The sequence below is a fragment of the Amborella trichopoda genome, chromosome 1 (assembly GCF_054954075.1).
Source record: "Amborella trichopoda isolate Santa Cruz 75 chromosome 1, AtrichopodaSantaCruz75HAP2 v2.0, whole genome shotgun sequence".
NCBI lineage: Eukaryota > Viridiplantae > Streptophyta > Magnoliopsida > Amborellales > Amborellaceae > Amborella > Amborella trichopoda.
The window spans coordinates 7,209,935-7,282,023 of record NC_142336.1 but is presented as its reverse complement, the minus strand read 5'-3'; the positions used below and the strand labels follow the sequence as shown (position 1 = coordinate 7,282,023).

At 35.3% G+C, this 72,089-nt stretch overlaps 3 protein-coding genes and 2 non-coding genes across 14 annotated transcripts; 2 read left to right on the top strand and 3 right to left on the bottom strand.

Annotated features, from left to right (window-relative positions):
* Positions 1 to 2,579: 2,579 nt before the first annotated feature.
* LOC18426216 (histone-lysine N-methyltransferase, H3 lysine-9 specific SUVH1) lies at positions 2,580 to 9,575 on the top strand. 2 transcript variants are annotated; one of them, XM_006832874.4, is made up of 2 exons: positions 2,580 to 4,480; positions 9,328 to 9,575. In XM_006832874.4, the coding sequence occupies exon 1, from the start codon at positions 2,874 to 2,876 to the stop codon at positions 4,419 to 4,421; it is 1,548 nt and encodes a 515-aa protein (XP_006832937.2). In that variant the 5' UTR covers positions 2,580 to 2,873; the 3' UTR covers positions 4,422 to 4,480; positions 9,328 to 9,575. The 2 variants fall into 2 exon arrangements, with proteins under 2 accessions (XP_006832937.2, XP_011620424.2); XM_011622122.3 differs by having other exon boundaries at positions 2,580 to 4,485.
* An 11,954-nt stretch (positions 9,576 to 21,529) lies between these two features.
* LOC148783525 (U6 spliceosomal RNA) lies at positions 21,530 to 21,632 on the top strand. Its single transcript, XR_016047768.1, has one exon. It is a non-coding gene; the product is annotated as a U6 spliceosomal RNA (small nuclear RNA).
* Positions 21,633 to 27,009: 5,377 nt separating this feature from the next.
* Positions 27,010 to 27,112, bottom strand: LOC148783524 (U6 spliceosomal RNA). Its single transcript, XR_016047789.1, has one exon. It is a non-coding gene; the product is annotated as a U6 spliceosomal RNA (small nuclear RNA).
* An 11,645-nt stretch (positions 27,113 to 38,757) lies between these two features.
* On the bottom strand, positions 38,758 to 39,664 carry LOC18426214 (ubiquitin-ribosomal protein eS31 fusion protein). Its single transcript, XM_006832872.4, has one exon. It carries the CDS (start codon positions 39,471 to 39,473, stop codon positions 39,003 to 39,005), a length of 471 nt encoding a protein of 156 aa, XP_006832935.1. The 5' UTR covers positions 39,474 to 39,664; the 3' UTR covers positions 38,758 to 39,002.
* Positions 39,665 to 44,669: 5,005 nt separating this feature from the next.
* Positions 44,670 to 59,919, bottom strand: LOC18426213 (Exostosin family protein). 9 transcript variants are annotated; one of them, XM_020662387.2, is made up of 9 exons: positions 59,361 to 59,919; positions 52,508 to 52,700; positions 51,361 to 51,518; positions 50,868 to 51,015; positions 46,917 to 47,032; positions 46,291 to 46,429; positions 45,929 to 46,039; positions 45,371 to 45,439; positions 44,670 to 45,023 (listed from the first exon to the last, which is right to left on the bottom strand). In XM_020662387.2, the coding sequence occupies exons 2-9, from the start codon at positions 52,634 to 52,636 to the stop codon at positions 44,904 to 44,906; spliced, it is 990 nt and encodes a 329-aa protein (XP_020518046.1). In that variant the 5' UTR covers positions 52,637 to 52,700; positions 59,361 to 59,919; the 3' UTR covers positions 44,670 to 44,903. The 9 variants fall into 9 exon arrangements, 6 of the variants coding, with proteins under 6 accessions (XP_020518046.1, XP_006832934.3, XP_088715925.1 ...); XM_006832871.4 differs by having other exon boundaries at positions 52,527 to 52,700; XR_016050354.1 differs by lacking the exon at positions 50,868 to 51,015 and having other exon boundaries at positions 52,527 to 52,700.
* Between the last annotated feature and the right edge of the window lie 12,170 nt (positions 59,920 to 72,089).

Here is a 72,089-nt window from a genome sequence, read left to right as displayed (position 1 = left end):
GGAATTGTTTTTCTTCTCAGAAGTAAGATCTCCATTTATGGCCTATTCAGTTTCCTAAATGAGTTGTCGGCGACCTCTTTCTCCATCTTTGGTCTTGGTTCTTCGTCTGCCCCCCTCTGTTTCCTCTTCTCTTTCTCTTCCTTTGAGCTATATCTTTTATAACCATCTTTTGGCCGCTGGTTTAGCTGTGTATTTTTAGATGCCGTCATTTTGGCGTTGTCTGGGTGGCACTCCAACCCCGGCATGTGGGCTTCATGTAGAAGGGATGATGGTTTGATATGTTTTCGGGTTGGTGAGGCTTGGGCTCAGGGACTGGTGCAGAATAGGCTTCCTTGCTTCAAGTAGACATCGAGTTTTCTATGCTTCTGGATGGAGTAGGGCCTTCGATTTTTAATGATTGTTCATGTCTTAGGAGTTTCAGATGATTTTGATTTGAAGTTGGGTTTCTCACCCTATTTTTTCTCTTTGTAATTGTAATATTGGAGTTTATCTCCTTATGTTAATGAATACTTACTTAACTTGTTTTTTAAAAAAATTGTTTTAAAAAGAATTATAGAAGTATTGTCATGAATAGTTGAGAGCATGAACTAAAATTTTGGGCATCTATAGAAAGGGTATGGTTTCTATAAGGTCACAACCTTAAACAATCCAATTAAGGCGCACCTCCAAATTTTATCATAACATATAATTTTTATGTAATTTTTTTTTAAGGTTATCTCAAAATTAAATTCCAAAAATGGTTAAAATCAAGTTGATCTATAGACATATGAAAATCTTGAAAATGGACGGTCTAGATAATATGTTACAAGATACATTATTTCTAGGACTCAAAATCTTTTTTTTTCATACTCATACATCTCAATGTCCATATGATCAATTAGAGGGTTTCACAACTATAAACAAACTTTTCTCATCGATTTTTTAGGTGCATATATGATTCTTGCAACTTTATATAAACTTTTTCTATATAAAAATATAAAAAAAAATTAAAATTACATTGTAGTTCACCTAAAATCATATCAATCTCTACATTTTTTTAATCTTGATTTATACATCTTGAAATGTCCCATTAAAAAAAAGTCTTGGACCCCTCATGGATGATTAAATTTCTCAACTTACGATATCGTTTTAGTTGTACAGTATGATCCAACGCGAGGACACTATCGTCTCTCATCCTTTATTAGCACAGAAAGGAGAGATTCTCGAATTTAGCATTATAAAAAGGTCCATTAATGGACAAGATTAGAGAGACCTTACTTTTCATGGTAATGCACGAAAATTTGCCATTTGTTACTGGCCCGCTATTTGAGTCCCTCAGATGTGGCATCACACTGTAATCTACGCCTAAAGATATGCCACTTGTCCTTGCGTTTCAGACAATTTCTAGTGTCGAGGTCACGCGCACATTTATTTTTGAAATTTGATGAAAATAAAAAAGTGTTATTTTCACATTTCTCGGGAAAGATGGGTTCCTTTCTGTCATATCATAAAAAGACACAGGTATTTTACGTCAATCTTCTCTGCACACCAACGCAAATGTACTGCAAATGTCTAAGCCCCGTGTACAGGGTATAAAGCTCGTTTTTTCACTCGGGACCATGGCTTTTTAATCTCTTCCAGTTATTTTTTGAGGTAATTTTCTTTTTATATTTCCCCTTATTTTTCTGTGCCGTAGAACTTTTTATTTTCCCAGTTTTGAATAAAGGGAAATGGATTTGAAGCTCTGCAATAATCGCATTTCTCTGCTGAATTTTTAGGTATTTTTCTCCATTTTTCCCCATTTTTTTTGCGCCTTTGAACGTTTGATATGGAATCGGCTCGGATTGATTGAAATCTCTGTGAAATATGATTTCTCTGGTTCTTGCATGGCTTTTGACCTAATTTGTAGGCGTCTTGGTGCATTTGAATAAGAAATCTTTGATCTTTAATTTCAAAGAAGAAGCTTCTGGTTCAGTGTTAGTTTTGCCCTGAACTAAGGGTGTTGTGCTTTTTTTTTCCTGATACTTTCTTTTTTTGGTTTTTATGTTTTCATGTTTAAGAGGAAGCTTCTGGTTCACCGTTAGTTTTGCCCTTTTTTAATGAAAAAAAAAATCTCTTTTCAGTCTCATCCTTTTTCTTCATAGGAATCAACTCTCAGCGCTGTATTGTTGGTTTTTATAGGCTTTCATTTTGATCCTCTTTCCTGTACTCGAGTTCTTGAACCAGTTAGTCTTATATCAGGAATACACTGTTCAGAACTGAAAGTCTTTATTTTTAGCTATTATTCAGATGTTTTAAAGCGTCATTGAGGAGTACAGCTAGCTAGGTTATCTGTTATTTTTCTTTGCTCCAAGGGTTTCCATCCTTCTTCCATGGCATCCGATGATGAATCCCCTGCTTTAGATGTAAAGCCTCTGCGGACCTTGGTCCCGGTTTTTCTATCCCATGTAAGACCTTTATCTTCAGTTCCAGGCCCAAATAATCCTCCTTTATCTGAACCTCTTACCTCTTCCAACCCTCGTCCTGCAAAAATACCACAATTTCCGCGCTCTTTGGCCAAGAATTCATCAAAAGAGCCCACTGGTTCAGTAAAAGAGGCCTCCAAATCAAGAAAACCACCCACTGAACCCAAAAATGAACCCTCCTTCCTTTCTCCTGAACCCCTAAATCAATTCAAACCACCTGCTGATACCATCAATGAAGCGTCTTTTGCGTCTCCTGAACCTCAAATCGATTTCAAAACCCCCCCAAGTAATTTAAGAGAACCCATATTTGTTGCTCCCATATCCCAAAAAGCACCTGAAGATAACTCAGTTATAGAAAAGCAGGCCTCTGCTAGAGCAAAGAGGAGCAAGAACATATCTTTTCGTCCATTTGATGCTGAAGAGAGACCCATGAACGTTGATAGGGATGCAGTTGATAGGGTCCTTACAATTTACCATGCTTATAGGCGAAGGCTTATGCAACAAAATGAACCATCAAAGGAATCATCAAGTTCTGGTGGTAGGATACGTGCAGACCTGAAAGCTGGGACTGTCATGGCCAGCAAAGAATTCCGAACCAATGTTGGGAAGAGGGTCGGCTCTGTTCCAGGAGTCAATATAGGGGATATTTTCTATTTCAGACTCGAATTAGGTCTAGTGGGGTTGCATGCCCCTTCAATGGCTGGTATTGACTACATGACCATGAAGTTTGGGCAACAAGAGGATCCCATTGCTATTAGTATCGTCTCTTCTGGTAGTTACGATGATGATGATGCAGAAGACAATGGGGATACCCTGATTTACAGTGGCCATGGTGGTGTTGACTCAAGGGGAAAACAGGTCGGTGATCAGAAGCTTGAGAGGGGTAATCTTGCTTTGGAGAAGAGCCTTCAACATGGGAATGAAATCCGGGTAATTAAGGGTGTGAAAGATGTGTCTAGCCCTTCTGGCAAGGCCTATATCTATGATGGGTTATACAGAGTCCAACAAGGATGGACAGAGAGAGGCACTATGGGCTTCAAAGTTTTCAAGTATAAATTGTTAAGGTGTCCGGGCCAGCCTAATTTGGGGAGCTCACTGTGGAAGCAATTGGAGCAATGGAGAGAAAATCCATTAACAAGGCCTGGTGCTACAACATCAGATGTATCTTCAATGGCCGAGAAAGTACCAGTTTGTTTGGTGAATGATGTTGATGATGAGAAAAGGCCGCGTTTTTTGTATATCACAGGAGTGAGGAATTCAAAGCCCTCGACGAATCCTTCTCCGGGTTGTATGTGCGTAAATGCATGCAGTCCCAATGACATAAACTGTTGTTGCTTGGGGCTAAATGGAGGCCAGTTCCCTTATAATCCAAATGGAATTTTATTTAGCCCTAAACCAATGATATATGAATGTGCTCCTACTTGTTTGTGCTCAAACATTTGTAGGAACAGGGCATCACAGAATGGGCTAAAACTTCACTTTGAGGTTTTTAAGACTAGAAACAAAGGCTGGGGCCTTCGTTCTTGGAACCCTATTCCATCAGGGACATTCATTTGTGAATATGCCGGCCTAATTATGCACAATGGTGAGGAAGAAGAAGAAACAGATGATGAGTATTTATTTTTATCAAACCGAGAGCGTCAAAACCCATTTAATTGGGCTAATATATATACATTATTGGGAGAGCAGAGATTTGCTGAACCTGATCCGAATTTTGAACAGCTACCAATTGTGATTAGTGCAAAGCGTATGGGTAATGTGTCTCGATTCATGAATCACAGTTGCTCCCCCAATGTTTCATGGTATCCTGTCTTATTCGACCATCGTGATAGTCAGTGTCCTCATATCATGTTTTTTGCAATCAAGAATATTCCTCCTATGACGGAATTGACATATGATTATGGACTTTCTAAATCTCAGTCAAAGAGGAAACAGTGCTTATGTGGAGCTTTAAAATGCAGAGGGTTCTTTGGCTAGTGCTTTTAGTTTCATGCCTTTGAACAAGTAGCAAGAGTTTAAGGAATTTTGCTAGCAAGGTAAGGTATCTCTCTTTTTGAATCTCATGTATCTTATTTCTTATTGGTATCTCAATTGAATTTTATTTGACGAATTGTTTGTGCACTAAATATTCTTTTTCCTGAACCTTGTGATTTGACTTATGCTTCTCCTTCACAGATTGATCTTTTAGAACTAGGATATGAGAACTCCATTTCCATGAATTTTATCACAATGAATATCACATGATACACTCTCTTTCACCCTCAGATTTTAAGCTCAAATTACTAGCTATCCCTATGAAAAAAGTGTACACACACATACATGTACACTCACTGACCTCTTGGATGCTTCTACTATACCAGGAATATGATGGAAAAATGGCATGCTTCTAGATCTATAAAAAGATAAACCATGATCTATTGAAAGTTGCTTTACTCCTTAGCCTCCCCAGATTATCTAGTAGTGTTAGAAACTGTATTTCTGTATATTTGGGCCGTAGGCCCCCATGGAAGATTATTTGAGAATATTGCTAATAACTCTTTCTTTATTGGTTAATCAAGAATATACAAGACTCCGTATAAATATACGGCCTTTAACAGTCAAAGATAAATACCAATGGTTATGGATAGACACCTCCTAATCTTATCAAGAGATATGTATTCATACAGATGCATATCCATATTGATATGTATCAATATGATACATATCCTAATCTTATCAAGAGATATGTATCCATATATATGCATATCCATACTGATATGTATCCATAATGATGTATATCAATACTAACACGAGATATCCATAACCTAATACTCCCCCTCAAACTCAAGATGCTTTGACACAAAGCACCTGGAGTTTGAACAATACTAATTTGCCAAAAACGCGTGGTGACCTTCAGATTGCTTAGATTGCTTGAACAACAAGCACAAATAACTCAGATTGCTTGAACAACAAGCACAAATTGTAGTGGTGGATCAACAAGCCTCAGGAATATATAGCCTTAGGAACAACAAACGGCCTCAGGAACAGACTTGAGCCTTCAGAAAAAACTCTAGATTCAGCAGTTCGTAGAGAACTCAAGCAACAACAAACCAACAAGCCTTCAAAACATACAGGATCGAGTAACGAAAAAAATCGATCAACAGACAGGATCGAATAACGGAAAATACGATCATCAAACAGAATTGAGTAACAGAAAACATAATCATCAAACAGGATCGAGTAACGGAAAACTCGATCATCAGAAAAGATTAGAGTGGCTGATGAGAGTTCGGACATATCACCCTGAGATCAAGATTCAGAGGCAAAACAAAGAGAGGGGCGATTTTATAGATAGAGCAGATTGATCGTTTTCATAGGCCATTTTTCAAAGGTGAATTTTGCAAATTAGCGATCCTCAGAAACTGATGCCTCGAACAGAGAAGTCTCGCATAACACCAACTCAATAGGCCTCCGGAACATATATGATCGAGTAACGAAAAAAAACTCGATTATCACACTGGATGGAGTAGTAGGAAACTCCATCATCCAATAGGATTGAGTAACGAAAAACTCAATCATTAAACATGATCAAGTAACAGAAACTTGATCATCAACCAGGATCAAGAAATTCGATCATCAAACTTGAAGCACTTGGAAGAGCCAACAAAAATAAAAAAGAGAATCTGAAACCTTTGAAACCCCACCATCGTTAGCAAGCATAGATCCAAGCAACTTGCTCCCACGAGGATTGAGAGCTTCCCGCAATAGTGCTCCTCAGATTGCCCCAAATGGCTAATGCATGGCTTATCTTGAGCAGATCACAGCAACTCTATCTATACGGCAATCTCTAGGGCATTGTAACTCTCTCTCTCTACTCCGATCTCAGCAGGAGGAAATCACACAGCAGGCAGCAGTGTGAATTTTGGTCCTCGGTCTCGTTTCAAGCCTGAGTACCAAGCTTTGCAATGTGAAGAATGGAAATCCTACAAACTCGTACGCTCTCTAATTTATTAATAAAAAAACAACATAAAAAAAAAAAAAAAACTTTTACCCTCTCTCTACAATCCCAAAAAAACGTCCTTTTACTTTTACTCTCTCTCTACAACTCCAGGCCCTAAGCTATAACCCGTAGCAGCATGACGAGACTCACATCTCTCTCTAAAAGACCACCTGATGCCCTTCTATTTTTGGACAGATGTGTTTCAAGCGTGCAAACGGCATGGACTAGAGGAAACGGTATCGACTAGAGGAAGATGCTTTGGAATATGGGGGTAGATTTTCCAAAGACACATCCATGAAATGGTAAAGGGTACTGAAATTTTCGGAATGAATATAAGGTAGCAACTTGATAACATCAAAGAGGGTGCCGCAGCTGTTAGGCAGAGAGTCGCAATCAGATTGAGGGCTTCACCGATCAGAGAACTGGAAACAAAGGCTCGATGCTTGAGTCGTCAACCTCGTTCTGATACCATGTTAGAAACTGTATTTTTGTATATTTGGGCCTTAGGCCCCCATGGAAGATTATTTCAGAATACTGCAGAGAACTCTCTCTTTATTGATTAATCGAGACTCCATATAAATATACGACCTTTAACAGTTAAAGATCAATACCAATGGTTATGGATAAACACCAGTCAATCTTATCAAAAGATATGTATTCATACAAATGCATATCCATAATGATATGTATCCATAATGATGTATATCAATAGTAACACGAGATATCCATATCCTAACAAGTAGTACTTTCTGAACATTGTACTGTATAAAAAAGCACACTTGCGAACACAAGCACAGGAACCAGAAAAGGGGATTGTCCTTTATTCCAATAATTTTGCTATTTGCAATTTTTGCTTCCATTTTCTTCTATTCCCATCCGAAACATAGGTGCGAATAAGAGAAGCAAGAAGTCAGTTGTACATTTTGTCACATGTTTTTGGGTAGGACTACCAACAATATAGATGCAATAGCAATTTCCATTAGAAGATTTTGGGTAGTGGTTGGTCAATTAGAACCAGTGTACCGGGACTCAGCCGAGTTACCTTGTCTCGCCCTATGGGCGACACGAGTTTCGCCTGAGTGTGCTGGATACCCATGTGTGCGTAGTTTATAGAAATGAATAAAAATATTCAAATGGCTTCTTGGGTAGCACGCACGCTTATTTGCCATCGTGGTCGGGGATCGGAAACAGGCCCCCTCCTTTTCCAAAACAACACTGCCCTCATTTTTTAAGCCTAGGAGACTGAGCCCTTTTTTTAGGGAGTCAAAAAACAAGAGTTCAAAAAAGAGCTGTGAGGTATCTCATTTTATGTTTGATGTAAGAAATGAGAAGGTTAGATAATATATTATTCTTTTTTTTGTTTTTAGCTTCATTTTTCTAATTCAAGCGATATAGTCTTCACCGGGGTAACTTGCCTTTGCCTCGGCCAAGGACCAAGTAGCTTGGCTGAGTTGTTTTTCTGTATACTGATTAGAACCGGTAAGCGCTATTGCCATTCTATTACACGTTCAACTTGCCAATATGTCGCACCTGAAAAAGGTGTCAAAGAAAATTTAGCAAATGTGGTGAAGTAGAAGAATATGTAAATCTAGTTTATTTGATATGATCCACTCATTAGAAACTTTTCATCAATTACTTTCATGACTATGTTGCACGACACATATAGGGTGCCTGATAAATTTTCTGTATGATAATTTCATTTGAGCAAGCGACCAGCAGAAACATTGAGAAATTGCAGGGAAGGTTCAGATCTTTACATGAAGCAGCACCATAAATCGGGTCTGATGTTTTGTGTGAATGATAGTTTGATTGTGCAATTCATTGTACAAATCAGCAAGTATTGTGGAAAAGCTTTTGGTAGCTTTCCATAATCAAATAATCTGCTTAGAAGTATGAAAAAGGGGTAGAAAGGAATTTGCCCTCAGAAAACTGATTTGCGCGTGAGGTGATATGCCAATACCTCCAGCACTTTGTTGGACACCTCTGGAAATTGTTATCTAGACATATGAATACTTCCAATTAAGTCTCAGACATTAATATGACTGTTACTGATTGAACTCCTTTTTGGGATGATTGACTTGCGTTTTTCTGTGACCCACACTCTTCATTTTGACTTTCTTACTTTTTACATGTTCAGGTCATAGAGTTTATTCCTACATGTGTATATATGCATTGAGATTGGGAAAAAGTTTATATAGAGCGAGGCTCTAAACAATCAAATTAGAGCCCACCTCAAAAATTTCACTAGACGAGGTTATTTTGATGCCCAAATATCTTCAAACTGATAATCTCGACATCAAGATGCATGGACATGAGAAAACTGATAATCTCGACATCAAGATGCATGGACATGAGGAAAAGAATGGATTTCAAGTTTTGGAAATAGTGCATCTTGTAACGCATTTTTGGGCTGTCAATTTTTAAGATTTTCAAGCTTTCATAAATATGCTCGATTTACACTATTTTTTAAGCTTTAAATTTTGTAATTAACGATGAAAATATATTTTAAGGCTATCACATAGATTTCCAGTATTGAAACCACATTTCTCGATACTATTTGAAGGTGCGCTTTACTTTGATTGTTTAGAGCTTCGGCTCTATGTAAACCGCACCCGTTAGATCTATATGCATATGTCGATGTTTGCTTAACTTCTGAGTTTGTCGCGAGTGACCTCCTGAATATTAATAAAAGCACTTTCAGCTGTGTGGCATTTTGCATATTCTGAATGTTCCCACTCAAGCCCAAGCACATTTATGCACATATATGTATACATAAGCTTATTAATTTTCAATTGAAAATTAATACCACCACCTCCAAATAATTAAATGCATTTTAATTTGGTTTTGCTGATTCTGATAATCCTTCGGTGCTTCTTAGTAACACAGTTTACTCTCACTTTTCAGGTTTTATCCAAATACACTCTTAAAAGTTCCTGAAGCCATATACGTTGATGCGGCATTGCAAAATCAATTCCCATCAGAGCATGCAATTCTGCATCCCATTGTACATGTATGAAGTAGGAATGCATGATGTATATGGATGTATGTGTGGAATACATAATGTATGTATGTGTGCTTACATCATTGATTTCATGTAATGAGTTATTTTGACTATCCGTTTAAGCATAGTGTTTTTACTGATTTCTCTATCAGTTGCTTCTGTTTATGGGCATAACATCTCTTGGACCATGTATATGATGGGCGCCAAAAAATTCAAAAACTCAAATTCAATCCGATTCTTCTGCTTAATGTTAAAAAAAGGTAGATGCGGCTTAGGTGGGAGCCCAGATACCAGGGTGGCTTTAAGGGAAAAGGGTTGCGGTGGGGGTTATATGTTGTTTTAGTGGCTTTAAGGGAAAAGGGTTGCGGTGGGGGTTATATGTTGTTTTATGTGAGTGTATTTTGGGAATGTGTGTGTGCATGCATACATGTGAATTCGTATGTGCATGTGTTAGGTCTCGCATGAAATTCTTTAAAATCGTTTTTTTTTTTTTTTCTTTTGGATCTGTATTTGTGAGATAGAGGTCTCGAACATTTGGAGGATATCTCAAGAGAGAGAGACCTGGTATCGAACATTTGGTGGCCTTCTTCTTCTTTTTCTTTTTATGTGTAAAGAGGGAGCATGTGACCACGTGTATCTTTATGTCTCTGAGAGAGAGAGACAGGCCAAGCATTGAACACTTGTAGTCCTTCTCATATGTAGATGGAGTACATGGACCCGAGAGAAAGATGGACCTAAGAGAGATAGAGAGAGCAGGGCAAGATCAAGCTTTATTTTTGTTTGGGTTGATTTGAATTTTTATTTTTTTTTGTTATTGATGGAGTGGGATTAGGTCGCGTGCCGTTACTGCCTAGGCGCCCACCTGCCTAAACCGCACCGCCTAGGCGGTTTGTCTGCCCACCTTAGGTATGCCTGCTTAAACCCCACCGCCTAGGTGGTTTGTCCGCCATACTGCATAGGCGGCTGGGCGGCTGACTTTATTTTCATTGACCAAGCAAAAAATGGTGTTGGGGCAGGTGGCCTGATATGGCTGTGTCCATATGAGCCGTGGCCAAGCTACGAGTGACTCTTGTTGGGGTCTTGGTTGAGCCACAATTACCTGGTCAACCACAACTGGTTCCCATTTTAGACGTGGTAAAGTAAAATACTGGCGCTATCTGAGTCCTAAATGAGCCTGAGCCACACACCTAGGTTTGATCCAAGTTGGGATCAAGTGGGTCTAAGTGTGGTCTAATCCGTATGAGCCCTATCTGAACCTTTATTGAGCCAGAACTGTCTTTTCTAAGACCTGCCCAAACCACGACTGGATCCATCGGAGTCCTTTACAAGCCACGACTAAGCCTAACCAAGTTGGGATGAGGTGGTCCGATGTGGCTTCCATATGAGCCCTGGCTGAGCCAAAAGCGAATGTGTCTGGGTCCTTATCAGGCCCCAACTGGCTCTTATCTAAGACATGGCCAAGCCATAACCGGTTCTATTTGTGTCCTAAATCGTAATGAAACCATATTGGTATTGAACAAGTGGAGACCAGGTAGATCTGATCCTAGCCAAGTCCATATGAGACATGGAGTTTTGTACGTCTTTTTGGATCTGGTTGAGACTAACCGCATCTTGTCCAGTGTTCGAAAAACCAACCGGTCGGAACCGGAACCGGAACCGGCCGATTAGCTCGCTACCGGTGCGATGCTGATTTCGGTAGGTCTAGGTTTGAGTGTACTAGTAAAAAAACATATTGTAAAAACATATTGATATAAAGAGGTCAGAATCATCTAAATGTAAAATTCAACGGCTTTGGATATATAACAAAATTAGTGCTATCCAGACACTCCATATTGCATGTTGTTGTTACTTGGGCACGTGTCAACATCTTGGATACATGACCGACACATTATATGTACGGTCGCCTAAGTAACCTTCTAGACATGGTAGTCGATACTTTCACATTATTTTTAGATGTGTTAGACACGTAGTGTCCTTTTTGTTCTATATTGAAAGTGCATTTGTGGGATTTGAACTCATGATCATTGAGATGACATTAAAAATAATAACCACCATGCCATCCATTTAAAGTATGAAAAATGTTTATAGAAGGTTGATACTTTAAAATGTAGAATTAAGATGCGCTCTAAAATCCTTTGAAAAAAAGTTGTTTTGAGATGGGAAAGATATTGAATTGATCATCTCAACATGGAGATCTTAGGTATGGAGAAAAGAGATTTCAAGTTCTAAAATAACACATCTTACAACATATTATCTGGACAGTCCATTTTTAAGACTTTTATGTGTTTATAGATTTGCTTGATTGGAACTATCTTTGAAAGTTATAAAATTTTATAATTAAAAATAAAAATAGATTCTCGCGTTAAGAATTTTCGATGCTAAGATTGCATCTCGTGACAAAGTCAGGAGATGCACCTCACTTTGATTGTTTATGATTGCAACATTATGCAAACCGCACACTCAAAGTATAATTATCCGCACCCTCAAAGAACATGTAATTATGTAATACATGTTATTTAGGGTTATTCGATAATACATTATATTAATGGTGGACCTATAACTTTGTACTTCAAAAAAATTTATATTAAATGCCTTTAGAAATATAATAAAATATATTAGTAATGACTCACTTATAAATTTTGAGAAGGGAATTTTTATAAATTTAATTTTCATTTAATGTCTAACAATTATTTAAAAAGTCAAAAAAATCTTTTTAAATTTGAAATTGAGTTTTAAAGATATTTTAAAAATATTGAAATGGCTTTTTTTAAGTAGATGAAATAAAGTCAAAGGAACCTTTTTTAATTTGAAATTAAGTTTTTGAGGGATTGTAAAAAGATCAAAATGCCATTTCTAAAGTACATAAAATAAAGTCAAAAGAATCTTTTTGAATTTAAAATTGAGTTTTGAAAGGATTTAACAAAAATCAAAATGCCCTTTTTAAAGTACATGAAATAATTACAAAGTACTAAATTTTAGGTTCACTATTAGTGTAGTATATTCTAGAATAACCCTTATTTATGTATTTATTAATTAGGGACAATATCTTCATACACTCTTCTTATAAGTTTCATTTATCAATAGACCCGAGGTTTCAAAATATATCTAGTTACATAAAGATCTTATGTATTATATCTTCTAACCCCCCTAAACCAATTTTACTCCTTTTGATCCTATTTTTTGCCCAAACAAAACAAAAAAGGACCTCATTTTTTATTCATTTTTAAACCCCCTCTTCTCTCTCTTTTTTTAAAACCTTTCTCTCTCCTCCCGTAATTCTTCAAACACCTCTCTCTCTCTCTCCTGTGTTTCCCTCAACCTCTCTCTGTTTCAAACCGCCCTCTCCCCCCATTTTTAATCTCTTATTTGAGTTCGGCATTGTGGCTACTAAAAAATGGAGAATAAAAATATTGTATTTGTTACATGTTAAACTCATTACCTTCTTTCTAATTAATATTTGAAACAACCGTGAAACGGATTGTGATTATTCTCTTTCTCAATCTAAAACAATGGTACTTCCTTAGAATCTTGAGCTTTCTCTTTCTCACTCTAACCTCTTAACATCTCTTTCATTTAAAATGTAAAGAGTTGGAGGCGTTGCATAGATCAGAGGAGATTTATTGGAGGCAAAGGTCCAGATCTAAATGATTACAAGAAGAAGATCTTAATACAAAATTTTTTCATGCAATTGCCAGTGCGAGAAGAAGACAAAATGACCTCTCTAGATTATCGATTTCTGGTATTGACTTCGAAAATGATGTTGCAATAGAGGATACAGTGATTACTCATTTCAAAAAGGCTTTCACAAAAGAAATAAATGTTACTTCTTTGAATAGAGTCCCTTTCAAAATTATGTTAATGGAGATGAAAAATCAGTTGGAAAGGGAGGTTACTAATGAGGACTTACAGAAGGCAGGGTTTGCATTATCTAGAGACAAGACGCCAGGACTTGATGGTTTCCCTCTAGCTTTTTTTTCATAAATTTTGGAATGTAGTTAAAAGAGAATTATTGGAGTTTGTGAAAAGCTCTATGATTAGGAGGCATATTTTTAAAGGGGTGAATTTCACTTTCCTGGCTCATATTCCTAAGAAGTCAATGATTTCTAGTATGACGACCTAAAATTCGTAGAATTAAAACATAATATTAATAGTGTTGATAGATATAAACAGTAAATAAACAAATAAAATAAAATAAAATACTTACAATAAATAAAGATTCAGAACGATAGTTCATTATGCATTATAGGGACCATTATTTTCACTTATACGATTTTAACAACTTTTTTCTAAGTTTGTGCCTGACCATTTTGTTAGTATGGACCCTTGGTCCACCAATTTTTTGTATGAATTTTTGTGTAAAGTTGGGTGGCGTGGCAGCCCACTTACATCATGTTAAAACACTTGAGGGTTCAACTTTATTTAGGTGGACCTTACGTTCACCATCTTGAACTTCATATCTTACCTACTTTACTTTTAACGTGACAGCTTTATATCCCTCTCATCTAGGTTTTCAAACACCTTACAAGTGTTCTTTTTTTTTATTTGAAACTTCTCTCTCTCTCATACCTTGAGTTGTGTTTTCTCTTTTTAAGTCATATGTAAGCTACAGGCCTTATGAACAACAACACTCTCTATGTCTCTCTCTCTTAGTCTCCTTTCGTCAGGCTTTTTGTAAGTTTTTTTTTACTAATTCATATCGCTTAATGTCAATGGCCGAGGAATGGCTGCTTCTCAATCATCTAGGTTAATCCACAATGTTTGCACATTGGGGCTTTTACTTTATCTCCTCTCTGTCACGCCCCATTTCTTGAGTCTTGTTACTTCGACTCTGACTGTAAAGTTACGAGTAAGTGACTTCATTGTCTTGAAGAATAATCCATTTTTTTAGTAAAACTATGATATTTTATCTATTCTTAGGAATTTTGAATACTGTAAATTATTAAAAATAAATGTGATATTTCCGCTTTTAGTAAAATTGTGAGATTTTCCTTCTACTATTTTGAATATTTAGAAATCGTAAAATTCATGTGCAAATGACTTTCTCATTATTTGAAAAACTGATATTTCTGCACTGATTGTAGTATTGCCTATGAAATGATCATTTACGAATTGACAATTCCATAAATTGTGATAATTCTGTATTTAATTTTGGATTTCCATAAGGGTTCTTTAATTGATACTGGATTGTTATCATGTTAGATTTCTATAATATCCTTCAGAACTGTTACCTTTCATAAATTATTGCCCAAAATGTTTGACTGGCTACTTACAGATATTTCATTGGAAGTGAGGTATGTTTGGACCTGCAGGGATTGTTTAGACCTATCCGGTAGGGGTTATTTGGACTCATCTGGTACGCCAGTGAGGTACGCCAGGTAGGGGTTATTTGGACTCATCCGGTACGCCAGTGAGGTATGTTTGGACCCATTAGGACACTGGTGGGGTATATAGGTGACCTACTTGGGACGCCAGTAGGGTATTTGGTGAAATCTTTTAAATTATGCATTTCTGTTAAAATGTTTATATGCATTTCCATCATTTGTATTATGTTTAACAGTGGATTTGTGAAAGTGCAATTGATATCTATAAATGCTTTTGCTCGAAATTCTTCCTCAGGTTGTTTTGTTTTAACATACATTCTTCAAAAAATAATTATATCTTCCAACCATGATTATTTTTACGACCATGATGATCACTTACTGAGTAGCCAAACTCACCAAACTATGGTGAATATTTTTCAGGGTAATTGCAGTCTCTTAGTTAAATGCACATCAGGACCAGTTTGTGAAGAAGATGTAGTTATGTCATAACTAAATTCTCCTTTGTAAATTTTGTTTAACTTCACCACTGTAAGTTTTTGTTCTATCAACAGATGTATACATAGACTTCATGTGAATACCAGTTGTGAGCAAACTTTGTACAAATTTTAATTAATAGAAAAATTTGTTTTGTTACAAGATATATTAATAGGAATTTGAATTTTTTTTAGTATAAGAATAGTCTGTCGCACCTCGAGAATGTTAGAAATCTTGATGTGTGACATCTAGCCTCTCAAATATCAGACCGATTAGCTTATTGACCAGTCTATATAAGATTATTGCAAAAGTTTTGACAGAAAGGCTGAAAGTTGTCTTCCCTTTTCTCTTCTCTAGTACTCAGTCAGCCTTTATCCAGGATCGCCAAATTACGGACAGTGTACTTGTTACCTGAAAATGTATTCATTCGAGAGTTTTAAGTAAGAAGCTGGGTATTCTTCTTAAGTTGGATATGGAGAAAGCCTATGACCATGTGGAATGAGGTGTTCTCCTTGAAATTCTAAGGTCAATGGGTTTTGGTGAAAAATGGAGGAGTTGGACTTTTAGGTGTCTCTCCTCTACGCATTTCTCGATTTTATTTAAGGGTAGTCCCATTGGCTTCTTCAATGGCTCTAGAGGATTACGTCAAGGGGACCATCTCTCTCTGGTTTTATTTAAAATTCATGCTGAATGTTTCAGTTTGATGTTAAGTAGGGTGAAACGTTTGGGTCATTTTGCAGGGTTTCAGATTCTTAACTCTAGTATTCTTATCTCCCATTTATAATATGCTGATGACACTTTAATTTTCTTTATGCGGAGGCCTTCCAAGTGTCAAATATCGCAAGATTCTTGGAAATTTGTGAAGTTACTATTGGCCTTAAAGTTAATTTTCATAAGTCTTCCATGGTTGGTTTCTCTAAGGAAGTGATAATGGAGTTCGCAAATTTGATGGGTTATAAGATAGGTTTGTTCCCTCTTACTTATCTTGGTCTTCCCATTTTTGATTTGAGACTTTCTATTGCAGTTTGGAATATTGTTCTTGAAAGAGTCCAAGTAAAATTAGATCTTTGGAAGCACAAGTATTTGTCGTTGGGTGGGAGGATAACTTTATTGAGATCATGCTTAGCTATTCTCTTAGTATATCAAATGTCATTGATTAATATGCCTGCTTCTGTTGCAAAAAAATTAGAAAAAATGATGCGGGATTTTCTTTGGGGTTCCAGTATTGATAAAAGAAAACATCATTTGTTAAGATGGGATAGAGTTTGTAACCCGAAGAAAGAAGGTGGTTTGGTCATAAGAAGGAATACAATGGTTAACCAGGTGCTTATGTGCAGATAGTGGTGGCATAGTTTGCATTTAAAAAATCACATTTGGTTCAAAGTTCTTTTGGCTAAGTATGGGATTGATAGATTTAATGTTTGGCTTGGAAGTGGACGAGTTAAAGAGGTATCTCAGGTATGGAAGGCTAATTACAATTGTAGACCAATGTTGTGGGGCTACTATAGATGGAATGTAGACTGTGGTACACAAGTCTCTTTTTGGCACCATAAATAGTTGGGAGATTACCTATTGAAATCGGTTTTTTCAAACTTATATGGGATAGTAACCCGACCTAATCTAAAAGTTAGTGAAGCTTTAAAAAGAAGGGGTCATCTTACGTCATGGAACATTTTTCTGGCATATGGTCGTTTGAGAGCAATGTCCATTTATCCCAATGGTGTGCTTTGTTGAAGCTACTGGATAGAGTTTATATCTCAGTGAATACAGAGGATGAAATTATTTGGGAGATCGAGAGTGATGGGGTGTTCTCGGTTAAATCGTGTTACAATCTCCTCTTTTATTATTTTTGGAGATGGTCATGTCCTCAGATTATTACTATCAAACAATCGATTTGGTCCTGGTTGTTGTGACAAAAGAGGAACGGGGTATCTCCAAAGTTGATATTATGGCTAATCTCAATAGTCATTTTCTTCTTGGGTGTATTAGAAGTAGACCACAAAGTTTTTAGACTCCACCTTCTAAAGGAAGCTTGAAGCTTAACTTTGATGGTAGTTCCTTAGGTAACCCGGGTGTCGCTGGGATTGGTGGTGTATTGAGAGACTGTTTGGGTAACATTCTCTTTTCTTATGCATGTCCGATAGGGGTTAAAACTGTAAATTTTGATGTATTGAGTGCTCTACTAAGTGGGGTGAAAGTTATGGTTGATAGGAATCTTGGTAGAAATTGCTCGATTGAAGGGGACTATTTGAATGTCATTAGATAGTGCAAAATGGAGCAGAAGTTCCTTAGGAGCTTCGTTATGGTTGCAGGACATGGATTTGATGGAACCTTTGACAGTCTCCTTCTCCCATGCTTATTGTGAAGCTAATTCTTTAGCTGATTCCTTGCCTAAATGGGGTGTTTCCCTGCCTTCTCTTGTTATCTCTTCTAATGTAATTTCTTTTTCTTAGTCATTAATAAAAGCTAAGAATATTTATCAAAAAAAAAAACATCTCTTTCATTTGTCTCTAATCAATATCTCTTATTTAAGCGTAAGCCCTTGAGAATTCTATTAAAATTATTAAAGTGTATTTTTTAGAAAGTATATTAGTTTTTATGTTATTTTATCATGATATAGTAAGTTTGCACTTGTAAGTTTGTGTAGTAAGAAGTTGTTAAACTACTAGGTGGTTCGTAGTTATTGTTACAAGTGAGTAGTTATTGTAGGAAATATGGTTATAAAAACCTCTATTTAAAGAGATGTGCGGTGAGAAAATTGGGACATATGTTTAAGGTTAATCTTTGGTGTCCGGATTGTAATGCCTTTGTATGCCTCAGGGTCACATGTGTTAAGGTTAATCTTGTGTGTTGAGATTGTAATGTCTTTGTATACCCCATGTTTTTCTTTAAAGTTTTTTTTCTACTTCATCTTGATTCATTTTCTTCTTTCTATTTGCTTGTGGGTCTTGGGTTAGTGTGGTATTGTCACACTAATTGAGAAGCAGATTGCTCCGGTGTTGTGGAATCCGTCTTTCTCTACATGGTATCAAAGGCACAAGGGTGATGGTAATGTTGTCTCGACTCCTTTGGTGAATAAGATCAATTGTCTTTTTGAAGATGGATTCAGCAGAAGGTCTAATGGTTTTAATGTTGAGTTGGGAATTCAACTCAAGGCTAAAACTATTAATGCATAAGAACCTATTTGGAGACACAAATGAAGTGACTTATCATTTGTGGGTTAAAGATGGAGTACATTCCCAATGCTACCTCTATTCAAGGGTGGGCTATACAGGCCTACTTAGTGGAATTTGAGAATCTCTTTGGTGACTTGCTAAATGACCGGATTTTCAATTTCGAGAAATGATGGAGATAATTGCATATGCATGGTCTCATTTCTTGAAAATCACTTTAAGATGAAGTGTTAAAATTGTTAAAGTGTGTTTTCTAGAAGTATATTAGTTTTTATATTATTTATCACGAGTGATGTAGTAAGGTTGCACTTGTAAGTTTGTATAGTAGGAAGTTGTAAAACTACTAAGTAGTTAGTAGGTACGGTTACAATTGGATAGTTATTGTAGGAAATATGGTTATAAAAACCTCTATTTAAAAAGAGGTGCGTGGTGAGAAAATTAAGATACACGTTTAAGGTCAATATTGGGTGTCAAGATTGTAATGCCTTTGTGTACCCCGAGGTCACATGTGTTACGGTTAGTCTTGTGTCTTGAGATTGTAATGCTTTTGTGTACCCCATGTTTTTCTTTAATGAAGTTTTTCTTCCACTTCATCTTGGTTCTTCTTCTTATTTTTATTTGCTTGTGAGTCTTGAGCTAGTGTGTCATTGTCGCATTAATTGAGAAGCGGATTGTTCCATTGTTGTTGAATTCGTCTTTCACTACAAATTCTGCCTCTAATTCCTCTCTATAACGCATTAACATCTCTTGAACCCATGAAACTTTTCATAATTTTGAATATCTCTGACGATAGAATCTCTCTAGTTCATCTTAACGCATTTCCATCTCTCTAATTGGAGTTAAAACCAATGAAATTTTTCATAAATGGTGATTCTAGACTTTCTCTTAACAGTCTTTACTAAAAAGAGCTTGATTCTCAACATGGCAAGAACCGGCTTGAACATATTGTTTGTAGTGTTTATCATAATTATGGGGTCTTGTAAAGGTGACTCCAAGAATTTTACGCACCACCAAAATCCATCAAAAGAAGGGGTTTTCTTCCCTTACTGTGCAACAGGCGTCGAAAATGGAGCGGCCATTGTTTACTTCAGCAACATAGGTTAAGCCTCTACAATGGCAAAGTAGGTGAAGGACCCTGCTAGAGATACATACAATCCAACAAATCAATACACATATTATATTATATTATATAAGGAAAAAGTTTTTATAAGGATGCTACCTTATAATATAGAACTACGGATGCCTTTAAAAAATCCATTGAAAAATGTAGTTTTAATGTAGAAAAACCCTTTAATTGATCATCTCGACATCAAGATGTATGACTATGAAAAATAAATATATTTTAAGTCTCATAAATAGTGCATTTTACAACATATTATTTACACCGTCCATTTTCAAGATTTTCATATGTTTATAGATCTACTTGACTTTGACCATTTTTTAAATTTAAAGTTTTATAATTGGATAAAAAAATAGATTTTGAGATAATCCTAATAACATTTTATATCAAAATTATATACCTTGATAAAATTTGAACAGCACCGTACCTCTACACCTATGGAGGCATCCGTAACCCATTATATAAAGGTTTCGATTATCTTTCAAACACACCAAAATCCTGTAGAAATAATCAATGTAATCAAATTCACTTTGTTTTGGGCGAAATTTTAAGCATGAATTGAAGTGAAGAAAAGTGTGGTGCTACAGCTTCGGCTTGCTTCGGTCTGCTTCAAGTTTGATTCGACCGAAGCTTCGGTAGGCTTCGGTCAGAAGATAAATATCTATTTTAAAGTATTTTTTTAATTTTTAAAATATTTTTTATTTAAAATTTTTTCTATTATTTTACATTATATATAAATATCTAATTTATTTATATTAAAATTAAAAAAAAAAACCTGAAGTTTCCCCGAATCGGCCGAAGCACCGAATTGCTTCATTTTTCTCACCAAACTAAAGAAGACTCCAAAAGCGAATCCGACAATAATAGAAATAATTTGATATTGAAGATTAGATCGATAAAATGGCAGATTTTTAAATAACCGTAAAAAAAACGGTACACAAAATAGATTGAAAATTTTTTATATGAACATTTGAATCCCAAAGCCTGATTTTAGAGTCATATTACCATTATTTCGATATGGAAAAATTTCGCGTTTTAAAGAAGGAGCGAGAAACTGTTTCTCTCTCTAGAAAAGACTTGGTTTTATCCTGAACCTGTGACACCGTTCTGTTTTCTCTCTCACTCAACACCCCATATAAATACATTTCACCTCCCTTTCTAACTCATCAAATCCACCGAACAGTGAGCACTGTTCATTCGAGAATCAACGCTCTCATCTGCAAAATTCTTCGCTCTCATATTTGGTTGCCATCTCTTCATCAAAAACCAGTAAAAAAATGTCTCCGAATCCAAGCACAAGCATTTTCGGTCAAAGAAGCAATGTGTTCGACCCCTTCTCTCTTGACCTTTGGCACCCGTTCCATGGCTTCTTCTCTCAACAGAAACACCACTACAACCTCTGCTTTTTTGAATGCGAGATTCGCTAGGAAAGAGACTGATAATGCCCATGCGTTCAAGGCCGATCTCCCCGGTCTCAAGGAGGAGAAGGTGAAGCTCGATTAGAAGATGACAGAGTGTGATAAGCAGAGAGAGAAGAAGAAAGAGGTGGAAGAGAAGGACCGGCATAGGGTAGAGAGAAGCCATGCCAAGTTCATGAGGCAATTCAGACTCCCTGAAAATGCAAATGCCGATGAAGTGAAGGCAGTAATGGAGAACGGTATCCTCACTGTGACTGTTCGCAAGGTTGAAACCCTAAAGATGGATATCAAATCGATCGAGATTTTAGGCTATTTTAGTGGTTTTCTGAGTTTTCCGGTTAATTATAGCAGTTTTTCTCTGGTTTTCTGAGTTTTCCGGTTAATTATCTTTGTTTTTCTCTTGGTTTCTGGAATTCTGTGCAGAAGCGTGAAAAGCTCTCTCTCTAAACCCAACACTGTCACTCATGTGGAAAAAGCTCTCTCTTTCGCCCCCCCTGTGGCATCGCCTATTATTTGCAGTAATATGTGATTGAGTCCCACATCTAAGGTTTCTAGTACTCTTCTATTCTACAAAAAATAAGCCCTTGGCTTTGATGCTTGTCCCTTCGGGGACATCTGATAAAATTGGAACGATACAGAGAAGATTAGCATGGCCCCTGCGCAAGGATGACACGCACAAATCGAGAAATGGTCCAAATTTTTTTTTTTTTTTTGACAAATTTCACTCACTCTACACTTTTATTTTTGACAAATTTCACTCACTCTACACTCCCAAAATTGTGTCTACCCTAAATTATCTTTTTTGGCAATCAAATACAAAATACACTAGAAAATTATCATTTTTGGCAAATATGATTTTTGACAAATTTCACTCACTCTACACTCCCAAAATTGTGTCTACCCTAAAGTATCTTTTTTGGCAATCAAATTCAAAATACACTAGAAAATTATCATTTTTGGCAAATATGATTTTTGACAAATTTCACTCACTCTACACTCCCAAAATTGTGTCTACCCTAAATTATCATTTTGGGCAATCAAATTCAAAATACACTAGAAAATTATCATTTTTGGCAAATTTCACTCTATTCAAACGCAACTCAAATTTCAAAAAATTATTATTTTTGGCAAATTTCACTCTACACCCCCAAAATTGTGTCTACCCTAAACAATCAAATTCAAACGCACTTTTCACTCTACACTCCCAAAATTGTGTCTACCCTGAACAATCAAATTCAAATGTAACTCAAAATTCACTAGAAAAAAGTGGTTGACCTAAAAATTTATTAGAAGAGGTTGTTTTCGATGCTTAAAATCTTCAAATCAATCATCGCAACCTCAATATGATTGGACATGAGAGAAAATGGATTTCAAGTCTTAGATATAGTACATCTCGTAATGCATTTTCTAGACCGTCAATTTTCAAGATTTTTATGTGTTCATGGATTTGCTAGATCTACTTTAATTTTAAAGCTTCAAAATTTATAATTGGATATTGAAATAATTTTTTGGACAATTTTGATTGCATTCAAGGTGATATGAGAACTTTCACAATTTTTTCCTTTTATTAAAAAAAAAAATAGAAATAGATAGCTTTCAAGGTGATATGAGAACTTTCACAATTTTTTCCTTTCATTAAAAAAAATAAGAAATATTCAAGTTCTAAATCAAACTTTTCAATGACCATCTTATATCGAGTTTTTTCACCTTTTTAGGACTTTAATAATTTCTACTACTTCTTTTATGTTCTTTCTTATTTTCAACTTATTTTTTTCCTTTGTTTTGCTTTTCTTGGGTTTTGTGAGTCCACACGGAACACTCAATTCTTGGGTTTTGGAGATCTAAATCCTTTTTAAAAAGTTTGGCAAAATTTCCACTTTATACTTCTCTCAAAATTTTCACATGAGTTTTGGTTTGCCATTCTGCAGTATTAAAAGTCATATCCTCAATGAAATCATATGTCCTCATATCTTTTCGGACTATTTTTAGCCACGTACTTTTCAGCCTACTCCTTGTCCTTTTCAATCATTTCTCTTGAACTAACCCGTACCTCCTAACCGGTGTTGTACTTCTTTGGCACTATACATGTCTAGCCCATTTAAGTCTACTATCTCTCATCTTATTGCCTGTTGGTTCCACATCTAAATTCTCCTGAATGGATTCATTTCAAATTTTATCCCTGCTTGTCTTGTCACTCATCTATCTCAACATCATCATCTCCACTACACTCATTCTATGAGTATATTGTTTTTTGTCCGCTCAATATTCTGCTCTATAGAGCAAAGCTGGTCTCACAGCTGTCCTATAGAACTCGCCCTTCAGCTTCATTGATATACGCCATTCACATAAAATTCGAGTTGCACATCTCCACTTCACCTACCAACCTCTAATTTTGTATACAACATCTTCCTCAATCTCTCCATTATCCTGGATTGTCGACCCAAGATATCGAAAGTGCGGTCTTTATTAAATTTCCTGGCCGTCAATCTTAACTACTTCGTCATCTCTACTCCAATTATTAGTATATCATTCTATATACTTTGTCTTTGTTCAGCTAATTTTAAAACCTTTGAATTCTAGGGTATCCTTCCAAAGTTCTAACTTTGTGTGGACACCGTTATGGGTCTAGGTGCCTAGTTTAGCCGTCCATAATTAAGATAAAGATGTACGGGCTCAATGTTGACCCTTGATGTAGACCTATTTTCATTGAAAACTCACTTGTCTCCCCACTAGTTGTTCTTACATTAGTTAGTGCTCCATCATATATATCTCTCACCAAGATGTAGTGGTCGGATACTTTTTTTTTTTTTTAATACCCGCCAAATCAAAATTTGAGGTACTCTATCATAAGTTTTCACTAGAAGAGGTTGTTTTTTTTTTCTCACGACCTTATTTTGTATTTGAATTTTCATTTTTTTTTATACAAATTCAAATCACTTAAAATTTTGAGTGTCTATTATTAAAAATAATATAATCTAATAAAAATATAAAAAAATAATTCGTAAAATATAAATTGATCATAATACCCCTAAAACTTTTCAAGGGTATTTTAATCAAGAGAAATGACACAATGAGACCCTCCCACACCCATGTGAGTAGGACCTCAAAGGATCACCATTAAATTTTGACATAGATCTCTAGAAAAGTTATGACATACTTGTGAGATTGGGTGAATGGATTTTCTAGAGATCTGTGTCAAAATTTAATGGTAATCATTTGAGATCCTACTCACATGGGTGTGAGAGGGTCTCATAGTATCATTACTCTTTGATCAATTTATACTATAAGAATTATTATTTTTATATTTTTATTAGGTGCGCCTTGAAGAGTAGAATGTATGTCTAAAATTTTAAGTGATTTGGATCTGTATAAAGAAAATGAAAATTCAAATACGAAATAAAGTCGTAACTGTCATATCGGCTCAAATTGAGGCTGACACTATAGCTGTCAGCCCATGAGCATACAAGATCATTTCCCATATATATATATAAGATTATCTACAAAGAGACCATTTATCATTTGTACATAGATGTCAAAGTCATTATTACTAAAAAAATGTAATCAGATACAATTCCAATAATAAAAACGGAAAATCAATGGAATCAACTAGGTGTGGCCGCTATGGTATCCTAAAGGCTTCAAAGTAGCCCCTTGCTCACAATGAAGTTCTCTTTATATTTTCGCTTGACAAAAATAAGCCAAAAGATTACTCATAGGAAACATATGGCTCATTCACTCCTAATCCTAGAGAACCCCAAATCTTGATCCCTCCTCAACTACGTGACCAATTCTAGAAAGGAACAAAATATAATTCGAACTCTATATGTGCCTCAAAAAAAAAAAAATCAGATCCTAAGATGAAATAGGTATCATTCAATTTTTGAATGGTTGGATTAGATCATCGTTTTTTTATATTTTTTTCTTTTTTGCAAACAATCATGTGGTTAAAGTGGATCTCATGCTTTTGGTTGAAAAAATCCTCTTAATTCTGCACTCAACAGAAAAAAAAAAAAATCCTCTTAAGTCTCTCTTGCCTCAAGGAGTAAGTGTATACTATGCACTCAAATGGAGGGCAAGTGTATAGTATGCTACCAAATGGTACATATCTTCTATGAGAAAAATCTCTATGTTGGAAAGAATCCAACTAAACAGCATTCGACTAATATTGGTTATCTCTTTGATATAACTTGAATACAAGCACACTATTAGGGAAAGAACCCGGGCGTGATTGGTTAGTACTTGATGATTTGCAACACTATGTCCTAAGCTCAATTCCTATCAGGGTAAGGGCTCTCTCCCCCCGACGCACCCAAAAAAAAAAAGAATACAAATACAATATTTAACCATAAATAAATTCTACTTATGGACGTTGCACAAAATCCCTACACTTCATGAAAATCCAATAAAAAAAGTAAAATACATGAGCGTTCATGTGAGAATTTTGATTTTGCATATGGGAAAGACAATTGAGTGGATATTTAAACATGGGTGCATGGTTTGTTTTATCTAAATTTGTTGTTCACCTCTAAGTTCCGTAGTACCATATGAACATGGATATAGTAAAGAAATAAAATAATGTATAAAATAATTACTTTATAAAACACTTAATTATAAAATAATTGTTATATATTTGTTGATTAACTATAAAAATGTATATAAAAAGAATAGAGTAGTTAAAAAAAATGATCCCACGCAGTGCATCTACTCCTTTGCCAAAACCACCTATTTACAAATATATTTTTTACTCTAAAATTTGAGAACCATATAAGAATTACTAGATGATTATTTCCATTTTGAGTTTTGTGACACTTAGATTTAGCTCTTCAAAAAATGGACGGTCTCGATTCAATCTCGAGGCACTAGTTTTTTCTAGTACATAAATAGCTTATTTGGGATTTTTAAAAAAATTAAAATTAGTCTATAAGTTGTAAAGATTATATTCCTTAAAATTGAGATCTAAAAAGTATCCCTGGCATATGTTTTCCTGAGGGATAGTATGCTCCCGTGGGAGTAGGAAGTCTTTTGGAAAAATAATTAACAAACGGTAATTTTACTTTGTTACCGTTGCGCATGAAAGCCTTTCATTGAAGGGTGCGGTTGGCATACGGCTGCATCTGTAGCTGTAGTGATAAGGTGCACCTTCAAATTTTATCATGGTATATAATTTTGATGTAAAATGTTCTTAGGATTATCTCAAAATCTATTTTTATATCTAATTATAAAATTTAAAATGTAAAAAATGGTTAAAATCAAGTAGATCTATAAACATATGAAAAATCTTGAAAATAGATAGTGTAGATAATATGTTGTAAAATGCACTATCTATGAGACTTAAAATCTTTTTATTTTTCATGGTCATACATCTCGATATCGAGAAGATTAATCAAAGGGTTTTTCAGCATTAAAACTACCTTTTCCGATGGATTTTTGAGGTGCATCTGTAGTTCTACATATAAGGTTGCAACCTTATATAAATTTTTTCCCAATTTATGAAAGGTAGCCTCATTTATGAAATCCCAATTTTGAAAGTCGTTCAAATTTAACTCAAAGATGTAACTCAACATGTTGCTTTTATTTTATTTTTCTCAATCGATTGATTTTAAAAGGAAATTCATGAAAAATTTGGACACTAAGTTCATTTTTATAAACATGTTAAAAGTACTTCAACTTTAAACCATTTCTCAATTTGTGCTTGTCATCTTTATAAACTATAAAAACAAAAATTGACAAAAAAGTTTGGACCACATCTCAATCTCTATTAAATTGTTAAAGCACAATTCTTTTCTATTCTAAAATATTTTTAAAAAATCTTTGTTAATTTATTGAAACATAAAGTCAGGAAGCAAATAAAACTTATTAGAAAGGGTTTCAACCGTATCTCAAGATTTATAAACTGTTAAAATGCGAAATGTTTTACCTCAACACAATTGTTAAAACAAAAAATTAGAAACAAATCTGGACCGATGTGATGAAATTCAACAAATTTCTTAGGAAAATTATAAAGATAGAAAGCGAAATGATCAAAATAGAAATTTACATAAAAACATAAAACATTTCTCAATATTTATGAATTGTTAAAAAAAATTTGGACCATTTCTCGATTTGTGCGTGTCATCCTTGCGCAGGGGCCATGCTAATCTTCTCTGTATCGTTCCAATTTTATCAGATGTCTCCAAAGAGACATTGGCAGTGTGCGATGGTTGCCTTTTTATATTATCTCAAACTATTGACAACTCTAGATGTGGGACAAACTTGAGTTACTGCCAAAAACATTTATACCATAGCAGGAGCATATTGTGCATTTACTCCCTCAAGTAAAACCCCAACGTCAGCCTAATTTTCAAACAAGACCTATATCACTCTTGAACTGAACCTTCTATAGAAAGAAACACTCCAATTTTTGGAAGGTGAGATCTAGTGTAAAAAAAACCGATATTCTTTTTTTTTTTTTTGGGTAAATAATCATCTAATGATTCTTAAGTGGCTCCAAAAAATCTCAGACCGAAAAGATTCTTCCAAATAGATCTTTTAAGTGAGGAATTAGATGCATAATGTATGGTTCCAAATATAATGTGTGTTAATTTGTTCAATTGTGGATTAAATCAGTAGGGTTTGGGGAAACAGAGGAGATGGAGGTTTTGGTAAACGAGGTTAGAGGAATCATGGGGGAGAGAGAATGGTGGGGTTTAGAATGGAAAAAAATGAGGCGTTTTTGTTTTTTGTTTCGGCTAAAAAGATGGAGTTAAAAATGCTAAAGGTGGTTTAGAAGATTCAAAGAAATAAAATCTAGGATCTTAATGTTATGGGCCTCTTGGTAAATAAAACTTTAAAAGATTGTGTACAAGGATATTTTCCCTATTAATTATATCTACTTACTCAAGTCAAATGCCAGAAATGCCTAATGGTGCATTTATTTGCTTAAAAGCAAAAATTATAACATAACGAGTAAGGACTTGCATATCTTTATTTATACCTTTAGTGCATGAAAGCCTTGTTATAAAGAGGTGTCTTTTAATATATAACTATACTTGCCATATGCATATCCTTATGAATATAATTTATGGTCATATTTTATAGGTATGCATATGGCAATAAATACCATATTTTTTTAAAAATGATTTAATTTATTAAATTAAAATGTGATTTATAATTCAAAAGGTTAATTACTCTATATGCAATTTGAATTTTTGTAAGTTTCTAATTTGAAATTCATTAAGTTTTATAGTAAGGGAAAGTTTTATGTATTCCCCTACTGTATAGAAGTTACACACTTCTTGCTATCCATCCAACCGCCCGATTTAAATGAACGGCTAAGATGGATCAAATCACAATGTCATGCCTCTACATTGTTTTATTTTTTATTTTTTGTACAAATATTTTGATACCAAATTCTAGGTGTCCACTCCTCTCTTAAGCTCTCATTGGCAAAAATATAAGAAAATATTCCTAATAAAATAAAATGACTTATTTTATCGAGAATAATTTTTAAATTTGTTTTAGATGCGCCCCATTGAGATGATGATACGTACCAAATTTCATATTCATATGATTTATAGAAAAATTAAAGGGAAAATATCTTATTATCCCCTATTTTTAACTTATATATATCATACCCAAAAATTGAAAATATTACTGGTAAGAAAAATGACTTCATCTTTTCCAACCCCTTAAACCCTTTTGACCATGTATTATTGACCTCAACAACTTATGAAAGGACTTTATCTCTCGCTCTCTCACATCATCGTCTCTCTCTCAAAACTCCATTTCTCTCTAAAACCCAAACTCCATCTTTCTCTCTCACATCATCGTCTTTCTCTTTCTCTCAAAACTCCATCTCTCTCTCTCTAAAACTCTATCTCTCTCTAAAATCCAAACTCCATCTCTCTCTCTAAAACTCCATCTCTCTCACACACATGAGAAAGTGTGCTTGAGTTCGAGCTCAAGCTAAACCCCTTGGTTGGTAAACTCATCGAGAAGCAAAGCTAGAGGATGGAGTTTTAGAGAGAAAGATGGAGTTTGAATAGAGTGTCATTTTAGTGTTTGTTTGAGTCAAAAATGTATGGTCAAAAGGGTCCAGGGGGTTGTAAAATAGAAAAGATGGGGACCTTTTGCTTACAAGTAATATTTTCAATTCTTGGGTTTCATGAGATATGGAAGTTAAAAATAAAGGATAAAGAGATATTTTCTCAAAATTAAACATTAAATACTTTGATGCATCAGATCTAGATCAAACGGTCAGTAGTTCATTTGATCTAAATTGGACGACTAGATGGGGGAAAAAGTATATAACTTATCTACAGTAGGGAAAATATAGAAAGATTTCCCTTATAGTAATATAATGAAACAATATTTAAAAACCATTTAAGCTATTTGTTTGACTACAATTTTAAATATACTCTATTTTCATTATAATAAAAATTCACAAAAAAAATAGAATTTGAAAACACATTATCTCAATTAATGTAAATCTCCGTATTAGTGAGATACTTAGATTTAGGCCTTAGAACGATCTTTTTCTTTCCAAATTTTAGTATTTCTGGCTCTTGAGAGTCCTCATGTAGGATACTTGGCTAAAATGTGGCCCATTAGCCCACGTACTTTTAGATAGTTTTGTTATCATTTGATACTCCTTAAGTGTAATGATTTTATAGGAATATGCCACACCTAGTAGCAAAGGACCCCAAAAGATCATCGTTGTATTTTGATTGAAATATCAAAATGGAATTTGAATCCCTCCCCCTTTTTCTTAAAAAACTTTATTTTTCTCTTTTTTTCTCCCCTCATTCATACACTCTCTCTACTTTCTCTCTCTATCCTCCCTCTCACTCTCTTTTTTTGCTTTCAACTCTCTCTCTGTCCTCCCTCTCTCTCTTCTTCCTGCTCTCAAGTCTTAACTCTCACCAAGAATAGGGTTGGGTGACGGTGGGAGAATTAATTGTACCCTAGTTAAAATCTAAGCTTCTATTTTCACCTAAGACATTCAAAAACCACTAACGATTTCAAAAACAATAATAGAGGATTGTCATCCCGCTGAATTGCGGAAAACAAAAAAAGTCTCTCAACTCTCTCTTCTCTCTCTTCCCTCATTCATACTCTCCCTCCCCCTTTTCCCAAAGAACACCCATTACATGTTGTTGGCGCTTGGTTGCCCGCCCCCTTGGAAGTCGAACTCCTATATCTCATAATATGATCTATCTTCATCCTTTTTTTTTTCATCACCATTAGTATCATCTAGAGGCAGTGGTACCTCTAAGTTTGAAAATTTCTCATGTTTGATGCTTTCTTTAGGGTTTCTTTTTCACGGTGGGTTTCGTTACATACATGTGAAATTTTAAGAGAAATTCCTGGCTCTTTGAAATCTCTTTGTATGAGAATTGGGGTTTTATTATGTACAAACCAAATTTTAATTGTTGGATCTTTGGTGAGTAATAATCTTATAAGAACATGCCACGTCTAGTAGTTTGATATCTCAAAAAATCACCGTTGAATTTTGATCTAAATCTAAAAAAGAAATTTAAATCCCTTTTCCTCTTTCATAAAAAAGTATTTTTTAAGTTCTCTTTCTCTCTCCCCTCATTTGTACTCTCTCCCTCTTTACTTTCTCTCTACCCTCCCACTCTCTCTTCTTCTCACTCTCAACTCTCTCTTTCTATCTCTCCTCATTTGTACTTTATCTCCGTCTTTATTGTCTCTCTCTCGCCTTTTTCTCTCTACCCTCCCTCTATTTCTCTTTTTACTTAAAAAAATATTTTTGAGTAACTCTCTTTTTTTCTCCCCTCATTCATACTCTCTCTCCTTTCTCTCTCTACCTTCCCTCTGGCTCTTCGCGCACTCACTATTAGCCTCTCTATACTCCCCTTTCCTTCTCTCTTCACCTAATGTCAACTTTATACTATGGAAGTAATGTCAACCTTATACTATTGAAGTAAAGTGCACCTAAAAACTATGTCTAAAATGCAATTTCGGTGCCGCAAAGCTTTGGGATGATATGAGAATATATTGTTGTCCCCCAATTATTTATATCAAAATTTTTGAAATGGTAACGATCAAGCAGATCTATAAACACTTGAAAATCTTCGACAGTCCAGATAATGTGTTAGAAGATTAACTATTTTTAGGACTAGATATCATATTTTTCAATGTCTATAATCTCGAGGTTGAGATGATCGATTTGAGCGTTTTCCAACATAGGAACAACTTTTTCTACTGGGTTTTTTAGGTGGACCTTACTCATACATTATAAGGATGACACCCTAGATAAACATTTATTTTATATTTTATGCCTCGTGGGATATGTTCATACACTACCCCAAAGCATAAACATCTATCTTAAAGATGGATCCAAATGGGTGAAACCAATGGTCTAAAAAATTTCTTCATAAACTTATTTTCTCAAGTTGTTAAAATTTACTTTCTTTACATGATAATGATCTCTATTTTAGAGTATATATTCCAAAAATATTAAGTCCAAAACCCATCTCAAAATTAGAATTTTAAGAGGGAACCCAATTCTAATAAATTATCGTACGAGCATTTTGCAAATGTAAAAACATGGTCAAAATGAGTATGAGGCCGGTCGGCCGAGTCACCCCCTGAATAGGTAGTTCTTATATGACAAAAATGGAAGAATCGGCCAGTTCCTTCAGAGAGCTGGACAGGTTAGCCGGTTTAAGCAATGACCCAGCCGGCTCTAAATATATAATGGGAATTGGATCAACTTCAACGATTTTCAATCTGCAACAGGCGATTCTGATCCGTATCGACGATTTTTAAATCATTGACGCGTACATAAGAGAAAAATTATGTAACGTTACAACCTTATATAAAAGGAAGGTGCACCTCAAAAATACAATAGAAACAAGTATTCCAAGGTTGAAAAACCTTCCAATTGATCATCTCAACTTCGACATATATAGTATAAATGGAAAAAATGAATTTCAAATCCAAAAATGGCTCATATTGTAACAAGTTTGTTGGACCATCTATTTTCAAGATTTTGAAGTATTTATAGACTTGCTTTATCTACACTATTTTTAACATTTTAAATTTCATAATTAGAGTTGAACATGAATTTTCAAGCTATTATTTTCAACATTTTGAAGTATTTATGGATTTGCTTGATTACATTGTTTTTAATATTTTAAATTTCAATATTAGGGTTGAACATAAATTTTCAAGCTACTATTTTCAACATTGGAGCTATATCTTTTTGGTAAAAACTAGAGGTGTGCCTTGTAAGGTGGCAGCCAATGGTCTAAAAAATAAATCGGTGCACCGAATCGGGCACCCCAAAAACCCATTCGGATCAGTGAATCGACGATAAAGATTAAGAATTGATCGGATTCAACAATAAAAAAATTATTAAAAATTATTGTAAATGTTGTTTTTCAATAATCCAATAAGAAATAAGGGTATTGCATTATTAACTTTCATTTTTTTCCATCAATATGCGAAAATTGAGATGCTCTTTCCCTGTACGAACTTATGTTAACTATTAAATTTACATCACACAAAAGAAAAATCATAGAATTATCATTGATAAAATATATTATCATACATAAACTACAATAAAGAATGGATTATATCCATAAAAAAAAATGGCCGCAAAAATCTTGAATTAGCGAAAAACCCCAATCCGCTAAAAAAAACCTAAATTATTACAACCTAAATAACTATAATTATATACTGAAATTGAAATTGTTATTTATATTTTATAATTATTTTACTATATAAATAATAACAAATCCAAAATATCTTAGAATATCAGTTAATTTAAAATATATTATTGACAACTGTAAGAAAAAAAAATACATTACATAATTTATAATACAAATAAAATTAATAAATAAAATATAAGATTTGGTTATCAATGTAGAAATTATTAGAATGTATACCAATTTCAAAATAACACTTTAATTTTTCAAAAATCTAATATTTTAAGTTTCTAAAATAAATTTAGTAGAAGAGATTGTCAATAGAGGGAGATTTCAAATAACCTCATTGTATGAACCCTATCTTTAAATTACTATTCCTAAATTTATGTTAAAGACCACCATGTTATAAAAATAAAAAATATAATTAGACCATTTATTCATAAGTAAAAAAAAAAAAAAAAATTTAACAATAAGCATTCATAGATGAGAGAGAGAAAAAAAACAATCATGTTCCAAGCCTATATTGCATTACCTTTACATAACTAATTTAAACTTAAAATAATCGTAACTCAAATGCATTTATTTTACTATAGACAAGTGCAGCCAAGTTCAAACTAAAGACCTTCAGTATGTAAGAAGGACGTGATAACCAACTACACTACGGGCCCACTTGTATTATTCACGTGAATAAAAGCCTATATTGTATTACCTTTTAATCACAATAAGTATCATGCTCAAATCCCACATCGAAAAAATGAAAGAAATTCAACATGAATAAAACCTTCCTCACACAATTGCGTGCTTGTAAAAGCATGGTGAAACAACCTTCGTTATATCACACACAATTGCGTGCTTGAAAAGCATGATGAAGCATGAAGCAGTGCCCCTAAGGGCACGTGACGCTGGGATCCTAGCTGATAGAGGTAGCTGATAGAGGTACACGAGGCCATGTTAATGTCTTCATTTTTAACGAAAATGATAAAAATACCTTAACACCATTGGATCCCATTTTATAGTTGGATCTGAAACAGCCCAACAGATACCCAATCCGGATTGGCAAATTCTGAATCAGATCGATATGTTTATATAAAACCTCACCCTAACATGGGATTGTATACACCTTATATAAACCTCACCCTAACATTATAAACCTCACCCTAACATGGGATTGTATACACCTTATATAAACCTCACCCTAACATGGGATTGTATAACAGTAAGACCATTTATCATTGGAATAAGGAGGTCAAAGCTATCCTATCTATCAAATATCAAATCGGATAGCTTAAAGTGTGTCACAAAATTTGACAAAAATTCTTTGAAATTTAAGCAGGGCCCTCTCAGCCTTCCAATTTCAAAATCCATAAGCTCCAAGTTAAGATTTAAGCCTGATCAATTAAGCACTATCAGCCTTCCAATTTCAAAATCTAACAGCTCGAAGTAATTGTGAGTTCCTTATACAAGAGATAAAACAACCTTTATAAAACAATCTTTATAGTTCCATACATATATAGGCTACTAATAGGATGTCAACTAAAATAAATATTCATGTTATGCTTCATCTATCAGATTTTGATTGGAAGGTGCTTCATCTATCCGATCTTAACTGCATGGTTGAGAATACATATTTACTTTTTAAATTTTAATATTGTTTTATAAATCTAATCAAGATGAAATTTTGTATCAACTACATATCATAATGCGCAAAAAATTATAAAACAAATATTTATCAAAACTAAAAATGGCCATACTACCCATATAATATGACTAGGGCTTCTTGGACCGTTTAAATTCTGAAAATATTTTTATATTATTATATGGTATGCGATATTGCCATGTAGATACATCTAAAATTTTGGCTTAATCATATTTGTAAACAAGATTAACATTCAAACAGTAACACACTTTTTAACCATTGTATATATTTCCATATAGATAAAGCTTCTAATAAGATACCAACTATTATGTTATGCTTCAGCAGTTAGATCGTGATTGAATGGTTGAAAATACATGTTATTTTTTTAATTTTAGTTTTTTTTGTTATTACAAAGTGGATTAAGATGAAATTCAATACATGTATACTATATATTATAGTGTATAAACAATTATAAAACAAATACTTCTCAAAACTACAAATGACCAAACTACCCCCATACTAAAACTAGGTAATTTGGATATTTAGAATTTTGAAAATATATTTTATATCTTTTTATACGGTGTGTGATAGTGCCATGTAGATACATCTAAGATTTTAGTTTAATCCGTTTTGTCAAAACAAAAAAGAAAAAAGAGAATAAAAGTCCAGCTATAAAAGACATTTTTCACCATATGATAAAAAATCTAACAGCCAGCAATACAACTTAAACCACAATTGTGACAACTTCTTAATATTTTTTTCCTGTGCGTGTGTGCTAGTATTTTGTATGTATAGTATACACACGCTTATCATTATCCAACGTCTGAGTCGTGACCATCTACAAGAATTTCCAATAATAAATTGAATTTTAATATTTTTCTACAAATCAATTATCTGAAATTTTGAATGCGAGTACACCTAACTGATTTGGACAAAAATAAACTCTTAAAAAATAATTATAAAAATAAAATGACGAAAATACCCCTAAAATAGATATATGGGTATTATGGTTTTTTTATATTATTCAAATTACTTTTATGTATTTTATTTAAATGCGCCTCAATAAGGAGTCATACACCCACCAAATTTAAATTTAAAGTTCATTTGATTTATTAAAAAAATATTAAAATTCAAATATGATCAAGCGATCTTTACTATTAGCTCTGGATGATGACATGCGACATAAAATAATATAGTTCATTCATCAGTGTTTTCAAGTGTTTTTTTATGGGCTTGTGAGTGTATTTCCCTAACAATAACCAAGCCCTCAGGGCATCGATATTTTTTTTTTTTTTGGGCAAGTAACGAGCGGTTAAGTCATTGGGGATTTAAGCCTTACCCTATGGTGAGAATGGAATCAGAAACATCACCACGAGGCTCGACAATACTACCATCTTAAGCCATTCTCAGAAAAAGTGGTAAATCGGTGCGGATTTGGGCCCCTACTCTTTGATGAGAATAGAGTCAGACCATCCATGATGCTCGGCAATACCACCGCCAAAAGTCCAAGCTACCCTTAAAAGATAAGTCAATAGATATTTGAGCCCCTACCTTTTGGTGAGAATGGAGTCAAAACATCACCATGAAGCTCGACAATACTACCCCCAAATATCCAAGTCATCCTTAAAAGATATGTCAGTGGGGATTTGAGCCCTACCATTTGGTGAGAACGAAGTCAGAGACATCACCATAAAGCTCGACAATACTAACGCCAAGATCCCATGCTACTCTCAAAAACAAAATGAAAGTGATAAGTTAATAGGGATTTGGGCCCCTACCTTTTAGTGAGAATGGAGTCAAATACATCACCATGAGCTCGACAATACTACCGCCAAGGCCCTAGGCGATCCTTAAATTTAATCATCAAAGCCAACTAATAAGCAATTCTAATATATCTAAAAAGTGGTAAATCAATGGGGATTTGAGCTCCGATGAGAATGGAGTCATACACATCACCATGAAACATCTTCGTTTGGAACAGCAATCTCAAATATTTAATAAATGATATATTGACAGTAGAACTAGAAGGCGGGACATTATGTTTTGGCATCCGCTCCCTAAGTCCCGACCCCATTTAGACAAAGAGTATGACAATGATATTAAGAAATTTGTGTTCTAATGCTTCTCCAGAATACCCTCTTTGTATTTGCCTTCAAATTAGCTGCATTATAAAAAAACATTTTGTACAGAAGATTATGAGAATGCACCAACCAATAAGTAGGGCTGGCAACAGGTCGACCAAGGACCGGCTGGACCGGACCCCAAAAACTATTATGGGACCCAGACCACGACCTAGACCTGGACCCAGACCTGACCTGATTGGAAATGTGGGACCTAAATCCAAAACCAAATAATGTTCGGGTCCAAATATTGGACCCAGACCTGACCCGTCAAGTCCAATATTTGGACCCATACCCAGACTCGAGTCAGGTATACCTGCCGGGTCTCAGGTCAGGTTCGGGTCCATTGCCACGCCTACAAATGAGAATGGACTCAGTTTATCAAACCAGAGTTTAGCCTAATGTAGGATGGGCTACTACAGGAACCAATTCTTCCAACCTAAAATGTCGCTTAAATCTAGACAGAGAGAGGCCAACTCAATGGGAAGAACCAGAACTCAGTGGTAAGAAACAGAATATCAAGAGCTATCGCAATTCAGTAATGGTTAACAAGTAACACAATCCCGACATATAAGGAAGGACACTATGATTCCAAGTAGAAATTCGTCCCTTTTAAAAATCCATTTTTGAGACCGAACAATTTTTAAGAACATACAATATCAAAAAATAAATAAATTTAAAAATTAAATATAATAATTTTATGCAAAAAATATTTAGACCGTTAGTTTGCTTTTAGATGGACCACCCATTCAAGGTGAATAGTATATACCTCGGGGGACACAAATGTAGAAGTCCCCCGACACATGGAACAATATTTCCTAAGAAAAATGTCACCACAAGATCATCTCCTAGCAGAGCAATAAGGACATCATGAAATGCAAATAATCCCATTTTATGCAAACACCACCGAGAACAAAGAATGATCCAATGTCATATCCAAATAATCTCATTTCCTATGCTCTATGACAATGTGTGACTTGGAAACAAGCTAAAAATCAATTACCAGACTTGATTCACTTGCTTTTGACACATACAAAGGTGAATAACTACCGCATGAGAGTCTATTGCGAGTCATATATCATTAGCACATACATAGAGCACATTAACCTAGATGGATCACCAGAAAACCCTAAACTCTGTTACCACAGCATCTCTTTGGACTCAATTCACAAAAATCACATTATATCCTTATGATTTCAGTTGTCTTGTAACCAGCTCTAGCCCTGAAGTTACATTTCTCTAATTCAAAGTTCTTTTGCTAATCACAAATATTTCATAGCACCTTTTAAGTCGATCAGTCTCATTGCGTCTAGGACGGCAATATCACCTTAAAAGTAACTGTTGAAGTTAGTCAAAATTATCCATCCTGTTCCAGATTGTGGTTCATTAATTAAAGATATTCTGCAATCTACAAGAAATTTATAGATTCCGTAACATACAGGGTCTTGTAGCTATAACCATCTACAACTCGTGCTTATACTAAAATTATACTAAAAATTAACATGAAAAAAAGTAGAGAGATCCCACCACAACTCCATTGGTAATACATTATAAACTTATAACAGTGATAATTAAGCTAAAATTCATTTTAAATGATGTTAATCTCTTATTAGGAATCAAAATTGGGTGGAATTAAAAATATTGCATTCCATTTCATAAGGAAAACATGCACGCGCCCGTATGTACCTACACTCCATACCACAATCTATTCACACATTCATAAAAACCAATACATGACAAACCTACATATGTACCTATACTCCATACCACAATCTGTTCACACATTCATACAAACCAATACATGAGAAACTTACATCAAACTAATTTGATGCAACATTTCCCTATATAACAGTGAACTGAAGTTTTGGAATATCTTGCTAGAGGAATACAACACAGCAATCTTGATTCACACACATAAGCAATGAAAAATGACACCAACCCCGGGAACTTGATGATTTAGTTTTATTCCCAAGCTAACAATAAAAAAAATCTAGTCATAAAAAATCCATACATTCAGAAAACGAAAGACAATACAAAAGCATAAGCATAGAAGGTTTAATCTGAATAATAAATTATCTCTCCATATCAGATCAACAGAACTAGTGCGCATCATAACCAACCCACAACATCAAAAAATTTCAAAGAATGAAAAACCTACTATACGCAACTAAGAAGTTCCAACATTTTGCTTTTGAGGAAATGGTTAACCAAGAATTCCAACATTTCCCCAATAAAAACTAAGAAGTTACAGCATTCCCAAATTTTAAACTGAAGTTCATAAAATCCCGTGAAAATTATATATCCCACAAAACCCCAACGAACAATCAATACCCAACCAAACCACACAGTGCAAAATCATAAACATATCAGACATAAATTATCAACAGCGAAAATCATAGTATAATAAAAACCAGAGAGAAAAGGAACCTATCAATATAACAAAACTTTAAATTCTTGAAGGTCAAAATCCCAAACATAAAATGCATAAACCTTCCTCAGTATCTAGAGAAACTGGTAGAGTTCCGTCCATTTCCTAAATGAACCATAAGCTGGAGCAAAAAGGGTCCAAAAAACCCTAATTATCCAAAATCATGACAGAAAACCCCTGAACAAAAACGCTATCAAATAAATCCTACATATCGACAGAAAGGAAGTGTTTCATTTACTCTGCACCCGCTTTCTGGTAGACATAGGTGAGGCCGCACTTCCCACAGTAGTGCCTATCAAAGTGATTCGCCATGAATGTCCCAGCTCCGCACTCCTGGTTAGGGCACTCCTTCCTGATCTTCTGAACCTTTCCAGAGTCATCGACCTTGTAAAATTGAAGAATAGGGAGCTTCACCTTCTTCTTCTTGTGCTTGATCTTCTTGGGTTTGGTGTAAGTCTTCTTCTTCCTCTTCTTTGCCCCTCCTCTGAGTCTCAGAACCAGATGAAGAGTAGATTCCTTCTGGATATTGTAATCAGCTAGTGTTCGGCCATCTTCAAGCTGTTTGCCTGCGAAGATGAGGCGTTGCTGATCTGGTGGGATGCCCTCTTTGTCCTGGATCTTGGCCTTGACATTGTCAACTGTATCAGAGCTCTCGACCTCAAGGGTAATGGTCTTACCCGTTAGGGTTTTCACGAAGATCTGCATTTTCGAAACCCTAGAATTGCAGAGAAAGGTCGACGAGGGTCGAAATACGGTTGGGAAAATGAAACCCTAGAATTTGCTGTCTTATATATGTGGAGGCAGAACTGAAACCCTAGAATTTGGCGCGGCTCGAGCCATGGCCCATCATAATTACGTGTTTGACCCTATTAAGTTTTTATATTTTTTTTTTCTGACATATTGCGAGGGATTTAAAATTGGTCGGAACATAAACACTTGGTACATAGGACCACAGGGAGTTTATCAATTTATGGTCATTATGTCTATCACCGTAGATTCATTGGGTCGACAGGTGGATTTTGAGAGACAGAGAACCCGAACAGTTAATTGAACGGTTATAGTAATTGTGGTTATTTCTCTTTCAGTGTAAAAAATAGTGGTTTAGGTTAGTCGAACTGGAATGGGAATCGTTTCAAACCTAATTAGTCTTATTCTTATGGATTCCCCTAGTTCTGGACCCAAGTTAGTTTGTCATGGTCTCATGGAACTAGGCGATTTAGTAGTAGATCGTTCCCACACATTACATTATTTATTATTTTTTTAAAAAAAATTATAGTTGTATGGAGCAATTTTCACCGGAGAATAAGTCTGATTCTCCGATCCAAACCAGCTCCAAATGATTGATTCACCTAGCGGCCTCTTTTTTAAAAATGTATTTGTATGGTCACATGACCTTTTGGACTTATGCTATGAGATTAGGAAAAAGTTTATACAAGAGTGAGGCCCTAAACAATCAAACTAAGGCATACCTCAAAATTTCACTAGAGGATATTATTTTGATGCCAAAAAATCGCAATTCAATCATCACGACCTCAATATGTATGGACATGAAAAACTATAGCCTTCAAGTCTTGGAAATAGTGCATCTTGTAATGTATTATTTAGATCATCAATTTTCAAGTGTTCATAGATATGCTAAATTTATACTATTTTTTAATATTTAAATTTTATAATTAGATAAAAAATAAATTCTCAAGCTATCACAAAGATTTATGATCAACATGTTTCGGCACTATTTAAATATGTGCCTCTCTAGGCATTGATTATTTTTTTTTCCTTCTATTTTCCTCTCTTTCTTTCCATATAAAATAGAATTTTATTATCATATTGTTTTGGCACAAAGAGGTCATAATCAAATAAATGTCAAATATTTAATATGACATTGCGCCAAGAAGAAAAATTTTAAATTTGAAAACTAAAATTGATTGCTGCCTCTTCGTAACAAAAAATAAACTATGATATGATTTTCCTAAAAGTAAACATAATGCCTTTATTTGTTACATCAGCCAAGCGTTATGCCGCTATTGTCCCGATTCACTTCTTAAATATTGCTCTTTTGTGACCAACTTAAACCATATAACATTTTGATTAGTGGTTTTTTTTGGGTAAATTTTACTTAAAATAGTTTTGTGTTGCTAATTGTTGTTTTTTTTTTTGGATAATGCTAAAATCTTTTATTAGTGAAACAATATATTAGAGCATACTACTCTACAAGAACACCTTTGGCAGCATAGCCAAAGAGTCCGCCTCCGAATTTGCCTCTCTAAATACATGCTGGACGACGACATTGAGAGTTGAACACCAATCCATAATTTGAGTCCACCAAGACTTCAGCTTCCATATGATCTTTTCCTCTTTCTTACACCACTGGATAATATTGGGATAGTCTCGTTCAGTAATAAATGCCAAATAACACCTTTGCCTCTACAAACTAGTAATCATTGCCATAAATATCATAATTCAGCCTGATTAGCAGTAGTAGTACTACACGGGCCGGTATAGCTGAAAATAACCATATCTTGTGTATCCTTTAATAGTCCACCATAACCAGCTAGTCAAAACTCCTATCAAAATACCATATAAAGTATCCTTGAGAAGGTGATAACCATCTGCCCAATGGTCGGGACTTAAGGACCCGGTTTCTATACAGCCAAGCTCGCATATGTAGAATTGCGGGTCTCTTAATAAATCTATTTTTTAAGATGGATTTTAAGATTTAATTTTTAAGAACATGTAATCTCTGACATGGAGATCGTGAATATAAATAAATAAATAAATTTTACGAACTAAAAATAATAATTCTAGTGAGAAAATATTTGGACTGTTAGTTTTCATTGTTTTTAGATGGAACACCTATTTGTATCCATCTTTAAGATAAATTCTTTACACTTCTCAACTGTATATGTAGAAATGCAGTCCAACCCGTGTGAAACACTTTTCCTTACGTAAATTAGCAACAAAAAAATCCCCACTCCTCTTGAGTTAAAAAAAACAAATGCCAAAGGATACCAAAATTTTATTTTTCAACTCTCTAATGTCTACACTCTACACCATCAAAGGTCATCTTGTTCCTTTCCTTTCATACCTCTCTTAAGATTGTTGCTCTAAAACTTTTCCAGATAACCACACTATATTTAGGCAAACTTGGAATCTAGAAATGTAGCAAAATATCCCTATGGCTTCTTGGTAGCACCAACATATGACCCATCTTCAATTGAGCCCACACCCAAATGTGAGAAGCAAAGGAGCAACAAAAAAAATGGATGGTCACCCATTTCCCTATCATATTTGCTGAATAAATATATTAAGTAAAATTTTACCCCTCTTTTTTAAATTATCAGTTGTGAGGCCCTTACCTTGCATTGCAACCCAAATGAAAAATTGAACTTTGTGCGGTACCGTCCATTTCCAAACTTCTTTCAGGCCCACCTTGTTACCATCTAACACGATCATAGAAGAGCAACATGTACAAAGACTTCCACCCTAACACTCCATTCTCTGGTTCCCAAATAACCTCATCTTCCACATTACTAGATGAGTGAACACTATCTATTTCTTACAAAAGACTAGCCACCTGAGTATGAATGAAATTAGGTACTCTATTATAAGACCATTAACATGCCACACCAAATCTGTCATCTGGCCGAGCTCGCTCTCTAATCTTGGCATGGGGATTGGAAACTCTAGAGAATAAGAGATTTCAAAGGTCTATCACCCAACCATTTATAGAACCAAAAGGAAACAGAGTCACCTTGACCAACCAACCAACAAATGTTCCTATCAATCAAACTCTTTCAGCTCGAAATTCCTTTCCAAAGAGAAGAAGAGAGAGATCCACTTCTTCTTCTACCAATATGCAATAAGAAGGTGCATTGTTCAACACCATACTTATTTTCAATTAGCTGCCTCCAAAGTTGATTGGTATCAGTTAAAGATCTCCTCCACCATTTAGCAAGAAATGCCTTATTGATTAGTTTCAACTTCTAATATCTAATCCTCCATCCCTATTTTTGGGGTACATAATTTCCCCCAACTTACCAAAATTTCCAATAATTGTTAGTGTTGCTAAATGTTCTTAAAAGATGAAGACTACAGGAAAACCCAAAATTATCCGTGCTAATAACTTCATAATATTGCTCTTATTACCACATGAAACCATACTAAGTACCACGAATTTGTTTTGAAAAATAGAGAAATTTTAAAAATGTAGAACTTAAATTCATTTCCTATTCTTGTCCATTTGTAATTCATGTCTTGGATAAAATAAGACTTGTCATCTATTTTTTTAATAATAAGAACGGGTACTTACTACTTAGCAATATTTCTAGAATAGGGGGGACATATGATTAGTTGTTTACTACATTGTTCTCTATTTAGGGGCCGTTGTTGGGATGAGGCCGGAAAAGTAAATCATCCCATTTGAAGATGCATTTCAGTGCTGGAAATTAAGAACCATGTTTGCTCCTTGATTATAGGAATAAAAGTTCCAAAAGTGATTGATTATCAAAACTTGAAATGGATAGTCCGGATAATAAATTACAAGATAACATTTTTAAGGCTTGAGATCTTATTATTTTTCTTTAGATTCATAACTCTCCAATTGATATTATCAATTTTGAATATTTTTTTACATGAAAATGGCAATTTCTTGTGAGATTTGATATGTAACTTTACTTTTTCAATTATAAGACCTAGGCCTCATATTAATGTTTTCCATAGTTAAATACTATTGAAGTAAAGGGCTTGGGCACGAGCAGTGTAGAAATCAAAGACAGATGCCTGTATATAACTCTTTTTCACATGGTTTATAAAAGGCATCAATTTTAAATAATCAAAAGTGCACCTTGAATTGAAGATTCAGTTTTGATGTCAAAAACCATCATCACCAGAGCCTTTTCTCGTCTAATTGAAGTCCGTTAATAAAAGACATATGAAACGCACTAAGCATAAGCAAGTAACGTATATTCCAAATTCATGAAAAAATTTAGTAAAATTTTACATTGGCTGCCTAATTAACACAACCCAGCTCCTTTACTCGAACGTGAGATACGTTAAGAAAAATTTTAAGGTTCTCGCCCTTTCAAAAACCCTACAGTGGTCTAAAAATGCATTTCCACTCCTAATTATGCAATCTAAGGCTCCAAATATCTTATAAATCAAACAGATCAATAAATACTTAAAATCTTGAAAATTGATACTTCTGATAATGTCACAAGAAATATTATTTGTAAGACTTGTAATTTTTTCATACTCATATATTTAGACGTCAAAATGATAAGTTCGTGAGTTTTCCAGCATTGAAATAACTTCTATAATGGGTTATTACTTAGACACCATATGTGATATGTACACCATAATGGACACAGTTAAAATAATCATCTAATCATAGTCGTCCCATTCGAAAATGGATAGTTCAAGATGGTAGTGTCAATTTCCAGACCCAGCAGTACCAATATGACCGGTCTCTATCATCTATGATGGCCACCCATTTTGGACAGAAATGGTTTAGATGTCATGTACCATTCTTATAGACCCAGCAGTAACAATATGACCGGTCTCTATCATCTATGATGACCACCCATTTTGGAAAGAAATGGTTTAGATGTCATGCACCATTCTTATGGAACATACCAGAGTGCATTAAGAGCCAAAAAGATATCGGGACGATATCCACTGGTACCATTTGGGCTTCAAACAATTCATCAATCAGAGAGATGTCCTTGATGATATCAGAAGATTGGAGAGGCCAAAAAGATATCGGGACGATATCCACTGGTACCATTTGGGCTTCAAACAATTCATCAATCAGAGAGATGTCCTTGATGATATCAGAAGATTAGAGAGGGGCAATAAAACTGTCTGAAGGCCAAATGATGGAATAGTATACAAAAACCAAATAAATTTGACGTAAGTTTTATTCATCGTAGTTCTATATTAAAAAGCCAATACTAGATTACACTTAATGAACCAAATCATTGTTAAATTTACAAAGAGAAGGCCAAAACTTTCATCCAATACAACCAGCAAAAGTGAGAGAGAGAGAGAGAGAGAGAGATGAGCATGTACGAGGCATCCACGATTGTTGATGAGACTAATTCCATAGGAGTATCTAATCCTTACTCTACCAACCAAGAACTACAGATTTGTTGTGATATTTACAGTTTGGCATTCGCAGGTGCACAGGGCCCTTGAATTCTTGACCATCCTTTGTGAACGTCGGATATGCATCTTTATGTTGACCACCTTGCCAGCTATCTGCATTCCAAATTAACCAAAGCATAACTGTGAAATCACCAAAAAAGACTTTTCCAAGATCACTGTTGTGTGCAAGTGTGTGCTAGCGTGTGCGTTAATAGCACTAATAGCCACCCATATTCATGAAATTTCCTTGTTGCATATCCAATGATCGTATGAAATTCCAAAATAAGAGCAGGATAGTTTTGGAATAAGAGCAAGTTAGTCTAAAGATTAATTTTTAAAGACATTACATGGCATAGGTAGCAATAAAAAAACACACACAATAAGTATATAGTTGGCAATCAACACGTGTTCGCACATGCGCAGGCATGGGCGCGCACACACACACAGAGACAGAGATATACCATTCTCCAAGTAAAATCTTCAGGTCCAAGCAGTTGAGCTGGACTTGAATATAGGAAATGCTTCGAGTGCTGGAAACACAGAAGCAACACCAAGTTAATCTGAATTCTAAAGAAGATCATCAAATTCATGAACTTCTACTGAGCTGGTATCAAAAGTACATAGAAATGCCACAAGTTAAACAAGTTACAAAACCATCAGCACAGTAAAGAAAAATCTATCAAGTCGCCTTGCAACATGTAGACAAGGAAGCAAACATTTTGCTGGACATCCTGGCTTGATTTCCACTTTTCAGGCTCCGAGTGCTATAAACAGCAGAGAGAGAGAGAGAGAGAGAGAGAGACCTACATATAGAAGGCAGTTTCATAAAACACTTTCGGTAATAGGCATAAGCATAATTTCAAAATCTTCACCAAAAGGAATAGGCACAGGCATAATTTCAAAACTTCACCAGAAGCATCAGTATTTTGCATATATCAAAACCGATCCACCTATAGTTTTTTAAACCATAATAAGCTCCTAGGGATGCAAAAAATGTCAAAAATGGAAATTCTACACACCCTGCCAAGATTTTCTCGCATTTCTTTGATTTTACTAGATTCGACACTCTTGAGGAATGCAAGAAGCCAGCCAGGTTTTACAGCATCGTCTGATGAAACAAATAATGCTATCTGCACAAGCAAAAAGGATACTTCATAACTAAACGTAGAAACATTCCTTAGAATGCTTGAGCAGATTGATAACCTAGGATTATCTAAAGAAAATGAACAAAATCCCTTATTTTCAGAATTCACCATGATCACCCATTCCAGGGACTTAAAATTTTGCACGGCACCCCAATACCTCTCTCTCCCTCTCTCTCTCTCTCTCTCTCTCTCACCCACACACACACACATCAAGTTACAATTCTAAACAACCATACCTTGCGATAATCAAGTAGTCCTTCAAAAGGAAGCTCGAGTTCATCACTGACTATAACTGGGATGCAACCACTGACAATAGCATCGAATAGTCTAGCAGACGATGGAGTGTCTCCTGCCGGACTTAGGCAAAAGATAGATCTGAACACAAAGAAGCATAAAGAGCAAGACATTTACAAGGGGTTATACAATAATAGTCCACTGAAATACTGAAAACCATAACCACTAGGGTCATGACCATCTGATGCAATGATGGATGATGGAGAGAGGGTGGGGGTCATGTCCAGTCTGATGGGCCCCACTCATCCATCAATTTAGTGAATAGTGTCACTCATCGAACAACAACGACAACAACAACAACAACAACAACAAATGAAAGGGAGAAAAAAAAAAGAGGAAAGACCCCAATAGCTCCCATAACCACATGGGCAATCTAACGTACTTGCCTACACAAAGTACTTTTATCAATGTTTTCTTTCTGGTTGGCTATCTAAAGGTCCTTTAAATTGACAATTAGATCAAGAATTCTAGGTTATAGTGAAGCTGATTAGAAAGCAAGGGACAAAAAATAGAAGTATATTACTCATTAAATAATAGATACTTAAATAAATTATATTAGATACTATACCTGCGCATTCCATCCTGAGCTGCTGCTTTGCCCTTGTCCCCAGCAGTTCCCTCTTCAATAACAACACCTTCAGCACCACGGAGCTCTTCAACCAATTTCCAGCGGATCTTTCCTCCCTACAAAAATTCAAAAACTATCACAGCTCTATCCTACAAAAAGAACTTGATAGTTACAATAAAGTAGAAATATGATAGCTATTGAATTATAGCTTCATAGGGAAATGCTATCATTGTTTTTAGTATTCAGCATCAAAGTTACAATCTAGTGCCAATACAAAGGAAAGCAAACTGTATTGGATCTAAACATTTAAGTAGCACTAGTTTCCATAAATTACAAATTACTGTGGCACCAAAGTAAATCAAGATGGCAAGCCCAGACTTGGCATGCAGTGGCACAATTCCATTTTGTAACTACAAAGTAATAGCAGGGGCAATTTTTACAGACAAGTAAGCCCGGGTACTTAAAGCTTCAAGGAAAGAAACTTTCCTATAGACAAACATAAAAATCAAAAAGACATTTGGTTTAATCAAATTCTATTTAAATTAAAGATTGATCAAAGAAAAATGGGCAATCAAAATAAGCCCTCTAATTCTCTCCCACCTATACTGTTTTGATGCACCAAAAAGCAATGACACCTCTGTCCTTGCATCCCTTCCCTTCCTCTAATCCCATACACTGCAACCTCCCCAACCTCATTCCAGTTTGTAATTCCCATCCCTCTACTCAGCAAAAACCCCACACTTTCCTCTGTCCAGAGGTTACTCTACCCTGCTCCCACCTCTTCAATCTAGGCTTCCAATGCAAGAGACGAGCGTCAGTCCCCAACTCTTTCGCCTCCCCTGCTATTCTCAAAAAATCTCACACCACAATTCTCAGTATCCACCAAAAGTCAAAAAATTATGACCAAGAAAGGGTTTCCTTCAACCAGTGTTTCAAAAAATGGTCCACCCACGCCTAGGAAACCTAGACCGTAACCACCGCATGCCCAGACCCAGGTGGCGCAACACGGGCAGATGTACCTGGCGGGCACCCAGCGCCCAGTTCTGGGCAGGCGTCCCAGGGCTGTAGGCCCTTTCTTGTTTTTTTAAGTAACCGAAAAGGGCAAATGGGGTCATTTTTCCCCAAGATAGTATAAATATAGGGTGGGGGTTATTTTTAACACCTAAAGTGAAAAAAACACCCTCAATCTCTATGCTAAACGTATTTATAAGAATCTAAAGTAATTTTTGAGAATTGACAGTATTTTTGGTGGATTGAAAAGTTACTTTTTCTCATTGTTGTGTGGTTGCTTATACTTTTGGAAGTCAGCTTGTTGAAGACTTGGAGAGTTGGAGACTTGGATGTTACTATGGTTTATTTTATGGATATGGAATAAGAGAGCTGGAGACCTTAAATAGCCTATTAGACTTTTAAATGTTTTGTATGGTTTGAAATTTTGAAAAAGTTTATCCTCAACCTGCGATAGGTCATATGTTTGTATATATAAACATAAGTTGGAATATTTTCAAATGCAATAAATTACAAAATTGACACAAATATATGCATTTGCGTTTGAACATCATATATATATATATATATATATATATATATATATATATATATATATATATATATATATCTTAAAAATTTGTATTACAAGGCACCAGAGGTTCTGAACGCCCGCCTAGGCGCGCCAAGCCGGGCCGCCTAGCATTTTTTGAAACCTTGCTTCAACCCCTCATTCCCCTCTCCAAAAGAAAGAAACATCAACCTCTCTACCACATAGCCCAAGAAAGGGTTCCTTCAACCCCCTACCCTTCCCCTCTCCAAAAGAAAGACACATCAATCTCCTTGCAGTCCAAACACTCTTCTTCTTCTTCTTCTCCCTCATTCAATATATTCGCCTAATCCACTTCTTCTTCCCACTCCCTCAACGTCTTACCCATAACCACCCTTCATTCGCGCCATCGATATATTAAGGAGGTTATTTTTTGCCGACTCTAGAACCTCCTAACTGTGTTGAACACGGCTCTTGAATCAGAGAACTCTTTTACATACTTTGATACATTGCCCATAAAGAAATAGAAAGGATTTCAAGGGCAGAGCACAACATCAAGTAGATGCTACAAGTTATGGGTCTTATACACAAGAGCCGCACCGGTTACATCAGCATTCAAAGAAAATTACATCAAAGGCCTACATTAATCGGGCCTAAGGGAAAAAGGCAACTCCCCCCCCCCCCCCTTCTAATCCAAGTGATGCCCATATCCAAAGGCACTCCTCTCGATGCCAACACAACCCATCCCTAAATGATGATGCTAACTTGTAATATCTGGGGTTGGGTGACCTCTAGAAAAGATATTCCCAATGCAACATTACCCACAAATACCAACCAGACACACTCAACATTATGGATATAAGCCAATAACATATAATAAGAGGAACGAGACAGAAGGGACTCTGCCAAAATTGAACTACAAGAAACCCTCAAACAAGAGGAAATCTTCTAGTGGCCGAGATGAATGATCAAATGGCTTAAGGACAGGGAAGGAACACGGGTTTCTTCCACAAAACTGCAAATCGCAAGACAAGTTACTTGGTTCTCCAAATGAAGGAGTGCGGGTGCACATAGGATGACCACAACAGCATCTCTCAAGTCATCACCAGCTTTTTCAAGAAACTCTTTTCTGCTGAGGATATCAGCAGAGTATCAGACAAAATATAGCCATCATCTATTTTTAAATGATACATGAGGGGCCTTGAGCAAGGAGGCCACCATTGATACATATGTCGAACACTTTTTAAGTTGTCAACCAGAGTGGATGCCATCTCTTTCCCAATGCCTTAATGACAATGAGACCACTGACCTCAAGTCTTTGATCGAGCTGCTCAAGCCATGCTTCATCCTGAGATAAGGTTGTAACAAGACCATCCAGTACCCAAACCCAAAAGATACTCTCTCAGTGTCCTCTTTTCACAAAGTCACTGATAATCTAGATCAAGCAAATGCTCATAGTGCCTGGTTCTCCCCTGCCCCTTTAGAGTCCTAGCATTTAATTGGCTGACCATATCACATAAAGCACTAACTGTGGACTACCTAAAGTGCAAAGGGGCCTAACTGGCCGATAGATGCATTCTGCACAACACTGAAGAGGAAACCTCTTGCATTGCAATCTAGAATCCAAGTCTGGGCCTTCTTTCTAGCTAAAGCATCAAACCTTTGACTGCAAGCAGACTCAAATCACCACTCTCATAGATCGTATTTGATCAACAGCCATGTTGTGGACTCTCTAAAGGATATTATTCAGCAATAGATCCCCTTAATGGCAACAGATCATTTGATCTATACCAGTTTCAACCCCAAGATCTTCATTGTGGTTGCCATCAAACTAAATATCAGTGACAGCTCTATCGGGATCCCAGGCCCAGCTGATATGGGGGATGTCATCAGAACTCATACTCTCAAGATCTTACTTACCAATCCCAGAACGACCAACACAGCAAGTGTCACTTTTGCTAGATCCAAAGAACTTCTAGTTGGCATGCAAGGATTTGGTAGAAGTTGGGGTTCATCGGTCATCACCAAATGAGAATCCCAAAATGTCATCCCGTGGGCTAGCAAGTCCATTCGCTGCCCTTGGAGGTTTGACAAACTCTTCAAGAAAATTTTCCAATGTGCCATGGTCTCATACTTGATATGAACCAAGCTCATTCACCAATAGCCAAGCTAAAGAAGGGTGTAAATCACACTTCCCTCTTAGTTATCCATCCTCAGGCACCCTCTTCCCCCTAAGCCGGCACTTTTGTTCAGCCTATCTCAAATGCTGGCCATTTTTTGTATATAAATATTGTAAGGAACACCCATACAAAATTTTCCTTGTCACACCTCACATTCAAAATACAAAAGAGCAACTATTTAAAGAGGAAAAAAAGCAGTTCCTATGAAAACATAAACATATACATAACCCTTACAGCGTTTCTTTTCAGCCTTCCTCGGAAAAATAACAATGTTTTCCTATGATGTTCACTTTTCTGCAAGCATTGGCCATCACAGACTTCTACATTTGGGACATACGGTAGAATGAGGTCCTTCTCTAGCCAAACTTCCCCAGGCTTGTACCTGCATATATAACATCCAGAGTTTTTGCATCCATTATAATTAATGGAAACAAAGGAAAATGCTATAATCCAATGGATCATCAAAAACCCAATTCCAGTGGGACATTGAAAAGGTGACAGAGGTATAGAACGAGTAGGACAACCAGCAAGAACCACAATAGCAAGGCATGACACTGATGGTGAATCCCCCACACCCTCCATGACAGTCCATCATTTCAGTGGCCAATGATATCCCATGAACTGTGGTTTGTTCCGTAGCCCATAGGCGTAGAAAGACAAAACATTGAAGGAAAAAGTTCAATCTACAAAATATTTGTTAGGAAAAATAATGGGCAGAATTAATTACCAGTTCCCTGTGGAATCCATGTCAGGGAGAAGCCAAATTGCATTCTTCATAAATCGGCGTACAGATTTAAAAGACCATGGATGATGAACTGGAAGTATATGGTCCCTCCCTTCTGACCTCTGCCATGCAGGCTGGTCCTTAACCCACTTCAAGACCTCCTGTGTCCAAATACATTATGGATGAGATGTTGACAACATAACGTAAATGTCCATCACACGATTGGGGTCTTCCATATGGTTTTGTGTTTTAATAGCCAAATAAACTTCAAAGACATTACAATACTAATTATCTAATCAACTTCCTTTTCGGGGTAAGTGCTTGCCAAGAAATTTCTAATCAACCCAAGAATAGTTAGAAGCCAGATTTTCAACTTACAATACTAAATGCATATCCACATTTATAGGGAAGTAAAAAAACCCCAAAAAGAGGAACAATAGAACTAGACCCCAAGTGCTAACAATGCAATTAATGTGCATGCATCTCCAAATGGTTCACTCGACTAAACATGCAAAATAAACAAATCATCTATGTTATGAACATTGTAGAATTAGTATGTCAAGCCTCAATATGTGTAAGAAAAAAAATTTCTCATCAAAATGCAAGCCAATAGATACCTAGATCCAGTGTCCAAATTTCGGCCGAGTCCACTCGGACTCAGCCGAGTAACTCGGCCTCGCCCTAGTGGCGAGGTGAGTTCTAGGCGAGTTGAGTGCTAACACACGCCCCACAAAAACCTCTTAAAATCTAAAAAATGTTAAAAAAATCTTTAAAAAATAGAAATGACATATGTTGCTTAGAAATGATTTTGATAGTTTTTAAGATGATTTGGGATCGTTCATATTTTTTTCCTTTTTTAATTTTTTTTGAACTACTCAAGGTATAAATCAACTTTTTCGATAATCCATATGTTGTAGTTTTTTTTCATCTTCTTCAGCCTTCTAATGATTTCTATTAACTCTAAATAGTTTTCCTAATTTTTTATTACTTTTAGAAGTTAACTTTTTTTATTTTTTTTACATTCTGAAGGGGTCAAAGAATACAGCTTACATCTTTATGTAATTCCAATACATCAAAGACATAAAAATCGGTTTCCTATTTTCAAAAAATAATAATTTGGAATATTTTTAAACACAGCTCAATCATAAACCTTGGAGCGGCGCCCACACCCTGTAAAGTTGCTTGCATTGTTGTTTCTCCAGCAAAAAGAAGCTAATGGTTGTGAAGAATGGAATGTAGAACAGATCTGCATCCTCTTGATTATGAACCCTGACAACATGCTTCAGATGTCTCTCTGACTCAGGAGCAATCAGATCTGCCCATAACCAGTAATCAACAGAGTGCTGCCAAACAAATGTAGGGTCAATTAACAAGTATACTGCATGGCTGTAAGGTAAAAGAAAGGCAACAACAAACATAGGAAACTAAAGAAACATACTTGAAGCTATTCATTGATTAAAGAAAATAAGGAAAAATAGAAACATAGGGGGTAAAAAGACAAAGAAAAGGAAAAACAGGTATAAAAAATCTCGAATAACATATTAAATAAGAATAAGATGTGGGTAGATAGAGATAAGACTTGGAATGGTCCATGCTGCAACTTATGGGGACATAAAACGTAACTTTCTAATGCCTCAGTCTCTTTATTTCTATTAAAATCCATCTCATGAGATGTGATTCAATTTTCATTTGCTAAAGAAGAAGCCCAAGAATGAAGGTTCTTTTAGTCTTGTTTTTAACAGCGTCTATTTTCTTTTAAAATTATATTGGCTGACATGAGATTTATACTTAATAAATCTTTGGATCCTCAATCAGGATCTAGAAATTTAACCAAGAGTTAAGACTTGAACTCAACTCAGCTAACCACCAGGTTAAGTTGATTAGTAACTATGGCAAGACAACCCAGACTTACAAATGCTACAAGGGTACATAGAAAGACAAACTTCATCATCAGACCAATTAACTGAGTGACTATGCATGGGGTGGGGCAAGAAATTTGGAGGACAATGTGAAAAAGTAGCCCAAGATCACAAATGTCAATGAAATTCCAAAAGTTACGATGAGATCGTCAACCTATGGCATGCGGAAACAGATTACGCTTTACATATTTTAGAAAAAGAATATAGATTCAAAGACATTGCAGACCAAGACGCTGCAAGTGTTCTGTTACCTTGGTAGGCAGCTACTTGCTATTGAAATTCATGGGACCTGTGAAAACATGGTGGTAGTAACGGTAAAAGGGAAGCAGCTCCATAGGGGAAAAACATCAAGTCATCTAGGTCAAAGCAGGAGTTTAGGGTGGGTAGGGGACGCGTGCAAATGAAAATTAACAGTTGAATCTAAGATCTCCCTTGTTCAACAAAGCATACTTTAGTGTCTAGCAAGATCCTTTGAGAACCTCAGAGGGTCCATAAGGTAGCTACACCATGGAGGGTATTGGAATTCACAGGAATTATTGTCGAATTGAATTAGAGAGTGACGATCACAAACTAGGAGTAGTTGAACTGGACGCATTCGATTTTAAAATGAGGTTGGTACAAGAAGAGGGACAACATGAGGATGGAGAGGATACAACTAATAAAGCCTTAAAAGAATAGAATGGGGAAAAGATGTAGTAAGAGGATGCAAAGTGAAGGTAGGTGAGGGAAATGGGAAGAAGATCTCGTGGTCTCTAGGAGCTAGGAAGCAATTTGCTAATCGTGGCTAATGGGTGCTTGGCAGCATGTTGTTTGCAAAAGAAGCCTTTCATGCTCCATCAGCAATTGTTACTGATTTTGTAAAAAGTAGGTTAGAGCCACTTCCAACAGGAAGATAGTGCACGAATGGGTGTGAAATATCAAAAACGCAGCCAAAATACATGTTAATTTCTCACTCATGAAATAGTTTCAAATAAAACTATATGTGACTACTAGATAATAATAGAAGTATTATGGCACGTCATTGAAAGAAAAAAGCTTCATCGATCAACAATGACAAACAGTAGATCCGGGTTCATATAACGTATGACCTCCTTTTACTATTATATACTTTCAATAACCAAATTTAAGAGATTTAACCCCACTGGTTCTTCTCATAAACTAACAGAATGTGCATTTCAAATATAACATGTTAAACACATAATTGCTGAAAAACAATAAGGATCCACAAAAATTACTACAATCTATGTAAATAGTCGACAAACTGAATATCCATGAATCATGCTCATAAAGTATAGGTTTCTAGAATTAGTAACCGAGTTCACACACACACACGCACACACACACACACACACACACACACACACACACACACATATAATATATATATATATATATATATATAGGAAAGTGCTTCTGTGAGCCAATGGGCTTGCAAGAAAAAATGAGCCCAATGGCCCAGATTGAATCTGGGCCAATCTGACGATCAAAGATGTTCGATAGTGTTTGAATTTTAATTTTTTTTCTACAAATTCAAATCACTTGAAATTTTAGACGTGTGTTGATATAAATTAGGTGAATATTCAAAAAATATTAAAAAAATATTTTATATGAAAAAAATAAGCAAAATACCCCTGTAAAGTTTTGGGGATATTTTGGTCATTTTTAATTTTATGGATTATTTTTTTTATATTTTTATTAGGTGCGCCTTGATGAGAAGAATATTCACCTGAAATTTCAAGTGATTTGGATTTGTGGAAAAAAAAATTAAAATTCAAATACTCTCGGCGGTCAGATCGGCCCAGATTCAATCTGGGCCATTGGGCTTATACTATTCTGTGAGCTAGTAGGCTCACCCAAGCATCTTCCATATATATATATATATATATATATATATATATATATATATATATATATATATATATATATATATCATCATCATCATCATTATAGCCTTTTCCAATTAATTGGGGACACGAATCATGATCCGCCATTCTGCTTTATTAAAGGCCACACCCCTCAATGAGGCAATAAGTCCCAATGTCTTTTCGGGCTACTTCTAACCACATTCACACACACACACTGTAGGGTCCGGGATTTTTCCGGTCGTTGATCCTGTTTACATCCTAAATCGTTTCCTACTATTGCTTATCTCTTATTTCTTTTTCGATTTGCCGGATAACCTCTGTATTGAGTTTCGAGTGGTACCATGCTATTGTAGAGATCGCAAGCTTTCCGACGGTATGAAATCGTTCAAATCTGAGCTACCATCAGAAAGTCATGATCCGTACCCTGAATATTTTCCCGCGTGCATCCCAATACGCCGTGCACGCATCCCCATGCATGCACACATTCTTAAGTGCACGAATCTCATCCCAATGCACATGATTACAGCATGCATGCCCCCCACATAATGATTACACACATGCTCTCTCTTTATGCATGCCTTCTCTCTCCTCATGCATAACTACTTGGGTGCCATGTGGCACATGCATGCTTCCACCCCCATCATTGTGTTCCCTATGCATGATAGATGTATGTATGAATGATCTCATGACAATATGATAGCAAGACACATAAATATATAATCACATGATGATATTAACACATGAACTATGACCACATGAATGCATAATACATGCTATGACATGCATACTCACATTAATACATATGACATAACTACATGATGAGATATTATACATACATAAATTACATGACCCCTACCCACATGCCACCATGCTCCCCAAAACTTATATACCCCCCCATCCACTCATAAATTAGGTTTCACTCTCTCTCCTCACCCCTTCACTTCCTCGCGTGCCCCTCTTTCCCCCTTCTTCTTCTTCTTCTCCTTTAGCCATTAAACCCCACCAAGCCCATTAACCCCATAAGCCTTAAACATTTGAAGCTTGAACCCAATCCACTTGAAGCTTGACAACCGAGGTGGAGCTTGTAGATCATTTCATCTTGATATTTCTATTGGAGCAAAGGAAGTAGATTTAGTTTTTCATGGTTTCATGCTTATGGTATTAAATGTTTCTTTGCTTAATTCAAATGTGAAATTCAAGTGTGTGTGTGTGTGTGTGAGTGTGGGTGCATGCTTACTAAAATTCTATTAAAGGGTATTCTAATTTCCAGAACTGTGGTCCCCGTTTGAGTGATTGTTAGGGTACCTTAAACCTTGTATTAGACCATGAATCTTGGTGGGTCAGTAGGATGTTGAATGTATTTCCACATGGAAAATACCCCTTGTCAACTTCTCATATAATTTGAAAGCTATTAACTATTTGTTGAAACATGCCAGATCTGTGAATTGAAAATCCGAGGATTTGACATGTTTCTGTGTGAAGCTTTTGACTGACATTAATTAATCTATACTCATTTATCTAACATTTCGAAGTGGTTTCATTTATCTAAGTGGTTTCGAAGTGGTTTCATTTGATAAATGAGTTTAGATTAATTTTGGTCAATCAAAAGATTCACAAAGAAACATGTCTAATCCCTAGATTTTCAATTCACAAATCTATCATGCTTCAACAAATAGTTAATAGTTTTCAAATGACATGAGATATTAACAAGGGGTCTTTTCCATGTAGAAATACATTCAACATCCTATTGACCCACCAAGAGTCATGGTCTAATGCAAGGTTTAAGGTACCCTAACAATCACTCAAACAGGAACAACAATTATGGGAATCAGAATACCCTTTAACAGAATTTTAGTAAGCATGCACCTACACTTACACACACACACTTGAATTAAGCAAAGAAACATTTACTAACATAAGTATGAAACCATGGAAAACTAAATCTACTTACTTTGCTCCAATTGAAATCCTTATGATGAAATGTTCTACAAGCTCCACTTCGGTTGTCAAGCTTCAAAGGTTTAAGGCTTATGGGGTTAATGGGCTTGGAGGGGTTAACGACTAAGGGAGAAGAACAAAAAACAAGGGGGAAAGAGAGGCACATGAGGGAGTGAAGGGGTAAGGAGAGAGAGTGAAACCTAATTTATGACTGGATGGGAGGGGTATATATAAATGTGGGGGAGCATGATGGCATATGGGTAGGGGTAATGTAACTTATGTATGTATAATATCTCATAATGTAGTTATGTTATATGTATTAATGTGAGTATGCATGTCATGGCATGTATTATGCATTCATGTTGTCATAGTTCATGTGTTAATATCATTATGTAATCATATATTTATGTGTCCTGCTATCATGTTGTCATGGGATTATACATGAGATCATTCATATATACATCTATCATGTATGGGGAACACAATGATGGGGGTGGAAGCATGCATGTGACACATGACACTCAAGTGATTATTCATGAGGAGAGAGAAGGCATGCATGAGCATGCATAGAGAGAGAGAGAGAGCATGTGTGTAATTATTGTGTGGGGGGCATGCATGTTGTAATCATGTGCTTTGGCATTGGGATGGGATTCGTGCACATAAGAGTGTGTGCACGCATAGGGATGTGTGCATGGGGTATTGGGATGCATGCAGAAAAACATTCGGGGTACGGATCATGACTTTCTGATTGTAGCTCGAATTTGAGCAATTTCGTACTGTCGGAAAGCTCGCAATCCCGACAATAACACGATACCACTAAAAACTTCATACATAGGTTATCCAACAAATCAAAAAAGGCACACACACACACGCACGCAAGCACACACACACACACACGCATGCAAGCACGCACGCACACGCACACACGCATATAGTTCCTTTTATGATTATCCAAATCCAATTTAGAAAAAACAATAATCTATTATGGAGAAGAAATAGGAGCAAGATAGAGCTCAATAGAAGACAATATAAAACATTTGAAAAGGTTAGATAGAAAATTAAACAGCTATGAAAATAATATCTGATGACTCTTCTTTCCTTGCAGTGCTATGAATCAAGTTTAATGTCTTAACCATGGAATATATAAAAACTAATTTTTATTCAAAAAATCTCTGAAATTATTGTTTGTCTAGTTTCTCAACAGGAGCATCATGCAATGCACGTGCCATTGCCAGATTTCATAATGCTTATACAATGTTTAGATACTCACAATCAGAAGCGTGCACAAAATGTACAATACAGCCCAGAAGATTTACTATGCATCTATTTCTAAATTGAACATCGACTTCTATAAAAATAGCTCAATTTTTTGTAAAATAAAGGCCAAATCCAAATTTGAAGCCCCCTATGATACCAATTGCAAGCCAATTCAATTGACGTGGAGCCCAAAGATCAGTAGAGAGTGGTAAGTTTCATCTCTGTTTTTGGCTCCAACTAAGTTTTCTTTTTCCACCAATATTGGGAATTTTTCAGCAAAAATTTCATCCAGAAATTAGGCAAGCGGTGCCCAAGATAATTCCACCACGAGTTTCAGTTGATTGTGAATTAGAAGGTAGATACCAAATAGTGGATGGAATTGAAAACTCATAATCCAGATAGATGGAAGCGATTTACCCAATTCAAACTGAACCTTCCAATTTTCAACAAGCTTAGGACAAACTCAGCCAAAAGTTAACTAATCTGTTGAATATTCAGTCCATTTCAATCTCTGAATTCAAAATCTTTCCCACCACCATTTTAATAGCAGACTAGGACCTCGTCCTTAATAGTGAAAGGCAGTAGCAATTCAAGTTCTCACATCGACAAAATAAAAACAAGACCACTTTTTCAAATAGTAGTTTTAAGTGCCATGTCCACATAGATCAATTATGAGAGATAGAGAGTGTGTGTTTGTGTGTGTATTTGAAGGCTCAGCTGTATAATTCATATAATATACAACAAATACGACATCCATTCGCTAGCCAATCAATAAATTTAAAATTTCAGAGAAATCCAATGCCATTAGAACATATTATAATCACTTCCTCTCATATCAAATCAAACAAAAAAAATCAAAAAAAGTAAAATAACACTATAGAAATACTTTTTCTCATCCAAATCTAGCCCACATTTCCCCGATTACAGCAATAATCAAATCCAGCCACCAAATTCCTGCCATAAAAAAGAGAGAATACAGTAGAAAAGGAACAGGGCACCCAAAAACGAACAATATGATCAATACCTGCTCAATCAGTCGATGCACAGGGCTACCATTAGAGGTCAGATTCGATGTCTCCCTGTAAGTGTTCAGGAACAACCTCAGTAGATCATAGGTATACTTTGCTGGCATATCATATATATAAACCCTAATGGGCACAGCACCCACAAACCCCTTCTCAAATGCCCTTTTTTCATTCTTCCACATCGCGAAATCAAGCTTCTTGGCCTCCTCTGACAATTCATCATCAGAAAACGAACCAGTTGCCTGTATTTGGTCGGAATTTTCCGATTGTAGCAAATAGGATCTGGTCTTGAGGAAACGGTCGAGTGATACGACGAAGGAGTGCTCAGCTTTGAGGCTTCGAATGGGAGGAGAGAGATTAAAGTTTTGGGCTTGAGGGGAAGAGAAGAAGAAGAAAAAGCTGATGAAAAGGAGCGAGAGAGTGGATAGAAAGAGGATTGCAGTGGTTGATTTTCCCGTAGGGATTCTAGGGTTTCCGTTACCAGAATGCTTTCCAGCCATTGTTCGTTATGGAAGAGCGTTCGTGGGTTTCCAGGTCACAGAGACACCCAGTTATGCTAGTCCACAAGGAGAGAGAGCGAGCGCATATATGTTTTGGAGAGAGAGAGGAGGCAATCAGGTTGGGTCGACGCGGTTCGACTCGATCCGGGTTGGGGTCTGTCCTCAATCTGATGGATCGGGTTTTGGTCTAACACTAAAATAGTAGGCTTTAAGTCAGGTTCGGGTTAGGGCTTGGTCTAGGTTGGTTCAACATATATGTGCATATGCATATAGGAAGAGACTACGCAATACTTATGGGTGAAAATGAACAGTAATTTTACTCATAAGATTGGCGTCATTTGATTTTTTTTAGACGACATGGATTAAAAGACCGCCACGATATTTTTTCAAGCAAAAAACACATGGGTAACCGCCTCACTCACGTAGATCGGTGACAATTTTTAAAGTAAAACCATCAGGGTAAAATACTATTCAATTTCACCTATCGGCATTTATAAGAGTTTTCTATATGAGGCACACCTCCAAATTTTATCATAACATGTGATTTTGGTATTAAATTTTTTTAGATTTATCTCAAAATTTATTTTCATATCTAATTATAAAATTTTAAACTTCAAAAATGGTTAAAATTAGGTAGGTAGATATATAAATATATGAAAATCTTGAAAAATGGATGGTCTAGATAATGTGTTGCAAGATGCACTATTTCTGAGATTAAAATTCTTTTTCTTTTTTTTTTTATATTTTTACATCTCGATGTCGAGATGATCAATTAGACGTTTTTTCAACATTAAAATAACATTTTTGATGAATTTTTAAGGTGCTATACATTTAGGGGTTGCAACCATATATAAATTTTTTTAAAATGTATATATATATGAGTAGTGATGTCATGCAACGGTTGTATCATAGTTTAATGCAACCACATTTCTAGAAAACCATGTTCGTGATATTTGTACGGCCTAAAATTTTGCATACAAACCCTCTTTATCTCAATAATCAATCTCAGAAAAAATAATAAATTTGAACCCTAGATATGGTAAAAATGAGTCCCCTCTAAAATGAATCTAGATCATTTATTAGGTGAATTTCAAGATCATTTTTTTCCATTTTTTCACATTGTTCATCTAATGATAATACGGGCTATGTTAATTAGGCTAAAAAAATACTTTCTAAATTACATTTTCAAAATTTTATTTTTTGTGATTGTTCATTAGAATGAAAAGAGTGTATATTTAAAATTTGGGTGCGGTTTGTATATAGAGCCTAGGCTCTAAACAATCAAATTAGAGCCTACCTCCAAATAGCACCAAGAAATGTGGTTTCAATATTGGAAATCTTTGTGATAGCTTCAAAATATATTTTCATATCTATTTATGAAGTTCAAAGCTTCAAAAATACTGTAGGTCGACATATCTATGATATCTTGAAAATTGCCCGTCCAAAAATGCATTATAAAATACACTATTTTCAAATTTTGCAATCCATTTTTTTCTCATGTCTATGCACCTTGATGTCAAGACGATCAATTTGAAGATATTTGGGTATCAAAACAAGCTCTTCTTATGAAATTTTTAAGGCTGGCTCAAATTTGATTGTTTAGAGCCTCGGCTCTATATAAACTTTTCCCTTAAAATTTTGGATCAAAACAAATGGTCTTAAAATTTTAAAACATAACTTAGAAAATATTTTTTTAGGTTAATTAACGTAGGCCGTTCATTTTGGTGAGATGCTTAGATCTAGGCTTTAGAATGATTTTTTCATTTCCAATTTTTTTGGATGGCTTTATTATCATTAGATGAACAATGTTAGAAAAAAAATAAAAATAAAAATATTTTGAGTTTATAAAGGTTAAGATCTTGAAATTCACCAAATGAATGATTTAGATTCATTTTTAGAAGGGACTCATTTTGACCACAGCTAGGATTCAAAATTATTTTTTTTTTTGGGATTGATTATTGAGATGAAGAGTGTGTGTGCAAAATTTTGGGTCATACAACTACCACAAACATGATTTTTTAAAAGTGTCGTTGCATTATACTACGATACAAACTTTGTATGAACTTACTGCGCATATATATATATATATATATATATATATATATATATATATATATATATATATATATATATATATATATATATATATATATATATATATAGAGGGTACGGTTTCTGTAAGGTTGCAACATTCAACCATCCAATTAAGCCGTACCTCCAAATTTTATCATGATATGTAATTTTGGTAAAAAAATTCTTAAGATTATTTCAAAATCTATTTTCATATCTAATTATAAAAGTTTACACTCAAAAAAGGGTTAAAATCAAGGAGAACTATAAACATATGAAAATCTTGAAAGTGGACGGTCTAGATAATGTGTTGCGAGATGCACTATTTTTGAGACCCAAAATCTTTTTTTTTTTTCTCAGATTCTTACATGTCAATGTCAAGATGATCAATTAGAGGGTTTTTCAACATTAAAACAACCTTTTTCGATTGATTTTTGAGGTGCATATGTAATTCTACATTTTAAGGTTGCAACCTCATATAAACTTTCTTCATATATATATATATATATATATATATATATTGTAACAATCCTAAACTTTCAAAAATATATATAATAATAATAATAATAATAATGTTGTTAACAGAAATAAATACAAAAATAAATAAATAAAATAATAAGTATATATTAGTAATGATAATAATAATAATAATACTAATATACCGTTAGGATATTGTTGCTTTTATATTAACAATAAATAAAAGATATTATTGTTAATATATTTGAAGGTCCAATTTTACTTGGGTGGACCTTAGGTCCACCACCTTAAAGGTTTATAAGAACACTCATTTAAACGACACCTTGCGTTGAGGTGTTCCTGTTTTTATACGTCATTTTCTCAACTCTCTCCTATGCACATCTCTTTTAACAAATTTGTTCCCACCCTCTCTCTAAATACAAAAGTGGCTTGAGCAGAGAATTTATGTTGCCCCTCATGGGACTCTTACAGGGGACAACTCGTGGGCATTTTTAACGCTTTGGATTTCATTTTAATCTTGAGAGAGCTTGGAAATCATGGTTCGAGTTTGACCAAGGAACAACTTGAAACACACAAAATATCTGCATGGAAGGAGGAAAAGTTACACTTAAACAGGCAAGCTGAAGGGAGTTCAAGACAATTAGAGAGGCAATTAATCCATGTTTTATCGGATTTTATTGGGTTACTAAAGTGGGTTTTCAGGGTAGATGGAGAGGGGATATCATGGGTTTTAAGGCCGTTTGCATTTGGTAATATAGACCAGTAGTTTTGAGCTTTCGGAGAAGGTGGAATTATTTGAAGACTGGTTTTCTTAGTTCTATCTGCTTTACCAGTTTCGAAGTTAAAGTAAGTGACATCGTCTTCCTGAAAAATAGTCTGTTTTTAATAAATAGTGATATTTCCGTCTAGGATCTTTATTTTATAAGTTTTGTGTGTAAGTGACCTCATTGTCTCGAAAAATGATCCATTCTTTTTAAAAATAAAATGAAATAATTATTTCTACTTATTATCATGAATTTTAGGCGCGATAAATTTATGCGCACATGACCTCATTATCTTGAAAAATAATCTTTTTAATAAAAATTGTGATATTTTATCTATGTTAGAAATTTTGAATGCTGTAAATTAGAAAATTAAATTTGTTTATTTTCCTTGTCTATTGTTAGAAATAAATGTGATATTTCTGCTTTTAGTAAAATTGTGATATTTCTTTCTACTGTTTTGAATATTTAGACATTGTAAAATTCATGTGCAAATGACAGCCTTATTATTTAAAAATTGACATTTTTGCAATTGATTATAATATTGCTGTGAAATGTTTATTTGTGGATTGATATCCCATAAATTGTAATAATTCCGTATTCTTGAATTTCTATAAGAGTTTTTCTATACATATTAAATTGGCAATTATGCTAGAATGCCTTTACAAACTGCTACCTTTCTAAATTTGAGCCCAAAATATTTGATTGGTTATTTTTGAAATGTTATAGAGAGTGACTGTTATTAATGGTTTAAGTGAAATTCATATTAATGATTTCAGTGATATGTTGAGTACATGATATTGCTGCTTTCGAATGTTTAAAGAGATTTAGAAATAATTTAAGTATGCAAGTGGACTCATCCGGTTCGCCGGTGAGGTATAAGTGGACCTATCTGGGATGCCGGTAGGGATTAAGTGGACTCATCCGGTACGCCGGTGAGGTATAAGTGGACCTGCAGGGATTAAGTGGACCTATCTGGGACGTCGATAGGGATTAAGTGGACCCATCAGGACGCTGATAGGGTATATAGGTGACCTACTTGGGACGACAGTAGGGTATTTTGTTAAATCCTTTGAATTATGCACTGCCGTTAAAAGTGTTATAAGCATTTCAATTACTCGGATTATACTTAATTATGCATTTATTGAAAGTGAAGCTGTTGATGCATTTCTGTTAATAGATCTCATTTTAGAAAATATTGATATCTTTCAATCATGATTATTTTTAGGATTATGATGATCACTTACTAAGTAGCCAAACTCATCAAACTATGGTAAACATTTTTTTCAGGATAACTGCGGATTCATTTTGAGTGCTAGTCAAGATCAACCTTGGAAGATACTGTTGTTGTGCTAGTTTTCTTTATTTACTTTGTAAGACCTCTCCACTGTAAATTTGTTCTATCAATAGATGTATATATGTTTTGTCTGTCACATCTCAGGAATAACAGTATTGTAAGTTCTTGGGGTGTGACATATATATATATATATATATATATATATATATATATATATATATGTGTGTGTGTGTGTGTGTGCGTGTATGCGTATGTGTTTGTATGTGTGTGTGTGGAAAATACTACGCAACATCTATAGGTGAAAATGAACAGTAATTTCGCATACCCCCATTACCGTCCAAAGTTCATAACGGGGTCACGATTGTCCAGTAGTGTTTTATTTTTTTCTTTTTTTCTACAAATCTGAATAACCTGAAATTTGGCGTCTGTATTCACAAAAGATAGAGGAATTTTTCGGAAAAAAAAAAAACATTTTTAATGAAAAAATTGACCAAAATACCCCCAAAAAGTTTTAAGGGTATTTTGATCAATTTTATTTTTGACGATAATTTTTTTATATTTTTATTAGATGTACCTCAGTAAGATGTATATACTCGCCAAATTTCAGGTCATTCTGATTTGTAAAAAAATAAATAAAAATAAAACACTACTGGACAATCTTGACCGCACGATGAAATTTGGAAGGTGATGATGGTAGGTGAAATCACTATTCATTTTCGCCTATAAACGAAATCACTGAACCGGATTTTGGGGTGCCAGATCCAAGTCATTCTCTTGTTTTTTGTTCTTTTAGGACCATAAGCATAAGAGGCTATGACCCGAGGGGCTTAGACCATCGTAGTTTTAATAAATAGAAAGGACCTTATGAATGGGTTTAGACATAGATTTCAAAGGAATTGAGTATGATTTAAATTTTCTCACAAAATGAAAAGGATGCGGTTAGCATGTTGGTCAAGCCGACATATGTAGAAATGCGGAGTCTCTTAAAAATCTATTGTTGAGATGGAATTTTGTTCTTAATTTTTAAGAACATGTAATCTCTAATATGAAGATCATGAATTTGACATCTATTTGCTAAGAGTAAATGTGACCTCCTTGTATGTAAGGTAAGCGGTCTCATAATATGCAGTCCCATATAATCAGTCAAGAACCGACATATTTACTGAATAGAACGAGTTTGGTGGTTCAACTAGCAGTTTGACCGATGGAACAAGGAGCTTCAGTCCTGTTAAGAATATTCTTAATAGTTACCAAATTATCAGTGGGGATTTCAAGGTTATGCTTGCTGGTTTTTTGCTCTTGCGAAAACCCCTTCCCTTAGAAGGGTAGTCACACCGATTGATGCTACACATCAAAGCACTCGCGACTATCATAGAGGTTGCTAGTTTATACTAAACTGATAGAAGTAAGACTTTGCTCGTTGGCTGCAGCCACATCAAAGTACTAGCGACTATGGGAGAGGTTGCTTGTTGTTTGGAGGAATGAAATGAACACATCTCAACCGATGCCAAACCGGAATCCGAATCCATTCGCCTATGGAGAAAGAGAAAGACCCAAAGAACGAGAAGTCAATCTTTATGTTGAAGCTTGCTTGCGCGAAGTTAGTGGTCAATTGATGTCAATCTATCCTGAAAAAAGGAGGAGGGTTTCCGACACTCCCATTCCCCCTTCAGGTCCATGTGATTACGATGGCGGAAAACTGGAAAGGAGAGTGATCTATATCCTATGTTTTATTTAGTGTGAGGGCAGAGGGAGAAGCAAGGAAGATCCTACCACCATACCAGGGAGGAGGGATAGGGGTGGGCGGTTGAATTTGGCAATATATTGATTTTTGTCTTCATTGAATGAAAGATTTTCCAAGTAAGTAAAAGGAGCTCAAATTCTATGAGTGAATAGATGCTACTTGGATATGCGACGCCACATCGAGATCAAGCACTGGCATAGGGCAGTCCCGCACGACACCGGCTCCACATTCAACAAAGTTCTGGTGGGAAAAAAAAACAGAGTGTCGGGACATGCAATTTTGGAATTGATAAATCGATTCAAGTTTGAGTGGGAAAAGAGCTCGTCTCTCCCGTTTGATCGACCACGGGGAGCACTGGGAATCCTGCAGTTCAATGTTCAATTCTTTCTCCATCCATAAGGAAGAGAGCTTAGTCTAGGTGGGATGGTTCGGAACTCTATTCCTCCTACCTTTATAAAAAAAATATTTATTTTTTGATTGCCCTAGTAAATCAAAGGATAGAAGTCTTATATACGAGTTGATTAACTTTTATATCCCTCCTCTATATTCCTCTCTTAATAAAGTGAAATTATTCTCCCTTGGAAGACCTCCACCATAAACAGAGACCTGTTGCTTTGGGATAGACAAGGGCAGGGGTAAAACAAGCACATTGCACTACTCACACTCGCCATTAACTATTTTCTATCTAGCCACCAATTGGTTCTATTCAATATGGTCCTGCGAATGTCTGCCTGAGCGAAAGGAGGTTCTTTCATTCTCGGAGGCTTGAATGCTGAGCTATGGTTGTATGTTATAGGCTGATCAATATGTAAAGTTGTTCAAACTTTGGTTGGCAGGAGTTCCCCACTTATTGCTTAGCTTCTTGGAAGATAGATAAATGAGAATAGATAGATTTTCAGAATTAACAATGTGACGCCCCAAGAATTTACAATACAGATATTCCTGAGATGTGACAGTCAAAACATATAAACATCTCTTTTTAGGACAAATTTACAGTGACGAATTCTTACAAAGTAACAAAAGAAAGTTTAAGCACAACTACAATATCTTCCTGAGTTGATCCTGACAAGCACTCAAAATGAAACCGCAGTTCTCCTGAAAAAAATGTTTACCATAATTTGATGAGTTTCGCTACTCAGGAAGTGATCATCATAATCCTAAAAATAATCATGGTTGAAAGATATCAATATTTTCAAAAAGGAGATCAATTAATAGAAATGCATCAATAGTTTCACTTTCAAAAATGTATAATTAAGTATACTTCGAATAATTGAAATGCGTATAACATTTTAACGGCAGTGCATAATTCAAAAGATTTCACAAAATACCCTACTGGCGTCCCAAGTAGATCACCTATATACCCCATCAGCGTCCTGATGGGTCCACTTAATCTCTATCGACGTCCCAAATAGGTCCACTTAATCCCTGCAGGTCCAGTTATACCTCACCGGCGTACTGGATGAGTCCACTTAATCCCTACCGGCGTATCGGATAGGTCCACTTATACCTCACCGACGAACTGGATGAGTCCACTTACATACTTAAAGTATTTCTAAATTTCTTTAAACATTCGAAAGCAGCAATATCATGTACTCAACATATCACTGAAATTATTAATATGAATTTAACTGAAACCATTAATAACAGTCACTTTCAATAACATTTCAAAAATAACCAGTCAAATATTTTCGGCTCAGATTTAGAAAGGTAGCAGTTCGTAAAGACATTCTAGCATAATCGCCAATCTAATATGTATAGAAAAACTCTTATAGAAATTCAAGAATACAGAATTATCACAATTTATGGGATGTCAATTCGCAAATAAACATTTCACAGACAATGCTATAATCAATTGCAAAAATATCAGTTTTCAAATAATAAGGCAGTCCTTTGCACATAAAATTTACAATGTCTAAATCTTCAAAAACAGTAGAAAGAAATCTCACAATTTTACTAAAAGAAAAAATATCACATTTATTTCTAATAATTTTACAGTATCTAAAATTTTCTAATAATAGACAAGAAAAATAAATAAATTTATTTCTAAGATTTTACAGTATTTAAAATTTCTAACATAGATAAAATATCACAATTTTATTAAAAAGATTATTTTTCAAAATAATGTGGTCGCTTGCGCATAAAATTTATCGCTCCTAAAATTCATGATAATAAGCAGAAGTAATTATTTCATTTCATTTTTAAAAAGAACGGATTATTTTTCAAGATAATGAAGTCATTTACCTAAAATATTTGAGAAGGAGCTTCCGATAAAAATTCGGCTAGAGAGAGGAGCTCACTGTATTTGTAAGAGGGAGAGCGAAAAAGGAGTTGTTAGGCAACGTCTTATCTTTCGTCCTATTTAATTTCTTTAAAAACGCCTCCATCTCATGTATGAGGTGTCGCGTAATTGACCGCCTTTAACACTTGAAAACCACGTCCACTAAAGGACGTGGCAAGGCAGCAAAAGCTTAAACCAAATGAAGGTAAAAGCTTTTGAAAGTAGTGATGGTCCTTAAGGACCATCATGCTCATAAGGACCATCGCTTATTAAAAGTTTCTTTTCTTTTTCTTCTTCTTCTTCTTTTCTTCTTTTTTTTTTATTTTTTATTTTTTATTTTTTTTTATTTTTTATGAAAGTTTAGGATTGTTACATTCTTCTCCCCTTAAAGAAACTTAGTCCTTTAAATTTGTGTACCTGATTACTGAAAAAGATAGGGATATTTTTCTCTGATATCGTCTTCTCGTTCCTAAGTCGACTCTTCTCTTGAATGGTACTGCCATAATATACGGACCAAAAGAATCTCCTTATTGCGCAACACTTGTACCCTTCTATCCAGTATCAAAATTGGCTGTTCAATGAAAGATAGGTCCTTCCTGATCAATAACGGTTCATATTTCAATGGGTCGGGCTGATATTTTCGTAGTGATGATACATGGAAGACAATTGGACGTTTGCCAATTCGGGTGGTAAGGCAAGTCTATAAGCGACACCTCCGATTCTTTCTAGGATTTCAAATGGTCCGATGTAACGTGGGCTCAGCTTTCCTTTCTTGCCAAATCTCATAATGCCTTTTATTGGTGAGATCTTTAGGAAAACTCGATCACCTTCCTCAAACTCAAGATCTCTCCGTCGGTTATCGGCATAACTCTTTTGCTGACTCTGAGCTGTCCTGAGCCTTTCTCGAATTAATGTTATCTTATCCTTGCATACAGGGCTTCATATGGTGCCGTCTGAATACTAGCTTAGAAGCTATTATTATAAGCAAACTCAATCAGGGGTAAATGGTCATCTCAACTTCCTGTAAAGTCAATGACACAGGCCCTTAGCATATCTTCTAAGGTTTGAATGGTCCTCTCTGATTGTCCATCAGTTTGGGGGTGAAAGGTAGTGCTAAAGGTGAACCTCGTCCCCATGGCAGACTGTAGCTTAGCCCAAAATTTAGAAGTAAACCGAGTATCTCTGTCTGATACAATACTGATCGGAACTCCATGCAACCGCACTATTTCCTTAATGTACAACTAGGCCAGTCGATCCAAAGTGTACATCGTGCGAATCGACAGAAAATGGGCAGCTTTGGTCAGCCAGTCCACAATGACCCAAATGCTATCATGTCCTGAATTTGTTCTAGGCAAGTCAGAGACAAAATCCATAGAGATGTGTTCCCACTTCCACTCTAGCACGGGTAAAGGCTGCAATAATCCAACGGGCCTTTGATGCTCAGCTTTTACTTGCTAGCATGCTTGGCACTTAGACACAAATAATGCTACATCTTTTTTTATATTGTTCCACCAAAAGGTTTTCTTCAAGTATTGATATATTTTAACACTTTCGGGATGTATCGTATAACGAGAGTGATGTGCTTCTTCCAAGATAGCTTTCTTCACACTCTCATCATTCGGGACACAAATCTGACCTTTGAATCTTAGCAAATCCTCACTACATATAGAGAATTTGTCTCTCTTTCTCAGCTTCACCTCTTCTACAATTGTTATAAGCTGAGGGTCTTTCTTTTGTGCCGATCCAATCTGTTGGATTAATTGGGGTTCTGCCTTAATGTTGGTAATCATACTTATCACACCATTAATGGACGGAGCCCGATGCCTATCCATTATTTCCTCTAACAATCTCATTTCATGGATCATTAGATGAGCTAAGACTCCCGTAGATTTTCTACTTAGTGCGTCGGCCACAACGTTAGCTTTTCTTGAATGATAATGGATTGTACAATCATAATCTTTTAAGAAATTTATCCATCTTATCTGTCGCATATTTAAATCCTTCTGAGAGAAGAGGTATTTCAAGCTCTTATGATCCGTGTATATTTCGAATTGCTCACTATATAGATAATGCCTCCACATTTTCAAAGCGAATACTATTGCAGCCAACTCCAAGTCATGGATTGGATATTTTTTCTCATATTCTTTCAACTGTCTGGATGCATATGCCACTACTTTCCCATATTGCATTAATACACAGCCCAAGCCTTTATGTGAAGCATCATTATAAATCACAAATCCCCCACTCCCCTCAGGAATTATTAAAATAGGTGTCGAAGTTAATCGAACTTTTAGTTCTTGAAAACTCTCCTCACATTCACTTGTCAACTCAAATTTGACATTTTTTTGTGTCAATGGGGTTGTGATTCGAGAAAATCATTCTACAAATTTTCTGTAATATCCTGCCAATCCCAAAAAGCTTCGAACTTCAGTCACATTACTTGGTTGTTTCCAATTAACAATGGCTTCAACCTTTGAAGGATCAACTGATAGACCTTCCTTTGATATGACATGTCCTAAAAATGTCACTTGTTCAAGCCAAAATTCACATTTATTAAATTTGGCATACAAATTTTTTTCTCTTAATATTTGCAATATCATTTTTACATGCTGCTCATGTTCCTTCTGATTCTTGGAATAAATTAAAATATCATCGATAAATATCATAATAAATTTATCCAGAAAGGGCTTAAAGATCCGATTCATCAAATCCATAAATGCAACCGGTGCATTGGTTAATCCAAAATGCATGACTAAAAATTCATAATGGCCATACCTTGATCTGAAAGCTGTCTTGGGAACATTTTCAGTTTTAATCTTAAGCTGATGGTATCCAGATTTAAGATCAATTTTTTAAAACATTTGTGGTCCTTGTAATTGATCAAATAAATCATCAATTCTAGGTAGTGGATTCTTATTTTTCACTGTCACTTGGTTCAACTGTCTATAATCGGTACACAATCTCATGGTCCCATCTTTCTTTTTAACAAACAGTACCGGAGCACCCCAAGGTGACACACTGGGCTTGATAAAACCTTTATCTAATAATTCTTTCAATTGTTGTTTAAGTTCTTTAAGTTCTGCAGGTGCCATGCTGTAAGGTGCCTTAGAAATTGGGGCTACCCCTAGCAATAATTCAATAGAGAATTCAATTTCCCTATCAGGCGGTAATCCTAGCAATACTTCAGGGAAAACGTCGGGAAATTCTCAGATAACCGGAGTGGTATACAAATTTATCTCTTCCTTCCCATCTTCTTTGATATAGGCAAGAAAGCCTTGACACCCTTTTGGAAGGAGACGATTAGCTCGAATACAAGAGATTAAATATGATGGGGAATCTTCTTTGATACCATTGAAGTAAAATACTGGTTGATTCAGAATACTAAAGGTAACCATTTTCTTGTAACAATCAATACTTGCATGGTATGCAGAAACTCAATCCATGCCTAAGATTACATCAAAATCTTGAATTTCTAGGAGTATTAAATCAACCAACAATTCCTTTTCTTCTATCTTTATTACACAGGATTTGTACACTATATTGGTGTCACTTGAATTTCCCATCGCTGTGGCTACCTCTAGAATGTATTCTAATTATTCTG

Bases quoted from the DNA above. Each gene is read 5' to 3' on its own strand.
- LOC18426214 (XM_006832872.4), bottom strand. From the start codon at position 39,473: ATGCAGATCTTCGTGAAAACCCTAACGGGTAAGACCATTACCCTTGAG.
- LOC18426216 (XM_006832874.4), top strand. From the start codon at position 2,874: ATGAACGTTGATAGGGATGCAGTTGATAGGGTCCTTACAATTTACCAT.
- LOC18426213 (XM_006832871.4), bottom strand. From the start codon at position 59,861: ATGGCTGGAAAGCATTCTGGTAACGGAAACCCTAGAATCCCTACGGGA. The intron at 47,033-50,867 runs GTAAGGGTTATG...GAATTTTTGTAG, and splicing joins GAAGGCTGAAAAGAAACGCT to GGAGGAAAGATCCGCTGGAA. The intron at 45,024-45,370 runs GTATATCTCTGT...TTTGGAATGCAG, and splicing joins AAGATTTTACTTGGAGAATG to ATAGCTGGCAAGGTGGTCAA.